The 67630-nt window shown below is 47.3% G+C and overlaps 2 protein-coding genes and 1 pseudogene across 3 annotated transcripts; all 3 read right to left on the reverse strand.

Annotated features, from left to right (window-relative positions):
- Positions 1–207: 207 nt before the first annotated feature.
- Positions 208–17931, reverse strand: DVL3 (dishevelled segment polarity protein 3). 2 transcript variants are annotated; one of them, XM_010366195.2, is made up of 16 exons: positions 17473–17931; positions 10008–10077; positions 9347–9468; positions 9134–9243; positions 8804–8939; positions 8532–8625; positions 8247–8316; positions 7470–7609; positions 7213–7289; positions 7063–7130; positions 6761–6910; positions 6026–6157; positions 5672–5839; positions 3549–3764; positions 3041–3451; positions 208–2207 (listed from the first exon to the last, which is right to left on the reverse strand). In XM_010366195.2, exons 1-16 carry the CDS (start codon positions 17631–17633, stop codon positions 2176–2178), a joined length of 2157 nt encoding a protein of 718 aa, XP_010364497.1. In that variant the 5' UTR covers positions 17634–17931; the 3' UTR covers positions 208–2175. The 2 variants fall into 2 exon arrangements, with proteins under 2 accessions (XP_010364497.1, XP_010364499.1); XM_010366197.2 differs by lacking the exon at positions 208–2207 and having other exon boundaries at positions 2824–3451.
- A 9922-nt stretch (positions 17932–27853) lies between these two features.
- Positions 27854–38597, reverse strand: EIF2B5 (eukaryotic translation initiation factor 2B subunit epsilon). Its single transcript, XM_010366198.2, has 16 exons — positions 37923–38597; positions 36744–36868; positions 35666–35851; positions 35397–35574; positions 35226–35306; positions 33084–33161; positions 32510–32822; positions 31179–31324; positions 30815–30956; positions 30592–30693; positions 30311–30418; positions 30053–30143; positions 29633–29756; positions 28948–29073; positions 28460–28570; positions 27854–28282 (listed from the first exon to the last, which is right to left on the reverse strand). Exons 1-16 carry the CDS (start codon positions 38115–38117, stop codon positions 28223–28225), a joined length of 2166 nt encoding a protein of 721 aa, XP_010364500.1. The 5' UTR covers positions 38118–38597; the 3' UTR covers positions 27854–28222.
- Positions 38598–61146: 22549 nt separating this feature from the next.
- Positions 61147–63661, reverse strand: LOC104664658 (annotated as a pseudogene).
- Between the last annotated feature and the right edge of the window lie 3969 nt (positions 63662–67630).

The following is a 67630-nucleotide window of genomic DNA, read 5'->3' on the forward strand; positions in this document are numbered from 1 at the left end:
TCATAGTCAAGGTCTGAAGTCATTAAGTGACTGAATACAGGCACTTTTAATTTTTGAACCAGCACTCAAGGCTTCACTCCTACCTTTGCAAAAGCTTTATCTTCCAAAAATACCCTAAACTGCTACCAATTTAGAGTAAATAATAATAATGATAAAATAATAATAATAATAGCTACCATTTATTGAGCACCTACTCTACTGTGTGCCAGGCACTGTGCTAGGCACTTTTCGTACAATATCTAATTTAAATCCTCACAACAACCCTGTGAGGTAGGTATTATTATCATCATTTTACATACGAGGGAACTGAGGCTCAGAGAGGTTAAATAACTCTCCTATCACACAACCAAAAATAGTAGAGCTGGAATTCAAACCCAAAACCACCTGACTCCAAATCCCATGCTCTAATGAATTAAAGAGAGAGGGGAGAGGGAGGGCCACATTCAAGACAGATTGTTGGAGTGAAATGAATATGATATGCTGATGAGTAAGACATGGGAAGAAGGAATGTAAGCTCATAAATGTTTCTAGCTGGTGGGCCTATGTAGATTGTGATGAAGGTAATCAGGATAGGAATTCAGGAGGAACATACTTGGTTCGGCAGATGAGTTGAGTCTATATGAACTGTCCATAGAAATGTCCACTAGGTAATACCAATACAGATCTAAAGTCTGGGGGAAGTTGAGGTTGGAGCTATGTATTTGGGAATCACCAGCGTATCAGCAGCAATTGAGGACATCAGGATGAATGACTCCATTTTGGGAGTAAACAGAAAGGAAAGAGAAGTGAATCAAAGACGGAACGATGGAAGCACTGATACTGACAGGCACGAGCAATCGTGGAGAAATTCTCAAGAGAGTTGGACAAGACAGAGTCAGAGAGAAAAGTACATGAAACTGGTGGGTGGCTAGAAGCCACGGACTGGGTTGGGAACAATTCTAGAGCTCCCAGAAAGGTAGGCAAGACTGAGTTACACTTCCAACAAAGCTCTCTGTGCACCAGAATCCCAGGAAGTATTGTTTTTGTTTGTTTGCTTTTGATACAGAATCTCACTCTGTCACCCAGGCTGGAGTGCGATCTCAATTCACTGCAACCTCCACTTGCTTCCTGGATTCAAGCGATTCTTGTGCCTCAGCCTCCTGAGTAGCTGAGATTACAGGCAGGTGCCAAAACACCCATCTAATTTTTGTATTTTTAGTCAAGATGGGGTTTCGCTATGTTGGCCAGGCTGGTCTCGAACTCCTGACCTCAAGTGATCCACCTGCCTCAGCTTCCCAAAGTGCTGGGATTACATACGTGAGCCACCGCAACCGTCCAAGGAAGTACTGTTAATTGAAATAAATGCCAAAATGTCCCTACCTTGGTTTATCCCAAAACCTGGAGCTAAGGACTTCATCTCACTTTTGACACCCCAGCCCCCAAAATATGGAAGCCCAGGACAGCCAGGAGAATTTATAGCAGAGGCTTAAAGAGAAAGTCATGATTTGTTTAAAGTGGAGAATAAGGTGAAAAATAAAACCTGGTACTCTGTCTGGAAGTCCTGGTAGTCTCCTTGCCCAACCTCAACTGGCCTGTGGGCTCCTGTGTCCTTGCTCTGGGGTGTCATGGTGAATGTGAAAACGGGGGAGGTTGTGTGTGTGGGTGGGAATCGTCTGTCAGCGCAGGGCGAGTCCTCTGCTGAGCCCAGCCCGAGACCCAGCTTACAGGCTTTATCCAGGTGAGAAAATGCCGGGGACATGTGTGCGAGGTTTGAGGGCTACCAGGATGGGGAGAAGGGTGTCAGGGGACCAGCCCCACAACCTAGGAGAGGATTGGGAGGGTCCAGCCCTTTGGGCAGGGACCAGCCCTGAGGCTTTAGTGAACTTGCATAGGCACCTGTGCTTGCGTCTCTGTGCGTGTATGCATGCATGAGTGAGAAAGATAAAGAGCTAAAGAGGCACCCCCCCAACTCGCACCCCACCCCCCTGCAGGCTGCCACATGTGGTGCAGTCCGATTCTCTCTGGAAAAGAGGAGAGTCTCTCATGCATGGGTGAAGCTGGGCCCTCCCCAGAAGCCTAGTGACTCAATATGTTAACGTGTGGGTGTGGGGGTTGGACATCCTTAGGAAGCCCTGAGGGGCTGCTGAAGCAGGGTTCCTGGTCTCCTCGGAGGTTGGGCCTCCCCGCGCTGGGGGCTCACAGAAAGTCAAACAGCCCGAAATTCTTGGCTGCTCCAGGCCCAGGGAAAATTGGGGGAGGAAAAAAGAAAGAAAAGAAATGTTTCAGGCCTGGAGGTGAGAAGAGCCTGCTGGTTAGTAGGGTTAGGGGTCTGAAGGAACCAGCACGCAGGGCAGGCATGGGACAGGGGTAGAGCAGAGATGCTCCCTGGAAGGCACTAGCCCCTCAGGCAACTGAGGGGGCCCTCTGGGCCTCTGATCCTGGGCACAGGCAGGGATGGCACGGATGGCTACTGGAGGCGACTACAGCTTTAGATTGCAGGGCTGAGGCAGCAGGCAGGGGAACAGTTAGTAGGGGCAGATGAAGCAAATATATTTTGGTGTCAGTAATGTGGGGTAGTCAAGAGGTTTGCACACGTGCCTGATGGGGTGGGGTTAATAGAGGGATGATGTAGCTGAATGAATGGTGAAAGGGAGCTAAAGGGGAAAGCAGAGAATGAGGGAGTGAGCATGCCACCAAGGACATTGCTGGAGTCAACTCCCAAAAGGAGGTTTGCAGAGGGGAGTAACGGGCAGCACCAAGTCTGGTCCCAGGGACAAAAATGGTCCTGAGAAGTCCTGCGCAGCGGTTAGTGGGCAGAGGAAAGGAACCGGGGCCAGAGGCAGGTTAGGGGGCTGCAGAGCCAATCGGTAGGTGCACCCCACCCTCGCAGCACCCTGCGAGCAGTTAGCGCACCTGGATTTAGTTCCGTTTATTTCCCTTTCAGGTACCAGACAAAGTAAAAAAGACGGACGGATGGAGAGAGGAACGCAGCCGGCTGGGGTGGGAGCGGAATGGAGGTGAGGGAGGGGCCCTGCTCACATCACATCCACAAAGAACTCACTGGGGTTTCCCATGGCCATGCGGAAGGACTGTCTGCTGGCGGTCAGTTCCGGGGGCACTGAGGCCAGGTCGCGGCCCGGAGGGGCTCCTGGGGGCCCCATGGCCGCGGGCGGCGGGGGCATCATCAGCATAGGGGGGCCGTAGAGAGGGGGCACTCCGGGAGGACCGTAGCTCGGGTGTGTGTGGTGGCTGCGAAGGCTGCTGGCCAGTGAATGGTGGCTGCGGTGGCTGTGCTCGCTGGCCGCCGGGCCTGAGCGCTCGCTGGGCGCCCGCTCCCGCGGCCCCCGCAGGCTGCTGCGTGTCGTGTGGTCCGATTCGCTGCCGCTGCCCCCCGACTTGGAGTCCCCGGCCTTCGGGTCTTTCTCCTTCCTCCGATCGCTGCCGCTACGGTTGGAGCCACTGCTCCGACTGCCTGTAGGAGGCAAACAGGGACAGCGCGGGGCAGGCTGAGTGGGCAGGGGAAGCCTGAGGCCCACCTATAGACTTCCTCCACGGTCCCTCTACCTTACCTTCGCTGTGCTGACTGCTGGCGCTGCCCCCGCCGTAGCTGTAGCCCAGCTCCGGGAAGCCCGGGTGCGGGTTGTAGGGGTGCGGGGGTGGCGGGTACTGGTACGGGAAAGCCATGGGCCAAGGGGCGGCCCCCGGGTGCGGCAAAGGGGCCAGTGTGTCCTGGTCAGAGGCGCCACTGGAGCCATCGTGATCGTGGAGAGACAGGTTGGCCATGTCTGTGGAGGGAAGGGCCAGATGGAGCTAGGTCTTTCCGGAGAGAGGTCCCTAGACTAGGTCAGGTGGGCTCTGAATGACAGAGACCGTGGTAGTTTCTGGCTAGAATGAGAGGCGGCACAGACCAGAGAGCTGCCCCTGCTGCAGACCCGCTTTGCCACCACCAGAGCCAGCTCCGGGGAGACCCGCCTCAGGAAGACCCCGAGTCATCATTCTCAGCCAAAGCCGTACCTCCCAATCCCTTGAAGGCCCTTGCCAAGCTTTTGCACTTTCTCTGCTGGCCTCAGTGAGCTAGAAGCGGCAAAACTCTTTGAGAGGGAGTCTCGTTCTATGGCCAAGGCTGGAGTGCAGTGGTGCAGTTTCAGCTCACTGCAACCTCCTCCTCCCCGGTTCAAGCGATTCTCCTGCCTCAGCCTCCTGACAGGGTCGCACCACCACACATGGCTAATTTTTTTTTATTATTATTTTTAGTAGAGACAGGGTTTCACCATGTTGGCCAGGCTGGTCTCCAACTCCTAACCTCAGGTGATCTGCCCACCTCGGCCTCCCAAAGGGTTGGGATTACAGGCGTGAGCCACTGCGCCCGGCCTGCAAAACTCTTATGTGGCCATTTTCTCTTCTGTTCACTCAGCTGGTGCAACGTTGGAGAATTTGGAAGGCTGAAATACCAGACAGCCACCAGGTATGTCGCACCTGAAGTTCATGAAGCACAATAGCGAACACTACTTTCAGCTCAGCCTAAACTAATCAGAACAGAAGCTAAGAGTAGCTTAGTTTCTCCTTACCTTCTCAGATGAGGTCACTCTTTAGGAGCAAGGAGCAGTTTGGGAAATTTAGGTAAAGTTTTACCCACCCCCTCACCTAGAACTAAATACCCACTAAAAGCCTAGAATGAGTGCAGGGTCTGCCAGAGATTCCCTATATAGAAGGTACTTGGCCCTGATTATACTTTCCTGGTGCTGCTGGGGAGGGTGAGTAGGGTGGGAAGGGGCCAGAAGGAAAGAACAACTTAGGTGCCTCCCCCAGTGCTCTCCACCCCATTCCCAGCCAGCCCTGCCTCTTCACAGCTCTGTCTCACTCCAACAACTCATCTCACAGACCCTGGCGCCCCCACAGAAATTATACGTTCCTTAAGGGCAAGGCTGCTCCCACCATTGTTGGAACTACCTTGAAGAGAGTATAAGGGGCCACCAGAACTGAATACCTGCCTGGGACACCCTCTGCTCACACACTATCAGTACCAGGTCCCAGAGCCCCAAGAGAGCTATGACTGCCCTTGAGGCCACCCACCCTATTAAGATGAGACATTCCTCCAGCCCTAAGGAGAGCCAGCCCAACCTTCCAGGAGAGAAGTCAGGACACAGGGCTCTGAGGCTGCCTGTGGAGCCTGCAGCCAAGCCATCAATCTGTCAAGAGGCCAGCAGCCAGCATGGGGAGTGGTGGTGGAGGAAAGACGTGGTCTGTGTCAGCTGTTGCCCAGAGCTGGTGGCGACGTGAGCCTCCAGGCTGTTGTTTTGAGGGAATTACTATGTGCTCCTTGGGGCTACCTGGGCCTCCAGTTCTTCCCTTTAAGCCTGCAACACCCCTAGCAGAGACCTTGACCAGTGAGAAGGAAAAGGCCTGTTCTGGCAGTATCCTCCTGAGCTGGGCCTCTGGGAGGTTGTGAGGATTGAGTAAGATGATGCTTTATGAACAGTCAGCATGGTACCAGGCAGAGCAGACACTTAGAAAATGCCAGGCCCAAGAGGCTAGATTGGACTCTTCTTCTACCACAGAACTCTCAGGCCTTGAGTTGGGCCCCTGGCTCTGCTGTCCCCCAATTTGGGTTCCCCAGAGTCTGCTGCCACCTCCCTGGCTACCTCCCCACTCACAGCCAGGAGACAGGGCAAGAAGGTGAAGGAGCACATACTGCCGCAGAGGTCGCCGAAGATGTAGTAGCACTGCTCGGAGAAGGTGATCTTGTTGACGGTATGGCGGATGAAGCCAGCTTTCAGCAGGTTGCTGGCATACTTGCGGGCCTCCCTCCGGTCCGTGAAGCCTTCCACATTGTGGTACAGCCAGTCCACTACATCTGAGCCTGGGGGCAAGGCTGCCAGTTGATGGGGAGGCCCATCTGACTTGGACTCATCTGGCCTCACAGAAGCTATGAGGCTGGGGTTGGCTCCAGCTCAAAGCAAGGGTCCAAGGGAAGTCCTGGGCCCTCCGGCCTGCCCTGCCCTATCACTCCCCACCCACCCTGCATCCCACCATGGGGCTCTCTCACCGATGAAAGCATTAGGGATGGTAATCTTGAGCCACATGCGGTCACGGACCTCCAACCCTGATTCAGGGGAGGCCATGGCTTTTACGATGGCAGCCATGTCACTGTGGATGGACAAGTGGAAGTCGTCTAGGCCTGGGGGTGGGAGGCAGAATGGTGAGGCAGAAAGGGGCTTTGGAGTTTGGTAAACAAGAGTTTGCATTCTAGCTCTACCACCTAGTAATTATGGGACCAATGCTGGGAAAATTACTGATTTCTTCAACCCTCAGTTTCCCCTTCTGTAAAAAATGGGGATTTTCATATCTACTTTACAAGGCTATTTGAAGAAAGGATTAAATAATATAAATGCAGGTGCTTGGCACAGTGTGCAATGTGCATGTGATGATAATCGAAATGGCTGCCGTTTACTGAATGCTTACTTTACACCACACATCGCAGTGGTGCTTCACTTGGATCCTCTCATTAAACCCACAGGAACCTGGTAGTTTATTTTGTGAGTCCCATTTTATAAGAGGAAACTGAGGCGCCCTGGGTGCTCATATAGGTTCAGAAGCAAACACTGTTTAGTGAGGGTTGGAGTGCCCGCTGTGGGGGAGTTGCAGTGTGGGGTTGCTAGAATGAGCCGAGCCCCATCTCCGGCCCTCTCTGATGCTCAAGCAAGAGTCTCCACATGGACCCTCATCAGTCCCCCCACCTGGCCCTGTCTGCTGGGCCCAGGATACAGGGTTGGACACTCACGCTCTGTGTCAGGGATGGAACTGGTGATGGAGGAGCTGGTGGAGGTGATGGTGCTCAGGGAGGGGCTCATGCCGTATGCAGGGAAGGTGCCGGTCATGGCTGCAGTGTGGGAGACCCAGGCCGCAGGGTCAATGGGCCGGATGGGCTCGCCTGCAGGGAGGATGAGGAGTCATGGGCTACCCACCCTGCCCACTGCTGGGCCCAACAGGATAGATGTGGGGGTTCTGGGTGAGAGAAGAAAGGAGAGACAGTGCTCATGTATATAAGCACCAGCTTTAGGACTGAGTCTCCTATCCACTTACTCCTGGGCAATGTGAAGCAACCACGTGGACTTGGGTCCCAGCACTTGGCTACAGTCAGGGTGATGGGCCTGAAAACAAGGGTGTCCTGTGAAGGCAGGATGTGTACAGGCCAGACCAAGCCCCTTGCCCAGTGCCCCATTCCATCCATACCCCGGTTTGTGCACAATCTCCCGCAGTACCCGGACTGCATCGTCATTACTCATGTTCTCAAAGTTGATCTCGTTTACCTGGGAAAGGACCAGGAGTGGGATAAATAGCTGTGTTGGGGAGAATGAAAGGGGAACTCAAGTTGGTAGGTCAGGGAGTCTTCCCTCAACCAAGAAGGGGCCTCTGAATGAGCAGGGTGCAGATGGTAGGACACCTCCCGGCTCTCTATCCACACCAACGCCTAGGATGGGCACTGATACCTGTAACAGCATATCTCCTGGCTCGATGCGTCCATCAGCAGCCACGGCCCCACCCTTCATGATAGAGCCAATGTAGATGCCACCGTCACCACGCTCGTTGCTTTGGCCCACAATGGAGATGCCCAAGAAGTTATATTTTTCTATAGAGAGCAATTTAAGACCTTAAGGGGGAGCAAGGTTCCTACCCGCATTCCCAGCCCATTAGAAAATAGAAAGGGATAGGAACTGAACTGACATTTACTGATCCTGAATCAGGCACTGCACTCAGCATGCTCAACATGCTTCCGTGGAATCCTTGCTGGCTATAAGGTAGGGACTCAGTCCCATTTTACACAGCAGGCAACTGAGGTTTAGTGAACCTAGAAGATGACTTTCCTAAGCCAGTAACTGGCAGAGCCAGGAATCAAACTCAGATTTAAATCCCAAAGTTGGGCTCCTTTTACTATATCCAGCCGCCTCGTAAAGAGAGTACCTAGGGCAGAAATCAGAGAGCAAGGATGCAATGGCTGAGAGATGTGAAGGAGTGGGCACTCAGAAATTACTTCCTCCAGGAAGCCTTCCCTGATGCCATTTTCTGCTTCCACAACTCTCTGTGCTTAACTCTGTCATAGCTCTGATGGTGAGACACTAAAATGATCAGTTTATGTATCAGCTGATATTTATGAAAGAGAGCTCCCTGAGGGCAGGGAACATATTCTGTGCCTCTCTGAACTCCTCAAGTCTGCCCAGTGTCTGGCACATAGCAGGTGCTTTAGAGTGCTATTTCCTCAGACTCACCCATGTTGAGAGTGACCGTGATGATGTTGAGTGACATGGTGGAGTCCGTGATGCTGCTGAAGGACGAGGACTGAAATAGACAGAGGCCCTGAGCAGCAGGCAGGGGTGGCAGGAATTCATTCCCACCTGGCTCCTCCTCAAGGTGAGTCCTCGGTGTTGCCCCCTGCCCCAAGGTTCTAAACACTGCACTAAGGGGATGGGATCTAAGGAAGAACAAGCCTTGGCCCTGCCTAGGAAGGGCTCACAATCTGCCTCCACCCATCCCTAGCCTCCCAGACCCCATACCCGCTCAATCCGAGAAACCTTCTGCTTCCGCCGCCGCCGTTTGTGTCTTCTCATCAGGCGTGAGGCGCTGCTCTGTTCTGTGGAGCTGCTGAACCTGTGGGGCCCACAGTCGTTCCCCACCAGGCTGGCCCAGCCCTGCCCCCATGAGAGGCACTGCAGGGCCTGGGTCCCCAACACAAAGCCCATAAGCCTCCCAGGGGCCCCGCATCCTCAGGGTTTAGGGCTCCTCCAGGGTCACCTGCCCCACAATCCCCATGAAACTCAAGCCCCACCTGCTGGTGGAGTCATCCTCATCTGAGTCAAAGAAGCTGGTGGTCTCCAGCTCGCTGCTCATAAGGGTGGATGAGCTATCATAACCCCCTGGTTCTCGCCGCCGCTCCCCCTTCGCAGTTCCATTTAGCCGAGTTGCTGCAGGGGATGGAAGTAGTTGGGTTTACACAGTGCCCAGTGCAGGAGTGAAGGAGGGAGAGAGGTAAGCCAGGGGCTGCACCGGGGCCAGGTACATCCTGAGCTCAGGAAGTAGGGCAAGGAGGTGGGTAGCTGGGTGGAAACTGTGGGGAGGGTGTGAAGTGCAGACGGTGTCTGTGTTCAGGACGATATACCATGCTCTGGGCCATCCCTCCGGCGTGGCCGCTCTCGCTGGGCAGACACCAAGGAGTCCGTCTCTGTGTCATTGTCCAGGTTCTCCTGGCTGCCCCCACCAGCATGAGGGCTGCAGGGAAGAGACTTGATGGGGGAGGGGGCAGGCTGGGGGCTCCCTCCCCCAGCCCTGGGCTGAGCTGATGCTGCCCTCCCCACCCTCAGGTCACACTCACTGGAAGGAGGGGGGTCGGGAGTCCCCTATGCCTCCCGTGCGCTCCATAGGTGGTGGCAGCTCCGATGGGTTGTCAGCACAGAAAGGGGCTGGGTCCGGGTGTGAGCCCTCAGCTGACACCAGCTGAAGGGGAGAAACTGAGTGAGTAGTATGTTAGAGGAGCACCAAGGAGAAGGGGATTGTTGGCTTCTGGCAAGGCATGAAGGCCTAAGAGGAAGGAAGCAGGAAATATTGAGGGAGAAAAGACAGGGCTGTGCAAGGGTGGCTGAGATGAACAGTGGCCCCTCTGCCACTTCCTGCTATTGATGGGGTGGCTGGAAGGCATGGGGTGGTGAAGTGGAGTGGGGACAAAGAACAAGGCTCAGTGGTCTAAGGCAGAGATGAGCAGGTGGCAGAAGGCAACCTGAGGCAAGTGTCTGAAAGGCATAGGAAACGTTGCTATCTCCACTGTGTGTTTCTGTCTCTCCCTCTTCCCCTTTCCCACCAATTTCTGACTTTTCATCAAGGTTACAGAATCTGGGGTGAGAAGCAGTTCATTTAGAAAACTAAAGAAAGATTCAGATACTGAAGCTTAAAATCACCAGCTACAATCTCAGTGATGCCTTTCCCTCGTCCAGCCCAGCACAGGGATGCAGGTGGATGGAAGGCTGAGGGCTCCTTACCCAGGACACCACCCGGCCATTGAAGCATGGTAGCTTGGCATTGTCATCCGAGATCTCCTCCTTCACCACTCTGCAGAGAAAAGGGGATGGTCACAGAGAACCTTCTAGGATGGAAATGGAGGATCCTCAAATCCCAACTCTCAGGTGCTCCTCCATCCTAAACTGGGAATCAAACCACCAGCACAAGACTGTTCAAATGAAAGCAAAGGTTGGGAAGACCCAGGGACAGCTCTTTAGCACCACCAGGAAGATACCAGCCCTGCCTAGGCCAGATGCCTTCCTGGGGCATCCTCTCAGTCATCAGGTGATTGCAAATTACAACTGACATATCACTGTCTCTTATGCCATGCCCTAAAATCTCCAGAGTGCTCTACCCATCCCCAACATGACTCTCCTGGGCTAGACTTTCTCTTTTTCTCTGACCCCTAATTGGAAAAAAGCATACAACTATAACTGTCCTTCTTAAGTGGGAATCCTAACATTGTTGTGGGAGGTGTGGACAAAGAATTTAAGAAAATTAGAAAAGAGAAGGGGAGGCCGGGTGCGGCGGCTCAAGCCTGTAATCCCAGCACTTTGGGAGGCCGAGACAGGAGGATCACGAGGTCAGGAGATCAAGACCATCCTGGCTAACACGGTGAAACCCCGTCTCTACTAAAAAATACAAAAAACTAGCCAGGCGAGGTGGCAGGCTACTTGGGAGGCTGAGGCAGGAGAATGGCATAAACCCGGGAGGCAGAGCTTGCAGTGAGCTGAGATCCGGCCACTGCACTCCAGCCCGGGCGACAGAGCGAGACTCCGTCTCAAAAAAGAAAAAAAAGAAAAGAGAAGGGGAGGCCAGGTGCGATAGCTCACGCCGGTAATCCCAGCACTTTGAGAGGCCGAGGCGGGCAGATCACCCTGAAGTGAGGAGTTTGAGACCAGCCTGGCCAACTTGGCAAAACCCCATCTCTACTAAAAATACAAAAATTAGCTGGGCGTGGTGGTGTGCACCTGTAATCCCAGCTACTCAGGAGGCTAAGGCAGGTGAATCGCTTGAACCTGGCAGGTGGAGGTTGCAGTGAGCTGAGATTGCGCCACTGTGCTCCAGCCTGGGCAACAGAGACTCCGTCTCAAGACAAAAAAAAGAAAAAGAAAAGAGAAAGGAAGAAGGCATTTACTGAACATTTTCCACATGCCATTATGATAATTAACAGTAACAATTGCTCTTTCTCACGCTGGTAATCTCAGCACTTTGGGAGGCTGAGGCAGGAGGATCGCTTGAGGCCAGGAGTTTTGAGACCTGCCTGGTCAACATAGCGAGGCACCATCTCTACAAAACAAACCAAACACAAAAATTAGCCAAGCATGGTGGTGTGTGCCTGTGGTCCCAGCTACTTGGAAGGCTGAGGCGGGATGATCGCTTCAGCCTAGGAGTTCGAGGCTGCCGTGAGCTATGATTGCGCCACTGCACTCCAGCCTGGGTGAGGTGACAGAGCAAGACCCTGCCTCAAAAAAAAAAAAAAAAAAAAAAAAAATTTGCTGTCATTTATTGAGCACAAATGAGTACTATGGGCCAAGCACTATGCTAAACACTTTACTTATATAATTTCATTTACTATAACAATGCTATAACGCAGGTACACTGGGGAAACCAGGCTCAATAGGTTCAGTAATTATCCTAAACTCATGCTGGAATTTGAATCCTGGTCAGCCTGACTCTAACGTCTGCATTCTTACCTATTACACCACCTTATCTTCCTATAGTTAGAACCTATAATCTTCACATCAGCCTCAGTGGGCAGACAATATGATCTTCATTTCATGAATAAGGAAACTGAGATACATTCAGTAACTTGTCCAAGGTCACAGGACTAGTAGATGTCAGAGCTGGGATTTCACCCCAGGCTTGTCTAACTCCAAAATCCATACTCTTTCCACTGTATTTCACATTCTTTCCTATATAATAACAGAGGTAATGTGGGTCTGTGTGGCGAGTGGGTGCTGGAGGACAATGATGTGAGGCATGAAGGGTGTGGAATGTGGTCATGGAGCATGTAGTGTGGCCTGGGGAATGTGGTAAGGCAAGAAGTCAGGCAGTAACTACAGTTGGGGCTGGGAAGGGGAGTGGGAAAGTTTAAGGACCCTCAGACTGTCAAATATGCCAGACCCTCAGACTGTCAAATATGCCAGGAGTATAGAGATGGGAAGATGTGACCAGGGGTAAGATGACACATGCCGGGAGCTCTGAGCAGAGGGAAGACAGCAAGGAGGAGGTTGGGAAGTTCAGTCCCCACTAGTTCTTTGTTTTTTGTTTGTTTGTTTGTTTGAGACGGAGTCTCACTCTGTCACCCAGACTGGGGTCCAGTGGTACAATCTCAGCCCACTGCAACCTCCACCTCCCAGGTTCAAGTGATTCTCCTGCCTCAGCCTCCTGAGTAACTGGGATTACAGGCACTCGCCACCATACCCGACTGATTTTTGCATTTTTAGTAGAGACAGGGTTTCATCATGTTGGCCAGGGTGGTCTTGAACTCCTGACCTCAGGTGATCCACTCACCTTGGCCTCCCCAAGTGCTGGGATTACAGGCGTGAGCCACCGCGCCCAGCCCCCGTTGTTCTTAGAGCAGTTTCTGCCCAGAGCCGGGAATGTGCTTGGCTCCTTGTGATGCTCACATTTTTGGACTCACAGCCAAGTTCACAGGCCGAGCCTGCCCTCCCAACTCTCATCCAGCGCTGGCTCCTCCAACATTCCCAACACCACAGTGACCCTCGGAAGGCAGCCCAAATCATCCTACTCAGGCCCACCATGGCAGAAAGTGTAGAAAGCATAGGCTAGAAAGAAGGGACAGAGAGGTAGCTCAGACCCACCAGCCAGGCTGGCCACAGGATACTACAAGTTGGCAGCCCCACAGGGCTCAAAGGAAAAGGGAATATGTGGACCACATGGCACAGCCTGCTTTGGAAAGGGTCTGTTTGTGGGTGGGAAAATTGCTGCTGAGTCCCTACCTCCCCGGTCCCCTGGCAGGCCCCACCACACATCTCCACACTACACATTTCCTCTCTTTCTGGGGGTCATCAACAGGCCACCAAAACAATCAGCTGATCTTCGGCAGCTGCTGACTCAAAACAATCAGCTGATCTTCGGCAGCTTTGGGGAACCTCAGACAGGTCTCACTCTCCCACCATGGAGCTGAATGGCTGAGGGTTACATAGCACTTACTCACACACACACATTTACACCTCAAATGGAGTCAAATAAATATGGGCTCAAATTCCAGTTCTACCACTTATTGGCCCTCTTATCTTACCGAAGTTTCTTAATTTCTCCAAGCCTTTGTCTCATCCTGGCAAATGGGATCCTTAAATGCCTGGCATGATTCAGGCATATAATAAAAGCTAGTTATATTGTCAGTCTTTAGCAGGATCCACACACTATTTCTAATTACATATACATTTTTAAGGGCAGAGCAAATAAATCTGTTTATCATTCATTGTTCATCCAATTAAAATGCTTTGGCTGGCTGGGCACAGTGGCTCAGGCCTGTAATCCCAGCACTTTGGGAGGCCAAAGTGAGCAGATCACGAGTCAGGAGATCGAGACCATCCTGGCTAACATGGTGAAGCCCCATCTCTACTAAAAACACACACAAAAAATTAGCCGGGTGCAGTAGCAGGCGCCTGTAGTCCCAGCTACTCAGGAGGCTGAGGCAGGAGAATGGAGTGAACCTGGGAGGTGGAGCTTGCAGTGAGCCAAGATCGCGCCACTGCACTCCAGCCTGGGCGACAGAGCAAGACTCTCTCTCAAAAAAATAAATAAATAAAATAAAATAAGATAAGATAAAATAAAATAAAATGCTTTGGCTGAGGGCCCAGTGGATTTTAGGTCCTGAGCTTGCTATTGTAGGGATCTCATGAAACATCAGACCCAGAGCCTGCCTTGTTCTCAGAAAGACTTGGTTCAGTAGAAAGTTCACGGAAGTATATTGCAATCCAGGAAGTGGTTGGAACCATAGGAGCAGCACATGTGTTCACTGGATAGACATCTGCTCAGTGCCACACAGGTGTCAGGATATAAAGATAAAATAAGCCAGGCTCGGTGGCTCATGCCTGTAATCCCAACACTTTGGAAGGCCAAGGTGGGCGGATCACTTGAGGTCAAGAGTTTGTGACCAGCCTGGCTAACGTAGCAAAACCCCATCTCTACTTAAACTACAAAAATTAGCCGGGTGTCATAGCACACACTAGTAGTCCCAGCTATTTGTGAGGCTGAAGCAGGAGAACCGTTTGAACCCGGGAGGCAGAGGTTGCAGTGAGCCAAGGTCACACCACTGTACCGCAGCCTGGGTGACAAAGCCAGGCTCCATCTCAACAACAACAACAACAACAAAAAGGATAAAATAAGAGATAAGAGTGCCATGACAGTTCTTATGGAAAAGCTCAACCCAGAGGGCAGGAGAATTTGAATCTGGAGTGCTGTAGGTGGAAGGCCCAGAGGGAGGACCATGTATGACATGCAGCAGGGAGCCACACAGTTAATGACCTGGTTGCCATGCTGCCCCCTCTCACAGCTCAAGGCCAGACTAGCAGTAGGTACTTTACTTCCATGAACCATCCACCATGCCCTCAATACTGAAAATGTTTATCTTTCCTCCATTTCTCAAATAACTTAAGATGACAGGCTGTGCACGGTGGCTCACACCTGTAATCCCAGCACTTTGGGAGGCTGAGGTGGGTAGATTGCTTGAGGTCAGGAGTTCGAGACCAGCCTGGCCAACACGGCAAAACCCCATCTTTACTAAATATACAAAAATTAGCCAGGCATGGTGGCACATGCCTGTAATCCCAGCTACCTGGGAGGCTGAGGCAGAAGAATCATTTGAACCTGGGAGGCAAAGGTTTCAGTGAGCCGAGATTGCACCACTGTACACCAGCCTGGGTGACAAGAGAGAAAATCCTCAGGAAAAAAAGAAAAAGAAAGAAAGAAAGAAAGAAAAGAAAAGAAATTTTAAAAGATGGCTGGGCCTACCCTGAGCTTGACAAATGCTTTTGGAGACCAGATGGGACTTGAGGGGTCCTCAGGTCTCACAACCAGAACCTCCAAGGCTGAGCCAGGAGTGGAGAAACTGGAGAGATAGCAGCCTTCCTCCTCTGACCCATCTTCCCTTTTGTCAGTTAGGGTCACTGGCCTCTGCCAGTGATACTATTATGCTATCTATTTCATAAGGCTGTTTTGAAGATTAAATGAGTGAAGATTTGAAAAGCATTTGGATTAGTCCCTGGCACACTAAGCATAAAAGGCGTGTGTTAAATAAATGAAATATATATATGTGTGTGTGTGTGTATATATATATATATATATATATATATACTCTTAAGCTATTAGTCCTCTGTGACAAGACAGCCCTCTCAGGTCCCCTGCTCATTTATCCTTCTGGGGATACAAACAAAATGTATCTCCTCCACTTCCTTTTTAATACTGTTTTCAACCCTGCTAAAATGGTCCAACTCTGATTTTGGTTCAAGTACCACTGATGTTTGCAAGATGGCTTCAGGTGGCACACAGATTATCGTTGCTTAGTTCAATCATTAAATATTTATGTTAAATGTATTTTAGAAAGAAATATAAACAGAAAAGTCAGATGTATGGTTTCATATTATTGCTTGGTTCAAGCTAAGAAAAAGAATGAGTGGACTGACAATGGATTTAAAGAAAAATATTAAGTAAACAGTGACTGGATGTAATGTGGGCCCTCTTATAACTGCAGTTAGGCCTGGCTCAACAGCAGCCTTGGGATTGGGAGAGCAGCCCAGAGTTGTCCAGGCTTAGGAGGCAGGGGCCAGGCCCAGTGGGTCTAGAGATAAGTGGGGGGGTGGAGAGACAGCCTATCCTAGTCCGTCAAGGCATCTGGATCTGAGGTGGCCCCAGGGCACTGGAGTCTGGTTGATCTTCCCTTTTTCCTTGTGTGGGGGCAGTAGCTTGATCCCTTCTAACCCTATTCTTCTCTTGCCAGGCCAAAGCATCCACCCGCTCACACAGACCCCTTCCAGATCCATCCCTCCTCAGAATCTTCCAATCAGAGGTGTCTGTCTCTGGGCTGAAGGCAGACAATCATTATCACAGCAGGAGCACCCCACCCCAGGGCAGGAACAACAACAGAAACAAGAATAGTTAGAATCTACATAGCACTGCCCACTGTACAAAGCACTCTCACACACATGATTTCACGGGCTCATCCAACCCTGAGTTTCAGGGCAGACGGTGACAGCAAAACATGCCAGGCATTAGACAGAAGGTGCTTGCTTCCTAGTGCTAGGTGGGCCAGGGGCTTGGGAGAGAAGCCAGACAACTGAACACTGGGGAGGAGAAAGACTCCTCTTGGCTGTAAGGCCTCAGCTCCAAAAAGCAGTGCAGGCCTCAGGCAAGGGGTGGAGAGGCAGCCTTCAGGCCTGGAGGGGCCTTCCCCACCGCCTCCAGGCCCAGCGCCCAGTTAGTGAGGCGGCAGGCAAGCGTGGGGCGCCTGCGCCTCCCCCTCCCCCAGTCTCCTGGGAGTTGGAGGGGTTCGAGGGGATCAGCCAGGCCCCCCCCTTCCCAGGCCAGCTGCTTCAGAACCTTCCGGCTCCAACATTCCATCCCCTCTTAAAGGGAAAGTGCTTCCAAACTCTGCCTGTCCGGATCTCTGCAGCTGGGTGGACGGGAAGACCCCCACCAGGGAGGGGAAGACGGAGAACACCAAGAAACTCTTCCTGGCCCTCCCACCCAGGCCCCAGGCCCTTCCCGACGTCTCCCCACTGGCCACCATCTGGAGGAAAAAGACCCAAATTGCAGGAAAGATCAGCACCTGGGTCAGTGAGGACGCCTACTGAGGGGTCAGGCTCTCTGTTCCGGTGACAACACCCCCAACGGCCCACAAAAGAGAGGGGAGGCAGCTAGATAAACATCAGATCTGCAGACCCCGCTCACGGCCAGGCGCCCGAGCACCCCCGACACCCCTCCCCCAGCTCAAAGTCCCAGCAGGGCCCTCAGATGCAGCATACTCCAAATATGGCTGGGAGCTGTGCTGCTGAAAAGATGAAGGGGGCGAAGAACGAGGGTCACACAACGCAAGTCTGTGCGGAAAAAGGTGGCTCTGGCTCCTCGGCAGGAGGAGGATGGGGGACTCGGGCTCTGAAACTAGGTGGAGGGGGTGTGTGTCTGTCTCTGTGGGCCACTGGTCTCTGACGAGGTAAGGCGACTGCACCGGCAGGAACTCTGCTCGTGGGGAGTTGGACGTCCCCTTAAACAAGGGAGGCCAAGGTCCCCCCTTCAGAGGTGAACGGGAGTTGCCAGAGGGGCTGGAACCAAAGGGGCCCAAATGGGCCGAGTCGCCCCTAGAAGCCAGAGAGGGGCTAGGAGCCGGTGTGGCGAGGGAAGTCGAAACGGACCGCGTCGTCCCTTAGAAGCCGGAGCGGCCGGCGCCCCCGGAGGCGGGGCGGGGGCCATCCTCACCCGAAATCGTCGTCCATAGACTTGAAGAAGAACTTATAGCTGGGTCGCTGCAAAACGCCCTTAAAGTCCGCCAACGTGACGCGCTCGGCGGGCAGGGGTAGCTTCACAAGGTACGGCGTCTCCTGCCCGTCCAAGTGGTAGATGATCTTGGTCTCGCCCATGGCTCCGGCCTCAGGCCCGACGGCCCGTGCGCGGCCTGCTCGGGCGGCCGGGCCGAGCCTCCCAGACGGCGGCGGCGCGCGGCGCGGCCCAGCAGCTCAACCCAGCTCGGCGGCTGCCGGCGGCGTCAGCTCCCTTGTTCTCCGGCCGCTCCCGGGTCCCAGCGCCGCCCGCCGCTGCCGCGGCCGCCGCTTCCGCTCCTCACTCTCCTGACTGGACTGGAGACCGCGACTCTTCCGGTGGCCGCAGCCCTCCGGGTCCAGGGCTGCGTCCCCCGCTCCCCTCCTCCGGCCCGGCGCGGCCCCGCCCCGGCGCGCCCCGCCCCCGGCCGCCGCGGAGAGCGGAGAGACGCCGGCCTCGCGGCAGATGGCTGAGCTTCCACCCGGCCCCACTGACGTCCCGCCCACTGGCTGGGCCACGGCGCTCCGGTCCCGGGTCCCTAGAAACGGAAGGGGAGATTCACCGGGATGGCGGCGTTCCGGGACCCCTGAAGGCCCTGACTCCGGACCCAACTGGGATCGGTGACTGCTCTGCAGCCCGGGAGGAGTGGAATGCAGGGATTGCTTTGGTCCCCAGAAATGGCCTGGGGAAAGAGGGTGGGTCTGACGCTGGATCCCTGGAGGAGAGTGACCTTAATATGGCCCGTCAGGGTTTCTTGAGAAGCACAACTGCTGTTAATGAGTCTACTAAACTGATCTCGAGAGCAGGACAGCATCAAGTTCTGATTCCTCCCTATAACCTTAGCGTCCAGTTGCAAGATAGTGGTTTAATAAGTGGATTGAATGAAGACTAAGTGGGCCCCGGGCGCGGTGGCTCATGCTGGTAATCTCAGCACTTTGGGAGGCCAAGGCGGGCAGATCGCCTGAGATCGAGAGTTAGAACCAGCCTGACCTACATGGAGAAACCCCGTCTCTACTAAAAATACAAAAAATTAGCCGGGCGTGGTGGTGCATGTCTGTAATCCCAGCTACTCGGGAGGCTGAGGCAGGAGAATCGCTTGAACTTGGGCGGCGGAGGTTGCGGTGAGCCAAGATCGTGCCATTGCACTCCAGCCTGGGCAACAAGGGTGAAACTCCATCCCCCACCCCCACCCGACACAAAAAAGAATAAGTGGATGCATGCACGCCTAAAACAGTAAGTCTCAAACCAGAACTAGGTATAGCCGGTTCCTCACAGATCTCCTCACCCCGTAACTTTTAATTCATTTAATAAATACTGAGGGCCTACTATGTGTAAGGGATATTGCATGAGATAGAGCGGTAGCAAGACAGACAAGGCTGCTCTCAGGACCTTCTGTCAGCTGGAGGGACGCACATAGGCTTGTAAATACATAGCTTCAGAATGACAACTGCTATGAAGAAGGTAAAACAAAGTGATGTGATAGTGACAGGGGAAGCCGGGCGCAATGGCTCATTCCTGTAATTCCAGCACTTTGGGAGGCTGAGGCAGGTGGATCGCCTGAGGTTAGGAGTTGGAGACCAGCCTGGCCAACATGGTGAAACCCAGTCTCTATTAAAAATACAAAAATTAGGCCGGGCGCAGTGGCTCATGCCTGTAATCCCAGCACTTTGAGAGGCTGAGGTGGGCGGATAACGAGGTCAAGAGATTGAGACCATCCTGGCCAACATGGTGAAACCCCGTCTTTACTAAAAATACAAAAATTAGCTGGGCATGGTGGTACGCGCCAGCTACTTGGGAGGCTAAGGCAGGAGAATTGCTTGAACCTGGGAGGTGGAGGTTGCAGTGAGCCGAGATCCCACCACTGCACTCCAGCCTGGTCAACAGAGCGAGGCTCTGCCTCAAACAAAAACAAAAACAAAACAACCAAAACAAAACAAAAAAGATAGTGACAAGGGAAAGAGGTTTCTGGGTGGTTAGAGAAGTCCTCTTACAGAAGAGAAGACCGGCCGGGCGCGGTGGCTCAAGCCTGTAATCCCAGCACTTTGGGAGGCCGAGGCGGGCGGATCACGAGGTCAGGAGATCGAGACCATCCTGGCTAACACGGTGAAACCCCGTCTCTACTAAAAAGTACAAAAAACTAGCCGGGCGAGGTGGCGGGCGCCTGTAGTCCCAGCTACTCGGGAGGCTGAGGCAGGAGAATGGCGTGAACCCGGGAGGCGGAGCTTGCAGTGAGCTGAGATCCGGCCACTGCACTCCAGCTTGGGCGACAGAGCGAGACTCCGTCTCAAAAAAAAAAAAAGAAGAGAAGACCTAGAAATAGCGAGGATGAAGCGGCTATGAGAAGATCTGGGGTGACAGCATTCTAGGCAGAGAGCACAGCAAATATACAGGCTCAAGGCAGGAATAAACATGTTACATTTGGGGAATGAGAAGGCCATGGTGACTAAAGGAACAGTTCTAGATGAGGCTGGAAACAGACTGGCCAGATCACATAGGGCCTTGTATGCCATGGTCTTAAGTATGGGATCCTTCTACTCCATTATTGTACCAAATAAGCACGAGAATGACAACCTCTTTCAGATACGTCTTCTGCTCAGAAACCTTCCCACATTCCCCAAAGCCCCCAGATATCCCTATTCAAGGCCCCCCATAATCTAACCTCTACCTACTTTTACAGGCTTTTGTCTTATATCCTGGCCACATTTTTGACTTCAGGGAAATGAACCCAGTTGCTAGCCCCTGTACACACCTTATATATATTGTCACTTCATACCCTTTCCTTCACCTTCTTTAAATTTTTTATCAAAGTAATATGTTTGCATAAACAGCTTTTTTTTTTTTCTTCTTCGAGACGGAGTCTCACTTTGTCACCCAGGCTGGTGTGCAGTGGTGTGATCTTGGCTCACTGTGAGCTCCGCCTCCCGGATTCACGCCGTTCTCCTGCCTCAGCCTCCCGAGTAGCTGGGACTACAGGCGCCTGCCACCATGCCTGGCTAATTTTTTATATTTATAGTAGAGACGGGGTTTCACCGTGTTAGCCAGGATGGTCTTGATCTCCTGATCTCGTGATCCACCCGCCTCGGCCTCCCAGAGTGCTAGGATTACAGGCGTCAGCCACCACGCCCAGCCCTTAAAAAGCTTTTTAACAAAACAGCAATCCTCCTCATTGGTATAGTGGTGAGAAAAAAAAACAAAAAAACAAAAAAACAGCAGTTCTTTGTCCTATTTCCCTACCACTCTCAGTACTTTTTTAGCTCATAATACTTGTTCTTGATTTATGCATTTTAGACATTGCTTATTGATTTCCAAATTTGATTGATGATTATCTCTCTTCCACCTTACCCTTCCCTCTTAAAATAGTGAAAGCACACTTTTTGGCTAAGTCAATATAGTACTTAGTATTGACCTTATTTTGACTATGAGCAAATGTTCACTGCTAAGTCATGTGGGGTTTTAAAATTTTGTTTTGTTTTGTTTTTGTTTTATTGATGGAGTCTCACTTGGTCACCAGGCTAGAGTGTAGTGACGCGATCTCAGCTCACTGCAACCTCCACCTCCCGGGCTCAAGCGATTCTTTTGCCTCAGCCTCGGAGTAGCTGGGATTACAGGCACATGCCACCACACCTGCCCAACTAATTTTTGTATGTTTAGTAGAGACAGGGTTTTACCATGTTGGCCAGGATGGTCTCAATCTCTTGACCTCGTGATCCATCCGCCTCTGCCTCTCAAAGTGCTGGGATTACAGGTGTGAGCCACCGCGCCCAGCCTCGTGTGTTTTATAATTGTTTCCTTTACAACTTTTTTGTTTCCTCTGACTTTAATCATTGCCTTAGTTTTTCATTTGTTTTAATATATTATACCTATCATTAATTTTTCCCATGTAATCTAATAGTTTCTCAATACACACTTTGTTCACTCAAAGCTATTAGATAATCCATCAGTTCCATTTTTCCCTGAAGCCTTCATTCTTTTTTTCTGTTTTTAAAGATGGAGTCTCACTGTCGCCCAGGCTGGAGTGCAATGGCAAGATCCTGGCTCATTGCAACCTCTGCCTCCTGGGTTCAAGTGATTCTCCTGCCTCAGCCTTCCAAGTAGCTGGGATTACAGGTGCCTGCCACCATGCCCGGCTAATTTTGTATTTTTAGTAGAGACAGGATTTCACCATGTTAGCCAAGCTGATATGGAACTCCTGACCTCAGGTGATCACCCGCCTTGGCCTCTCAAAGTGCTTGGTGGAACCTTTCATTATTTTGCTCTGGTCAGCACCGCTGGCTATCTCAGCCTGTGCACAACTATCACCCTGGGACTTCTCTGCATCTGTATCCTCAAAATTCCCTTTACCTGTCTCTGTGTTGGACCCGTTTCCTGGATACTTTACTCCTTTGTTTTATTTATGTGTTTATTGAGACAGGGCCTTGCTCTGTTGCTCAGGTTGGAGTATAGTGGGGTAATCATGGCTCACTGCAGCCTCGAACTCCTTGGCTCAAGCGATCCTATCGAAGTGCTGGGATTGTAGGTGTGAACCACTGTACCCAGCCAACAATCAATTCTTGAATTAAGAACAGGCCCATGCCTGTAATCCCAACACTTTGGGAGGCTGAGGTGGGACGATTGCTTGAGCCCAGGTGTTTGAGACCAGTCTGGGCAACATAGCAAGACCTTGTTTCTACTAGGGGGAGGAAAAAAAAAGGCTGGGTGTGTAGCTCATGCCTGTAATCCCAGCACTTTGGGAAGCTGAGCTGGGCGGATCACTTGAGGTCAGGAGTTCTAGACCAGTCTGGCCAACGTGGTGAAACCCCGTCTCTACTAAAAATACAGAAATTAGCCAGGTGTGGGGGCATATATATGCCTGTAATCCCAGCTACTTGGGAGGCTGAGGCAGGAGAATCACTTGAACCCCGGAGGCAGAGGTTGCAGTGAGCCAAGACTTTACCACTGCACTCTAGCCTGGGCAACAGAAGAAAACTCAATCTAAACAAACAAACAAACAAACAAAAAAACACAGAAAAATGGTAATCAAAATGTTCTGTTTTTTGAGACAGAGTCTCACTTTGTCACTCAGGCTAGAGTGCAGTGGTATGGTCTCAGCTCACTGCAATCTCCACTTCCCAGGTTCAAGTGATTCTCGTACCTCAGCCTCCTGAGTAGCTGGGATTATAGGTGCATACTACCACACGCGGCTAATTTTTTTTCTTTTTTTTTTTTTGAGAAGGAGTCTGTCACCCAGGCTGGAGTGCAGTGGAGCTATCTCGGCTCACTGCAACCTCTGCCTCCTGGGCTCAGGTGATTCTCCTGCCTCAGCCTTCTGAGTAGCTGGGATTACAGGCATGCGCTGCCATGCCTAGCTGACATTTTGTATTTTTAGTAGAGACAGGGTTCCACCATGTTGGCCAGGATGGTCTTGAACTCCTGACCTCAAGTGATCTGCTTGCCTCAGCCTCCCAAAGTGCTGGGATTACAGGTGTGAGCCACCGTGCCCAGTCCTAATTTTGTTTATTTTATTTTATTTTTTTGAGATGGAGTCTTGCACTGTCACCCAGGCTGGAGTGCAGTGGTGTGATCTTGGCTCACTGAAAGCTCCGCCTCCCGGATTCACGCCATTCTCCTGCTTCAGCCTCCCGAGTAACTGGGACTACAGGCACACGTCGCCATGCCTGGCTAATTTTTGTATTTTTAGTAGAGATGGGGTTTCACTGTGTTAGCCAGGATGGTCTTGATCTCCTGACTTTGTGATCCTCCCACCTTGGCCTCCCAAGGTGCTGGGATTACAGGCGTGAGCCACCGCACCTGGCCCCTAATTTTGTATTTTTAATAGACACAGGGTTTCACCACATTGGCCAGTCTGGTCTTGAACTCCTGGGCTCAAGTTATCTGCCCGCCTCGGCCTCCCAAAGTGCTGGGATTACAGGTGTGAGTCACATCGCACCCAGCCTTTTTTTTTTTTTTTTGGCAGGGTCTTGCTCTGTCACCCTGGCTGGAGTGCAGTGGTGTGATCATAGCTCACTGCAGCCTTGAACTGGACACAAGTGATCCTCCCACCTCAGCCTCCCAAGTAGCTGGGACTACAGGCGCACACCACCACCCTTGGCTGATAATTTAAAATTTTTTGTCGAGATGGGATCTTGCTATGTTGCCCAGCTGGTCTCAAATTCCTGGCATCAAGCGATCCACCTGCTGTGGCCTCCCAAAAGGCTGGGATTACAGGCATGAGCCACCATGTCCAGCGATTTTTCCTATTCTCTTTCTGCAGCCCAGTAGATGATTTTGGGCCTTATGGATTGATCCTTTACTACTCTTTTTTTTTTAGATAGATAAAATATTCATGATTCAAGATTCAAGAAGTATGTAAGAATGGAAATACAGTGAAACGTTACCCTCCTATTTGATCCTCTAATCCTCCAATTCTCAAGAGAAGGAATTAGTTTGCTTATTTTTAATTTCTAAGAACTCTTTCTTCTCCAATTCTTCCTTTTTAAAGTACTTTATGGACACAATATCTTTTCTTTGAGTTTTGAGAATAGTTATTGTAGCTTTTTCCCTATGAAGTTTTCAGAGAGCTCCCTACTTTGTCATTGTTTCCTTGGTTTCAATTTTCTATTTATTTGTTTTGGTCTTTCATATTGGAAGGTTACTCAGATGTTTAATGGTCTTTTGCTGTCTATTCACATTTAACAGTCAGATACCAAAAAGTGGATTGGAAGCTCAGTCTATTTACAAGGGTTATTATTAACGAACAGGCTTCATTGTAGGGTGATCATGTGGGGGGGGGAGTTGACTTTATTTGTTGTTGAAGAAACCAAAAATGTCAGTATGCATAGGCATTTTTTTTTCCTGCAGTTGTTTCTTTTTATACCAGAGGTTCTGTCAGTGTGCTGATGTTGAGTCTCACTGCTCATGTATTTTCACTTAGTTCTCCATTTTCAATCTAATACCTCACCTCTATCCCCACTATGCCTGCTGCTGAATACAGAGGCTCTGATAGTTTAAGTTCCCCTGGACATTCTGAAATTTCATGGGCTTTTTCATTCATTATGCTGGGCACTCATGGACAATTGGTCTGGAAACTTGTGACCTTTGGGCTTAGGAAACCTAAGTCTATCTGCTAACTTCTTTCCTACCATTTCTCCAGAGATGGAATCTCCCATTTTATGCAGGGGAGAAGTAGGCGTAATCACTCGGCTGGATCAGATGCAGTTGGGACTTGGCGGGGCTTTTTCTTATACAGATCATCGAGTAATCTCCTTCCACCCCACCCCTAGTTCTCAGCGTTGTCCATACCCTCCTGTGAGGTGCTGAACCTTTTCTGGGTTCAGAAGGGCACATTGGCTTACTTCTTGCCACTAACTCCCTCAGCAGGTAGAACCCAACTCATTCTACTCTGTTAAGTCATTGTTGACTCTTCTGTTTTTCATCTTCCAAAATGTTGGCATCTCTCATTCATTGTCACCTCCTATTTTCCTTATCACTGGGTCACATGGCTTTATTATATGTATTTTTTGAGACAGAGTTTCACTCGTCACCCAGGTTGGGGTGCAATGGCACGATGTCGGCTCACTGCAACCTCTGCCTCCTGGGTTCAAGCAATTCTCCTGCCTCAGTCTCCTGAGTAGCTGGGATTACAGGCACCCGCCATCATGCCTGGTTAATTTTTTTTTTTTTTTTTGAGATGAAGTCTCGCTCTTGTCCCCCAGGCTGGGGTGCAATGGCCCGATCTCGGCTCACTGCAACCTCCACCTCCCAGGTTCAAGTGATTCTCCCGCCTCAGCCTCCTGAATAGCTGGGATTATAGGCGCCCGCCACCTGGCTAATTTTTTTTTGTTTGTTTGTTTGTTTGTTTTGAGATGAAGTCTCACTCTTGTCCCCCAGGCTGGAGTGCAGGGGTGTGATCTTGGCTCACTGCAACCTCCACCTCCCAGGTTCAAGTGATTGTCCTGCCTCAGCCTCCCGAGTAGCTAGGATTATAGGCACCTGCCACCATGCCCAGCTAATTTTTGTATTTTTAGTAGAGGTGGAGTTTCATCATGTTGGCCAGACTGGTCTTGAACTCCTGACCTCAGGGGATCCGCCCACCTTGGCCTCCCAAAGTGCTGGGATTACAGGCGTGAGTCACTGCGCCTTTTTTTTTTTTTTTTTTTTTGTATTTTTAATAGGGGTTTACTATGTTGGCCAGGGTGGTCTTGAACTCCTGCCCTCAGGTGATTCACCCGCCTCGGCCTCCCAAAATGCTGGGATTACAGGTGTGAACCACTGAGACCGGCCAGGTCACACGCCTTTTTAAAATAATTCCTTTACTGGTTTTCAGTAGAGTTTTTGGAGGGGACATAAAAGCTAATATGTTTAATTTTCTATATTTAACTGGAAAGTTTTTGTTTTGCTTTTAATGCATCCTTCCAGCCTCTTCTATTTTTTAGGCCACTCCAGCATCAAATATCTGTAAGGCCTTCCCTAATCACCCTAACTGGAAGTAATCTCTTTCCGAAAAAGCTCCTTAGACTACTTCTGATTTCTGCTATACATTCAGTACAGATCAGGGATGCCTTGTAAGTTACTTGTGTCTCACTGTACTAGGTCCATGCCATAATGCCAGAATCTTCATACGAGATACTAGATCCTGTACCTGATGAGACAGAAACTGAGATTTACTAGAAAAGTAAATTAAGCTAAACTCTGGCCAGCCTGTCTTTTCCTTTTCCAGTGATGCCTTCATACTTCCAAGACTTCAGTCACCATGTCCTCAGTTTATACCTTTTTTTTGAGACGGAGTTTCACTTATCGTCCAGGCTGGAGTGCAATGGTGCGATCTTGGCTCACCGCAATTGCCGCCTCCTGGGTTCAAGCGATTCTCCTGCCTCAGCCTCCCAAGTAGCTGGGATTACAGGTGCCCGCCACCATACCCAGCTAATTTTTGTATTTTTAGTACAGAGAGTTTCACCATGTTGGCCAGGCTTGTCCCAAATTCCTGACCTCAGCTGATTTGCTCGCCTCGGCCTCCCAAAGTGCTGGGATTACAGGTGTTAAGCCACCGTGCCTGGGCCAGTTTATGTCTTTCTACCCAACTAAAATGAATAAAGGCAACCATTTGATCTGTAATGTCTGGGGCAGTAGGGATGGGGGGCAGAGCATCACTTGTTACAACAGTCACATTAGCCACAGTTTAAGTACCACTAAAGGAAATTATTATTATATTTTTTTGAGGTGGAGTCTTGCTCCGTCGCCAAGGCTGGAGTGCAGTGGTGCAATCTCGGCTCATTGCAACCTCCGCCTCCCGGGTTCAAGCAATTCTCCCTGCCTCAGCCTCCCGAGTGGCTGGGATTACAGGCGACTGCCACAATGCCCAGTTAATTTTTGTATTTTTGTAGAGATGGGGTTTCACCATGTTGGTCTCGAACTCTCGACCTCAGGTGATCCACCTTCCTTGGCCTCCCAAGGTGCTGGGATTACAGGCGTGAGCCACTGCACCCTGCCAAAATTATTGACTCACTCTATATGAAGAGAAGGAACTTGAAAAGACAGAAAGGCATGTCTCTTTTGGTTGAAGTTAAAGCAATACAGCAAAGTGACAAGCTCCAGGTCAAGAGTCCAATAGCAAACCTGGCTCTACTAGTTACTAGTTAGGGAAGCTCTGTGAGCTTCAGGCACCTTATATGAAAATGGGGATAAGACTTCACAGGGCTCATGTGAGGGTTAATGAAACAATATGTGAAAACTATTTACCTGTCACATAGTAAACACTCTCACGGGAAAGCACCCTTCACAGGGCCTTCCTGTGTTCTTGGGACTTCCATTACTGGCTCTGGGTTATATTTGTCTGTGGGGCCAATTTCCCCTTCACTGAAACACAATATGCTGAAGTACAGAGTTCTGGATTCTGAGGGTCAAGTCCTTAGCTTTATCCCTCAAGAGTCATGTGACCTTGAGCTGATTTCCTTATTTTTAAGATGAAGACTGGCCCAGCTTCCTGACAGAACGAGTACCAGATCAACTGGAAAAGGTATGTGAGAGGAACTGACATGTCTAATGGGCTTTACTTATGGTTGGCAACATAACCCTCTGGCAGAGAAGTGTTCAAAATGGGACTCTATGGAAATGGGCTTAGGCACACCACCCCAGGATCACAAGTTGGTCCCCAGAGGATGGAAAAGAACCTCGGCCCTCTGCTACCCATGAACCACGGGAAAGGTTAATTAGCAAAGTACCACAGTACCACCTAGTGGCTGGAAACTTCTGTCCTCCCTTTCCCCCAGGTGTTAAGGAAAGGCTACCATGTGACTCTGGTCACATACTTCACTGGCTGATTAGTCAGGGATGGAGACAAACCAAATACACCCCTCTCTCTTTTAATATTAACATATACAAGCAGCAGAGAGAGCCAGCTGCTCTCTGCTGTTCCCTGAGGGAAAGCCAGAGCACAAAGCTGTTCCTCTGGCCTTCCTCCAACTGCAGGGCCTGCTTAGCTCCTCCCTAGGCAGAAGCTTTGTTCCAGCCCCACTTTCCACATCCCAATTCCACAGTCAGGATGCGAGGCACATGGTTGCTAGCAGGGGAGAGAATACTGTAGTTCCAGCCTCTGCTCCTTTCAGTCTCAGCCTGGATGGTGGTCATTCATCCCTCTGCAGCTAGTTCCTTACTTGTCCCAGCACAGGAGCCAGGAGGGCACTCAATCACACCCACAGGGGCAGGCAGTATGACTTCAGTCATCTTCAGATGACTCCTCTTCTGCCTCTTTTAGCCACTGGATGAACCTCTGCAGCTATAAGGAAGCAAAGGAGAGATCAGCTGGGGGAGGTGCACATAACTCTCCTGCTCCCCTCGGCAGATAAACAGCTTTTAACAACCAGAGCCCTAGAAACCAACCACCCGAGAGTCTAGGGGCCAGGATCTGGGAATGAGATAACCATCTTGGTGAGAGGAGGGCAGCCTGACGCACCTGTTGATTCTTGCGCAACTGCCGGCCCTTGTCAGTTGTATCTCTTTGGCTGAACCAGCTCAGAATTGTTTCCTCAGCCAGGATCTCCAGCTGGTAGAAAGCCATCAGTACCTGCAAAAGGCCAATAAAGGGAACTTCAGGGGCCTTGGAGAGTCCAGCAGGATACTCTAGCAAGCCCTCAGATCCCTCTATGCACTGAGTAGCCTCCTCCAAAATGGACAAGAGTGAGCTGTTTGCTCTGCTCCTGGGGCAGGTCTAACTTCTGGAACTATTGCTGGGGAGAGCTTTGCACATTTCCAGACCACCTCCCAGATGGCTACCTTACTAGCCCGGCTTCAAGCTGTACTATTCTAGCAATAAGCATGATATTGGGGGAGTGGATGGTCCATACTGGATGCACATTAGCTTCTATTTTATGTCTCCCACGGGGGTCACAAACCCTCATTTGAAAGCAAGTGCAGAAGAATGAGGCTTGAGGTCATATTCACCTTGGCCATGGAAATACCAAGCGCTTCATGCTCTAGGAAGAAGTCCTCAATGGCTGCTAACGCTTCCAAGTGGTCGGCTGCACGCTTTATGTAGTTCCTAAAAACAGGGCTCCAGGCCTTGAGCAGCTATGGAAGAAAGAAGGGAGCTGCAATATATTCCTGAGCATTCACCTGTGCCTGGACATCCAAGCAAATCCATATTGATGACATGGGTGGACAAGAGGGAGATGATACAGGTTCTGTGGAATTATGTCAGAGGGACTTGGGAGTTGTTGACAGGGTTTGGGAAAAACAGATTCCTTAGGGAAGGTGAAAGGGGATCAGATGCTATAGGCTGCCTCAAAATACCTATTCCCACCCCAGACGCTGATCTTGTGTTGGGTCAAATCGCTGCCATAGAGTCTGAATGTCCAGGTCCATTCCGAGTATGCCTTTGGGGGCCTAGGATGGTATGAATCCTGGAGTCTCAAAGGCCAGTCAGCATTGAACTCAACCTGACCCCTCTGAACCAGCCAAGGCTGCTCTAGAGCCCAACCAGCTTCCAGAGGCAAGGAGAAAGGAACCAGAAGTCATACACCCAATATAACAGGATAGTCTACTCCTGATTTCCTTTAAAGTCAAGTACAGCAAGGATGTGTATCTGCCTCTACCCAATCCCTTGTACTCAGCTCCGATCTTTGCTCACAGGAAGCAGCAGGGCACAGTAGCGGCTTGAGTCAAGCGGGGAATCCATCTGTTGCAGGGGGAACTCCAGGACCACGTGGCTCAGTACCTGCATCACCTCCTTTAGACTTATGTTATAGGCATACCTGTGGGGAGACTGGGGTGACACCAGGGCCTTCACTGGCCTTTCAGCAGGCTTAGAACTATGACACTGACAGACATTGAAGAGGAATTTGGATGGAATATGGCAGGGGAGGGTTTAGGAAGGAGAAAGTCTATGCTGAGGCTAGAACTTAATAGTGCTCTCCTTGCTCCAAATACTATTGGTCTTTCCATTTGGGATTTCAAAGGAATACGTTCCTATTTGGAGAAGAAACGCTTATGAGAAAGCCTCTACCTTCCTGGGATCACCCCGAGGAGAACAGGGAGGGGCTACTCTTACTTGAGAGAATTGATTTCCAGGACGAGATTGTCACAAGAAATGTTCTCCTCTTTGCCCCGCTGTAGTGTTCCTAGAACTTCATTCTGGAACACTGGAATCAAAGCAAGAATAAGTTCATGGGCCAACATCATTCCAAAATGCTCTAAGTCATCCAGTCTTGACTTGATACCAAACCCTTTCTGAGGAACATAAGCCTCTGGCTAGTTGATCCAGGCAGAGAATAAACCAGTCCAGCGCACTTCTCCCCTGGCCACTCACCTTTGATGTCATCCATCTGAGGGGAGCCTCCCCGGCTGTCCGGCTCCTCAGAATCCATACTTTGCTCACTTTCACTTTCACTCTCTTCTTCCATGTTGATCTTGAGTCCTGAGAAGCCATAATGGGTGAGGAAAAAGAAAAAAAAGAGCCATTGACAGAGAGCAATATACCTGCCCTGTCTGCATAAATAAAGGAGTGAATAAGTAATGCGACTCTGAAGTATTCATTATCCTTCAAAATATTCCGATTCAGTAGGAGGGCAGGCATCAGGCCTAGCTCACCCCATAGATTCTGCTGCAGTTCTTCCTCTTCCTCCGTGTTCATGCCTGCAGCTTTCCAGAGGTAGCCCTTGCCAGCAACTCCTACTTCTGCTGGATTGTAACCTGGAAAAGGCAATGATCTATAGAGGGCCCAGCAGAAACACCAATCCCTCCAGGAGGGAACACTGGTTCTTCTATGAGGCAGCGAGACACACAGATGCCCCACACCTGTCGAATCTCACACCTTTCATCTTCACTTTCTCCTTTTCTTGGTCAGCCTCAGAATCATCACTGAACTCCCCATCATCTTCATCTTCCTCTGCATCTGGAGGGTGCAAAGAGATCACCGAGCCCTCAGGCAGCATGATATTTGGGCCCACGACCACCTAGGGGAAAAAAAACAACAGAACCATTAGTGTGTGGAGGAAAAGTGCATCCTGATAATGAGAGCAACTTTTTTCTTTTTTTTAAAACTAAGCCTAGATGGTAAATGAAACCACCGGATTTGTTCTCTCAACTCAGGATTATGGGTGGAAATAATGTCCCTTCTGGCTCAATGTGACTGCCATGCAATTTGGGGCCTGTGCACAGTACACATCAGGTCTTACCTGGGAAGTGAGGACACAGCGTGGTTTCAGTGTCACTTGTTCCTTGACCTCAGCATTGTCACAAAGCAGAGACTGATGGATCTGTGCTCCAGCAGCCACTCGAACACCCTGCCACAGGTAGGTCTGGTCCAGCACCACGTTATCACCTGGCTCAGGATGGGAAGGCCTCTGGGTCACTAAGGGTACCAGCTGCAGAGCACAGCCCTTCATAGAGGACGGGGTGACTGACACCAGCACAGCTCCCACCTAGCTCTCATTCCCCATCCCACAAGTCACCAGAAACACCCACTCACCTCCTAAGCCCAAGCTTGAGAAGAGAAGATACTTCACCAAGTTTACAACAGTTATAGACTATATACAGCGCTTAAGAACCCGAGAACCTTCAGGATTTCTGGGGACCCTCTGAACTAAAAAACCTTATTAGAATCATATCTATGTCTACAAGCAGAACCAAATAATTCCACCTCTTCTGGTACATTTTAGAATCCAAGTCTTTTTTTTCTTTTGAGACACGGTCTCACTCTGTCACCCAGGTTGGAGTGCAGTAGTATGATCATGACTCACTGCACCCTCGACCTCTGGGCTCAGGTAATCCTCCTGCCTCAGCCTCCCGGATAGCTGAGACTACAGGCACGTGCCATCACACCTGGCTAATTTTTGTATCATTTGCAGAGAAGGGGTTGCCCAGGCTGGTCTTGAACTCCTGGGCTCAAGCGATCCTCCCACCATGGCTTCCCAATGTGCTGGGATTATAAGCATGAGCCACCACACTCAGCCCCTAGAATCTGAGCCTTACTGTTGTTCTTGGAAAGGGGAAGTACTATTAGAAGCATCACATTACTGCAACCAAAATGAGTTACCAAGAGGCCAACCAGGCAGTTATGGTAGACTAAAAAGAACACTGGACTAACAATCAGAAAACCCAGATTCAGGTCCCACCATTACTGCCAATGACCTTGGGCAAGAAAATTTTGTTGAGCCTGTTTATTTGTAAATTATGAGGATTAAATGAAACAATGTATATAAAAGCCCTTTGTAAACTGTAATGTGCTAAATAGATGTTGTTACTGCATGTTAATTATCTGCTTGCTCCTGAATGTGACTATAGGGTACCCTGGAATGTGAAGAGTCATCCAATGAGAGGCTCACAGGCCACAAATTAAGGTATCGCTGTTTTCAAATCCCTGTTTCCTCCTTTCCTGAGGTAGCCACTCTAGTTCCTTATTCCCAGGGACTGTCCCTTGTGTAGCCATCCCTTGTGTTTCTAGAGACATGCACCTCCCAGGTTCCTGTTCCTAGGATGGTTGGCTTGATTCCCCACCTGTGCTCACCAATGTGGCAGCCAGGGCCAATGACACTGTTGGTGATAAAGCAATTGCTGCCAATGACAGTGCCAGAGCCCAGGAGCACATTTTCCTCTAGGATGCTGCCATGGCCCAGGCTGACCTCAGGCCCTCGGTAGATATTGTGCCGGGAATGAGTGCAGCTCTGGGTGGTGCTGTCAGTGAAGTTTGCCTCTGGGGTGAGAGGGTAGACCCATCGGCGGATGACGTCAGCACAGACAGCTGAGTACATGTGTAGGTTGGAGACACGGGCACCATATTCCTTAGCTGTTACGTGCATGTGGATCTGGTTCCCTAGAATCTGAACGAGAAGGAAAGGGAGGTCACCTAAGCAAGAAAGACAGGAAGAATGCCCCAAAGTACAAATTTTCTAATCCTTGTAAGCTCCCCTCTGCCTCTCACTGCCACAAAGCCTCTTCTTTGTGTACTGTTCCTCCTGCCCCCAGCTTTTCCTCCCTCCTAAGCCTCAATAAAACACAAAAAGGGATCAAAAGTTACCAGCATGAAATACAATCATAGCCTTCTCCTCTCTCCTAAAGAGGCATTGGAAGACTTTTCTCACCTCCTCATTCACTAAAAGACCTCGCACAAAGTCATCTCGAGTTTGGTAGTCAAAGTTGTCTGTAAAGAGTTGCGCCACCTGTGGAAGGGAAGTGGAGTGGGCTAGAATTAAGTACTATTCTTTTTTTTTTTTTTTTTTTTTTTTTTTTTGAGACGAGTCTAGCTCTGTTGCCCAGGCTGGAGTGTAGCTGCATGATCTCGGCTCACTGCAACCTCCACTTCCTGGGTTCAAGTGATTCTTGTGCCTCAACCTCCCAAGTAGCTGGGATTACAAGTGCCCGTCACTACGCCCAGCTAATTTTTGTATTTTTTTTTTTTTTTAGTAGAGATGGGGTTTCACTGTGTTGGTCAGGCTGGTCTCAAACTCCTGACCTCATGATCCACTCACCTCAGCCACTGCGCTCGGCCAGGATTAAGTACTATTCTCTAGGAGCACAGATAAACCCCCAGAGAACTAGCAAACCCTATGACAGCTGGACATGGACCAGAATTCCAAAGAGACTCCCAGTGGGATACTGGAGACAAGATATTTGCTTTACAACAGATTCTAAAAAAGAAAAAAAGCCTGGGTGCAGTGCCTCACGCCTGTAATCCCAGCACTTTGGGAGGCCGAGGCAGGCAGATCACCTGAGGCTGGGAGTTCGAGACCGGCCTGACCAACATGGGAAAACCTCATCTCTACTAAAAATACAAAAATTAGGCCGGGTCGGTGGCTCAAGCCTGTAATCCCAGCACTTTGGGAGGCCAAGATGGGCGGATCACGAGGTCAGGAGACTGAGACATCCTGGCTAACACGGTGAAACCCCGTCTCTATTAAAAAATACAAAAAACTAGCTGGGTGAGGTGGCAGGTGCCTGTAGTCCCAGCTACTCGGGAGGCTGAGGCAGGAGAATGGCATAAACCCGGGAGGCGGAGCTTGCAATGAGCTGAGATCCGGCCACTGCACTCCAGCCTGGGCGATAGAGTGAGACTCTGTCTCAAAAAAAAAAAACAAAACAAAAATTAGCTGGGCGTGGTGGTAATCCTACCTACTTGGGAGGCTGAGGCAGGAGAATTGCTTGAATCTAGGAGGCGGAGGCTGCGGTGGTGAGCTGAGATCGCACCATTGCATCCAGCCTGGGCAACAAGAGCAAAACTCTGTCTCAAAAAAAAAAAAAAAAAAAAAAAAAGTCTGGGTGCGGTGGCTCATGCCTGTAATTGCAGCACTTTGGGAGGCCAAGGCGGGAGGATCACCTGAGGTCAGGAGTTAGAGACCAGCCTGGCTAATATGGTGAAACCCCATCTCTACTAAGAAATACAAAAAATAGCCGGGTATGGTGGAGCATACCTGTAGTCCCAGCTACTTGAGAGGGTGAGGCAGGAGAATCACTAGAACCTGGGAGGCGGAGGCTGCAGTGAGCTGAGATTGTGCCAGTGCACTCCAGCCTGGACGACAGAGTGAGACTCTGTCTCAAAACAACAACAACAAAAACCGTGGTGGTTCATGCCTGTAATTCCAGCATTTTGGAAGGCCGAGGAGGTCAGATTGCTTGAGCTCAGGAGTTTGTGACCAGGCTGGACAGGGCAAAACCCTGTCTCTACAAAAAAATACAAAAATCAGTGGTAGTGCACGCCTGTGGTTCCAGCTACTCGGGAGGCTGAGGCAGGAGGTTCACCTGAACCCGGCAGGTTGAGGCTGCAGTGAGCTGTCGTAGTGCCACTATGCTCCAGCCTGGGCCACAGAGCGAGACCCTGTCTCAAAACTTATATAAATAAAAATGAAAATAAGGCCAGGTGTGGTGGCTCATGCCTGTAATCCCAGCACTTTGGGAGGCCAAGACCAGCCTGGACAAAATGGTGAAACCCCATCTCTATTAAAAATACAAAATTAGCCAAGCATGGTGGTGTGTGCCTGTAATCCCAGCTACTCAAGAGGCTGAGGCAAGAGAATCACTTCAACCTAGGAGGCAGAGTTTGCAGTGAGCTGGGATCACACCACTGCACTCTAGCCTGGGCAACAGAATGAGACTCTGTCTCAAAAAATAAAATAAAAATAATGAAAATAAAGAGGGAGAGGAAATATACCCTGGCCTTCTAAGGGTACAATAACAGACACACAGAGTTCTACTCTTTGGGTGTGCAGCCCCAGCCCTTAAGAGCTCACCTGAGGAGAACAGATGCTGATATGACAATCCAGTAAATCATATCGAACCTCCACTCCATCACTACTGCCCTGAAATAGGCTCTGTGGGGAGAAGTTATAAGGACTTTAATTCGTTTCTCCCACTGAAGCCTGTCACTTCCCCACCTCAAAGGACCCCAGATATCCACACACCAGAGGAAATGAAAAACGCTGGAGACCCTGGGTCTTCTGAAAATGGAGAACCCTGTTTGTGGCACTATCCACAGCCACTACCACATTTTCTTCGTGGCAACGAGTTGGGTGGCTGGGGGATGACTCCTTGAAGATCATTGTCATCACAGAAACATTTTTTTCTAGCTTCCGTCTCAACCTATAAAGGACAGGAGGGAGAGAACTGCAAAAAGCAGTCTCAGGGCTCTGCTGGTCTTTAACCCTTGTTCCTGTCATTTTCCCAACCTGACCTGTGTTCCTCAAGGGCTCTGGTGATATTGATGTTTGAGATGACATCCCCATACACCAGAAGGAAGTCAGAGCGCACCAAGGCCTTGGCATCAACATCACGGAGGACATCTCCCAGTGATCGATAGAGCTCTGATGTAATTATTCGAACCACATTCAGAGATGTAGGGCGGCACCACTTGGACTTCCTAAAGGAAGGGAAGGTGAGGGGAATGAATATATCAAGCATAAATATCATTTGAGCCTTCCCCATTTTTCACCCCCATCCAGCATTCACAGTCCTTCTCGATGGCTTTTTTGGGTTCTTGCCAGCGTCTTTAACTTCAAAGAGAATCATGAACTACAATGAATGCTTTCAGCATCCTGTGTCACCAGTCTTGTTTTATGGGTTAGGAAACATGGTTATTTCCCCTCCATACCTTGACCCCTTGTCCCTAAACATCAATTTGAACTCAAAATCCTGCTGAAGCCTAGGGTACACAAAGTACCCTGGGAACACACTTCATGTCAGCTTTCCCCTTCTGCAATCCATGTAACATTTAGGAACTGTCTGATGGAGACCATGCTAATGTCCTAGTCTTTATTTCCTAGACTTCCATAAGTGATGCGATTCTTGATGTTTTCAAGATTTCAACAAACATGTAAGTGCTCACTACATGCTTGGGACTGAGTTAGGCAGTGGGAATACAAAGATGACAAGGAACTCATTTATATCCTTGAAGGTGAGAACAAACAAGATTTAGAAACTCTGTGGGAAAACAAAGATGTTATCGTTGTAACTTCCATACTGAAGCCATTAAATAAAAGCAAAGTCCACTGGGACAAAACTTTATAATGAGATTAAGAAAAAACCCAAGTTTATTCTTTAATCTTTGTCACAGAAAACCCAAGGCAGACAGATACAAAGTTTCAGCTGCTCACCTCCTGATAAGTGTAGAAAATACCCTTAGAACTTACAATGACATCTAAGTAGACACATTTTTCCCTTCTCACATTTCCCCTTAGTTACATTCATCCTGAAGAAACTGGAAAAAGATGGCGAAACATGGAAAGAAAAGAAGAAAAGTTGCAGGGCCTTACAGTAAATGTTCTTTGATCTGAGCAGCTTTCCAGCAACAAAAGACAAATGTTTCCTGTACACCTGTGGCAGTCAGGAATTCCAGAGTATAGTCAATTAATGCCACATTGGCCAGGGGCAAGAGGACCTGAAGGATAGAAGATGAAAAAAATTTGAGGTCTCGAATCCCTTTGGATACCCCACTGCAACAATTTTCACTCCTCTATTAATATTTCCAAATGGTGTAATTTTGCTGTATCTTTCCAATTCAAAGGTAAACAGGTTCCTGCCTTTGATGTTCATGTCATGTTCTAAGCCTGAGTCTGAAATGTCGCAATTTGGGGATGGTAAGTACAGACTCTATGTGCCTTGTATCAGACACAGAGCTGTGACAGAATGACAGTTCACCGCTGGCAAAGGATAATACTGGAAATCAATCATATTTCCATAAATTTAAGCATTGCTAAGGCCTTCTTCCCCATAAGATTTCCTTCCTTGATCCCTTTCTAAGTGTCAGAGGTTAACCATCTCCCATTACTTTTCAAAAATGAACAGCCATTAGGCTTTTTCGAGGGAATTAGAGAGGATTTTCTTAAATCCAATGCAGTTCCCTCTCTCTGAACTGAGGGCTGCTGAACGACCCAGCTGAGTTCAATACCCCATTGTCTAGACAACTCGGGGGCTGATGGCAATCAACCACTAAACCCATTTTGTCCTTTCGACAGATAGCACCGGCTATCATTAGAACCTGGAGGGGGAAAAAAAAAGTACACTGACTGAGATCTAGCCAGTTCTTTTTAAGGCGTATTACCGCCCTTTCAGAGGCAAAAGGTCGTTTCTTTTCACCTAAGCATCCGTCATCTGCAAGGTTAAAAGCAGCGCAGCCTCTTCTAGGGGCACTGAATCCCCGCGTGAAGGCTTCTCTCAAGCGCTGTTTCTACATTTAGCTCTCTTCATTCCTTTCAAACCTGAGGTGTACAGCATTACGAATGCCCAAATCTGCCGGCCACTAACTTGGTCAGCAGTCATCAGGGTTTAAAACAGTCCCTCTGCCTCCTTCCTAACCACGTAAACTTGGTTTTAGGATAACAGTACGGACACAAGTCCTTCAAAGGCATGCCGTAGTAGGTAGCCGAAAGGAGAACTTGCTCCAGCCCTGCCACACTTCCTGCCCTCTGGCTGCTCGCGTGCGCGGCGCTCACCCGAGGCTGGTCCTTGGAGATGGGGAAGAAGCGGCGATCGAAGCTATCGGCCACCAGAACTGCTTGTAGGGGCGGCGGCGGTTCCTCCTCCGCCCCTCTGGCTCCCCCGCCACCGCTGCCTCCTGGCCCCGCGCCGCTGCGCTTGTTGGCCCGACTAACCACCACACCAGGCGGCGCCACTACAGGGGCCGCCATCTTCTTCTCTCACGGCCACCACTTCCGCAAGGAAGCTGACACCGCACGCAATAAGGGACAAAAAGGATCCAGCACTTGAACTGCGATGAACTAATTAACGAAGGGGAGGAGACGAGAAGGGAGCAGTGCGCATGCGTCTTCCGCGGACGCCCACAGAGTTCTGAGGTTGATCCCGGAGGCGCGAGGAGTGGGGACCGGTCGCGGTTATCCCGGCCCCTGGAGGCGCAGGGTAGGGGTGGGGTCCCATAGACGTCAGACTCGGTCTGCAAGTATCTTCGGCCTTCATTTGTCTGTGAACAGGCCGAGATTCTTGCAGCGTGATAGGATTTGTGGTCGCCACGAAGGGGCCAGCTCCATCCGGAGCCTGTAATCGTCCAGCAGTTTCCCCGCCCCGCGCATGTGAAATATGTAGCCCTCCGTATTCATTCTGGAAACTTCTGGGAACCCAGCGCCTTGGGGAGATGGAACCGAGCCAGATGTACCCCCGCTGAGGTAACTCAGAACCTGCATAAATAGAGAAGGTGGCGTATAGTAGGGAGACTAGTAATTCCATTGAGCGCTGATTTTGAGCTAGGCACGATACAAGCATTATCTCATTTAATTCGTCACATATCTCTGCAAAACATCTTATTCATTCGTTCAGCAAACATTTCTTGAACTCTCAGAAGGATGAAGGAAGTTTACTCATCTAGTAAGTGGAAGAACTGGTATTGGAACCCGATCTGTCAGACTGCAGAGTTCCACAATCTTGCTGCCAAGTTATGTGGGGATAACAATGACTGTTTTATGTCATCTATTCATTCTTCCAGCCTATCAGCCTCCTCTGTCTTAAGCAGAGTGGAGAGGGGGGTGAATCCAGGCACACCAGTAAGTTGTACTGGCATTAAGCAGTAAGCTTTCTGGGCAGAGGAAAGTGCGGGCGTAAAGGTCCAAGGCTTGAAAAAGCGCAGCAGCACCTTTTTCTCTTTGGGGAAAGAAGCGGTGGCTGCGGGGAATAAACCAACCCTGCAGAGGGGCGGGGCCGTGGGAAAGCGGTGGAAGGAGGCAGGAAGCCTGGGCGTCATTTGGGAGGCAAGGAGCTTTTCTGCAAGGCATCGCACCCTTTCTGCACGGGACCTGTCCAGGTTCCACGCCACAGGCTTCTGCAGTTCCTGCAAACTTCCCATCCCGCCCCGCGTTGCACGTCGGGATTTGGAGTTTGCGATGCTGAGAGTTGTTTCCACGTGGCGATTCCGACTTGACCCGTCGTGTTCCGGCGCTCACCTCGTGGAACCGAGGAGTCTGTCATTTCTTCCCTCGTTAGGGTGCTGAACGAAAACCGTTTGATTTATCCTGGAAAAGGAAAGTCTAAAGGCAATTAAGTAAAAGTTTTCAATTAAATGAATGCACGTTGTAGAAAAGGAATGTTCAACTGCCCTACAAATCCAGAGGTAGAAATGGGGGTCGGGGGGAGGAATTAAATAGGTCACACACACACACACACACACACTCTTGGGCGAGGGGTTATGGAAAGTAGGTCCGATTGCAGAATTTATTTTAAATGATTCCTGCAACCTTGGGAAGTTGGGAAGTGGTGAATCCGCTGCCGAAAAGCATTTGTGCTTATAGTAAATCCAGGTCTTAAAATTCTGTAGACTGGTAGCTATATGGATATAATTTTAATAGATGAGTTTCAGGAAGACTCTCTCAAACTTTTTTTTTTTTTTTAGAAAAAAACTTACTTGAAATATATTGGAAACCACATATACATAATCTGTCTCACACACACTATATAAAGAAGTAAAATTTCCTTTCCCCACTTCTTGCATCTTATCCAATCTGTAGAGTCATAACCATTCTTAATAATTTGATGGATATTTGTTTCATTTCCTCCCTAAATTTGTATATCTAGAACTAGAGGTAGAGTGTATGCCTACGCACACACACCCATACATAGGTATTCAAACATAATATATGGATATCCACATGTATTCAAACACAGAATTATGTTTAGATAATTATGGTTATATGCTGGTATGCTAGAGCCAGACTGCCTGGCTTCCTTTCCAGACCCTAGATGGGTAACTTTGGGCAACTCAGCCTCTCTATGCCTGGACTTCTTCATCTTTGAAACGGGATAATAATAATACTTATCCCATATGGTTCTTGTGAGAATTAAATGAAATAATATATGAAAAGCCCTTAGAACAGGCATTGACACATTGTGAAGGTAACGTAGCTATTTTGATGGTTATGCATTTTGTCTGCAACTTGATTTTTATTTAACCTATGAGGGAATGTAGACAAACGTAGCCATTTTCAATGATTCCATAATATTCCACAGCATGAATATACCATTGTTTATCCAACCATTTCTCTCTTGAGAAACATTGCAGATTTTTTTTGCAGTTTCTACGATTACACATAATGCCACAATAAACATATTTCTACATATAGTCTTTATAAATTTGCATTTATTTCTTAGACTTTATTATTGAATTAGAGTAACTGGTTCAAATTGGATGTAATTCCCATGGCAGAGGGTACATTGTTGAACTCACTGGCAAGCCTGATGAGGCACTGGTGGAACTCATAGAGATATTGCTTAATTGCTCTCCTTGGACAATGTGTCATTTTGCACTTAAACCAGCAATGTATGAGAGTGACTGTTTCCCCATAGCCTCACCAACAGAGTATTCTGTCAATGGTTTCGACTTTCTGCCAATCTATAAAGGAAAATAAGTGTAGTTTTAATTTGCATTTATCTATTTCAGTGAGGTTGAACATTTTTTTCGTATATTTGGTCAACTGCCAGTTCTGGTTCTTTTTTTTTTTTTTTTTTTTTTTTTGAGACGGAGTCTCGCTCTGTGGCCCGGGCTGGAGTGCAGTGGCCGGATCTCAGCTCACTGCAAGCTCCGCCTCCAGGGTTCACGCCATTCTCCTGCCTCAGCCTCCCGAGTAGCTGGGACTACAGGCGCCCGCCACCTCGCCCGGCTAGTTTTTTTGTATTTTTTAGTAGAGACGGGGTTTCACCATGTTAGCCAGGATGGTCTCGATCTCCTGACCTCGTGATCCGCCCGCCTCGGCCTCCCAAAGTGCTGGGATTACAGGCTTGAGCCACCGCGCCCGGCCACGATTTTTGTATTTTTAATAAAGATGGAGTTTCGCCATGTTGGCCAGGCTGGTCTCAAACTCCTGACTTCAGGTGATCCACCTGCCTAGGCCTCTCAAAGTGCTGGGATTACAGACGTGCGCTACCACACCCAGCCTCTTTTTCTTTTCTTTTCTTTCTTTCTTTTTGCTTAGAAACAGGGTTGTGCTCTGTTGCCCAGGCTGGAATACAGTGGCACAATCATAGTTCACTGCAGCCTCAAACTTCTGGGCTCAAGCAGTCCTTCTTCCTCAGCCTCCAGAGTAGCTGGGAAAACAGGCACCTGCCACCACACCTAAGTTTTGTAGTTTTTGTAGAGATGGGGTCTTTCTGTGTTGCCCAGGCTAGTTCTGGTTCTTTCTCTGAATTTAGATTTCAAAATGAGTCTTGAATATGAAATCAGTTTAGAATATAAGCTCTGTAGGCTTTCTGTTTATTTTATTCACTACTATAGCCCAGATGTCTAGAAGAGTAACTGGTACAAGGCAGGTGTTCACTAAATATTTGTTGAATGAATGACTGGTTGTTGCTAGTCAGTAACTGAGTATGTGATCAACTGTAGACAAAGTAATTCCTGACTCTCCCAAGGCTGAGGCTCTTTTTAAAAGATTATGATAAAAATACAACAGAACATAAAAGTTATCATCTTAACAATTTTTTAACCTTGGCATGGAAAATTGATTGAAGTTAGCCATTTTTAAGTATACAACTCTATAGTGTTACTCACGTTCACGTTGCTGTGCTACCATCACCACCATCCATCCGCAGACCTCTTTTCATTTTGTAAAACTGATATTCTTTTTTTTTTTTTTTTTTTTTTGAGACGGAGTCTCACTCTGTCGCCCAGGCTGGAGTGCAGTGGCCGGATCTCAGCTCACTGCAAGCTCTGCCTCCCGGGTTCACGCCATTCTCCTGCCTCAGCCTCCCGAGTAGCTGGGACTACAGGTGCCCGCCACCTCGCCCGGCTAGTTTTTTTTTGTATTTTTTAGTAGAGATGGGGTTTCACCATGTTAGCCAGGATGGTCTCGATCTCCTGACCTCGTGATCCGCCCGTCTCGGCCTCCCAAAGTGCTGGGATTACAGGCTTGAGCCACCGCGCCCGGCCGTAAAACTGATATTCTGTACCCATTAAACATAATCCTCATTTCCTACTCAGCCCAGCTCCTGGCAGCCACCATGCCACTTTCTGTCTCTATGAATTTGACTGCTCTAGGTCCCTCATATAAGAGGACTCACATAGTATTTATTTTTTTTTGTACCCATTAAACACAATCCTCATTTCCTACTCAGCCCAGCTCCTGGCAGCCACCATGCCACTTTCTGTCTCTATGAATTTGACTGCTCTAGGTCCCTCATATAAGAGGACTCACATAGTATTTATTTTTTTTTTTTGTATCTGCCTTATTTCACTTAGCATAATGTCTTCAAGATTCATCTATATTGTTGCATGTTTCAGAACTTCCTTCCTTTTAAGGGCTAAATGATAATCCACTGTAGATACCACATTTTATCCTTTTATCTGTCAATGGACACTTTGGTTGCTTCCACCTTTTGCTATTGCGGATAATGCCAATATGAACATGATTGTACAAATATCTGTTCCAGTCCCTGCTTTCACTGAAATAAATGGAACTACTGTATCATGTGGTAATTCTACATTTAATTTTTTGAGGAATTGCCATACTTTTTTTCGTTTTTCTTTTTGTTTGTTTGTTTTTGAGATGGAGTCTCACTCTGTCACCCATGCCGGAGTGCAGTGGCACGATCTCAGCTCACTACAACCTTCACCTCCCGGGTTCAAGCAATTTTCCTGCCTCAGCTTCCCTAGAAGCTGGGATTACATGTGCACAACACCACGCCCAGTTAATTTTTGTATTTTTAGTACAGATGGCGGTTTCACCATTTTGGCCACGGTGGTCTCAAACTCCTGACCTCAGGTGATCCACCTGCCTTGGTTTCCCAAAGTGCTGGGATTACAAGCGTGAGCCACTGTGCCTGGCTCCCATTTTTTGAGACAGGGTCTTGCTCTCTTGCCTAGGTTGGAGTGCAGTGGCGCAGTTATGGCTCACTGTAGCCTCAAACTCCTGGACTCAAGCGATCCTCCTGCCTCAGCCTCCCATAGTGCTAGGATTACAGGCATGAGTCACCACACTCAGCTGCCATATATGTATTTTTTACAGCAGATGCGCCATTTTACATTCCCACCTACAGTGAACAAGGGTTTCAATTTCTTCACATCCTTAGTAACACTCCTATTTTTCTTTTTCTTCTTCTTTTTTTTTTTTTTTTTTGAGACAGAGTCTTGTTCTGTTGGGCAGGCTGGAGTGCAATGGTGTGATCTCGGCTCACTGCAACCTCTGCCTCCCAAGTGTTTGGACGAACGGAGGCAAGATGGCGCATTTCTGGGTTCTTCATCACCGGCTTTTCCCGTGCGTGTGAAAATGCAGCTGACGCCTGGGAAGGTGCAGATGAATCAGGCATGCGCCAGGTGATGTCAATCCGAAGAGACCAAGATTTACCTGGTGGCACCTGCGGAGCGCCCCCTCCCTCCCCCGACACGCCTGTGCCCCGCCTATTGCCCTTCCACTCCTAGAAAAGCCACTCCCGGCAGACACGCGGGGCGGGCTTCCTCAGCTCCTACCTTTGTCGGGACTGCATTAGGAACTCTGCCGGAGAGCTCTACCAGGTGACTCTCTCGGCCTCCTTTGCTGGAGGCCAACAGACTTCACCCCCATACCTTTTTCCCTGGAGCTAGATGACCAAAGAATAAATTTGCACTTTTGCTTTTAGCCTTGCCTACTCGCTGGTTCTTTTGTGCTCTCTCTGGTGGTCTTAGAAAAACAAATCAGTTGGTGCCAAAACCCGGGAGGAGACCCCTCCTCAGGCCTCTAAGGGTTGAGGAACCTCCTCCTGCTCCCACGCCGCAGACGGACCAGGACCTGAGACCCGCTTCCCTCACTCTCACGGCCTCTCTGGGGTAAGTGCCCTTGTCTCCTCTTTACCTCCCTTGGCCAAAAATCCTGCGCAGGTGCGAGGCCTACTTTTGAGGCACCAAGTGGCTCGGGAGACCCGTTCGGGACGGAGACGTCCGTCGCCTGAAGGTAATCTCCACTTTGGCTCCAAGAGCTCCAGTCTGTCTCTGGTGATTTCAAAGGACGCTTTGAAGCCAGGCAGAGATCTCCAGTGTGTAAGTAAAGAGGAGACAAATGGGAAACCCCCAGTTCAAATTTCTAAAGAGCACCCCTTTAGGGTGCCTCCTAGCCAATTTAAAAACCTTACAGCGGTTAATTTTCCTTTCCACTGTGGCATGGCCTCAATATAAACTAGATAATCAGTCTCAGTGGCCACCAAAGGGCACCCTAGACTGCAATGTTCTGATCGACCTCAGCAATTTCTGCCAGCAGCTAGGCAAGTGGTCTGAAATTAATTACATACAAGGCTTTTGGGCCTTAGGCTCTCGTCCCGACTTGTGTAGCCGGTGTTCTTTGGCCCAGGTTATGCTGGCCAGGGACGCCAGCTCACAGGAACCTGAAAAAGAGGAGTCTTCATTCCTTTCTGTTTAGCTGGAGGACCTAGGGTTTCCTTCTGTTTCCGTACCCTCACCCCCGTCCTATATTCTTCCTTTTCCCCCCGTCCAGACTCCTCCTTCCTCCTTTTTATCTATTAGTAATCCACTCAGTCCCGTGCCTCTTTCAGGGCCTCCAATTGGCTGTCTTGAGTCCCCTGTCTCTGCTCATACCCGCTCTAAGTGCCTTGCTGATGCCCTCACTCTTGCCCCACACCCTCCTATAGTGTTAGCACCTTTGCGAGAGGTAGCTGGGGCAGAGGGGGTAATCAGAGTACATGTCCCTTTTTCATTGGCCGATCTTTCTAAAATTGAGAAGCGTTTAGGTGATTTCTTAGCTAATCCTACCATATACATAAAGGAATTTAGATACCTTTGTCAGGCCTATGACTTAACTTGGCATGACCTCCAGGTGATCCTAATTTCTACCCTAAACCCTGAGGAGCAGGAGCGCATCCTAGCGGCCGTCAGGCAGCACGCCAACCAACTACATTTAATTGACACCGCCATTCCACTAGGGGAGTAAGCAGTCCCCTCGGCAGACCCAGACTGGGACTACCAAGTAGGCCAGCCTGAGCGCCGTAGGCGAGACGTAATGGTCCAGTGTTTGTTGGCCGGTATGCAAGCAGCCTCAAACAAAACTGTAAATTTTAATAAATTAAAAGAAATTATTCAAAATCCGGAAGAAAATCCAGCCGCATTCTTAAATAGGCTGACTGAGGTTCTAACCCAATATACCTGGTTGGATCCGGCCTCCCCCACAGGGGCCACCATTTTGGCGTCTTATTTCATTTCTCAATTAGCTCCTGACATTTGTAAAAAAAAAAAAAAAAAAAAACTTCAAAAGGCAGAGGATGGTCCTCAGACATTAATACAAGACCTAGTTAAATTAGCCTTTAAGGTTTGTAACTCCAGAGAGGAGATGGCTGAGGCACAGCGGCAGGCTTGCCTTGAACAGAGAATACAGCTCCTAGCAGCAGCTTTACAGCCCAGTCATAACCCCAGACCAGAGAGCACACACCCCGCAGACTCCAAGGCTACAAAAGGAGCCTGCTATAAGTGCGGCAAGGCAGGACGCTATGCCAACAGGTGTCCACAAGGTCCCCGAGCCCCAACGCAGCCTTGCTATAAGTGCAAGGTGTCAGGACATTGGGCCAGTGAATGTCCTAACCCTCATCCACCAGCAACCCCCTGCCCTGCTTGCCAACAGGAAGGACACTGGAAGTTTGATTGCCCCACCCTGGGAACAGGTGCTGTGTCTCAACGTGACTCCCTTTCCCAGGATCCTGGGAGCTCCTTCCAGGTCCTACAACTGGACGACGACAACTGAAGGTGCCGAGACTCGGGGACCCCCATCACCCTCGCCGAGCCGCGGGTAACTCTCCTGATAGCGGGTAAGACAATTAATTTTTTTAATCGACAGCGGGGCTATTTATTCTGTTTTGCCGTCCTTCTCTGGACCTAGCCTTCCATTCAATATCTCTGTAGTAGGAATGGACGGAAAGCCATCCACTCTACGAAAAACTCCACTCCTTAATTGCTGCCTGGCCAACAACTACTTTGCGCACTTGTTCCTCATTATATCCTCATGTCCTACCCCCTTACTAGGCCGAGACATCTTAAGCACCTTACAGGCCTCCATATTCATTCCCACTAACTCATTTACTCCCCTTCAATCCCCTCACTACCTGTTGCTCATGCTTTGTGCAGGCGCATACGTTCCTCCTATGTCGCCCCCACTCCCCATCTTCCCTATTTCTGTACACCCTCAAGTGTAGGATACTTCCACCCCGGTCATAGCGGCCCACGACCTACCAGTTCTTGTCAAGCTCAAAGATCTCACTCGTTTCCCAAACCGCCCCCAATTCTCTCTCTCTCCGATACATCTGCAAGGTTTAAAGCCAATTATCACGTGACTACTTAGCCAACATATTCTTATCCGCACATATTTCCCCTGTAACACTCCAATACTTCCAGTTAAGAAGGCAGATGGAACGTATAGGTTAGTGCAGGATCTTCGGCTAGTCAATGAGGCTATCCGTCCTACGCACCCTGTAGTTCCCAACCCTTACACCCTTCTGTCCCATATCCCCACCAATTCTACTTATCTTACTGTGCTAGATCTTAAGGATGCTTTCTTTACCATACCCCTACACACAGACTGCCAGTTCCTTTTTGCTTTCACATGGGAAGACCTAGATACACACACCTCTACTCAATTGACATGGACAGTCCTCTCACAAGGGTTCCGGGATAGCCCCCATTTCTTTGGTCAGGCCTTAGCAAAAGACCTTGCCTCCTGTCCTTTCATTAATAGCAAAGTTCTGCAGTATGTAGATGATCTCCTAATTTGTAGCCCTATCAAACAAGACTCTCTTCTAGACACTGCAATTCTCCTTAACCATTTAGGCTCACTAGGTTATAGAGTATCTAAACATAAGGCCCAAATTTCTTGCCAAACCGTCATATACTTAGGAATTGACATCACCCCAACAACCCGGTCACTACCGACCGACCGTATGGCCCTAATACGAAACCTTCTTCCCCCTCAAAATGCAAAGGAAATTCAATCCTTCTTAGGTTTAATAGGTTTCTTCAGACATTGGATTCCTAATTTTGGAATCTTAGCCAAACCTTTATACGCCGCAGTTAAAGAAACCCCATATGGGCCTTTGTCCAACGCCAAGTTAATCTCGACTCATTTTACCCGCTTAAAAGCTTGCCTTCTCTCACAACCCATTCTCTCACTGCCTGATTTCCAGCGTCCCTTCCAACTCTTTACAGATGAAAGGCAGAAAGTGGCAGTTGGTCTTTTAGCCCAGCCTGTTGGCAGCACCCATCGCTCTGTGGCCTATCTATTCAAACAACTAGACCCAACTGTACAAGGCTGGCAACCCTGTCTGCGTGCGTTAGCAGCGGCAGCCTGCCTGACCCAGGAAGCAAAAAAGCTCATTAGAGGCAGTAATTTAACAGTCCTCTCCACACACCGTCTTCAGGATCTCATCTCTCATAAAAGTATTAGCCACTTAACTCCATCTCAGCTCCAACTTTTTCATCTTTTATTCATAGAAGACCCCACTGTTACTTTAGAAGTTTGCTCCTCTCTAAATCCAGCCACTTTACTGCCAGACCCTCTTAAACCACCCCATACTAAACATTCTTGTCCTGAGGTCCTGGAGGCTTAACCCCCCAGCCACCTACACTTGCATGACCGGCCCCTTCAGAATGCACAACTAACCCTGTTTGTAGATGGCAGCTTCTTTATCAACCCTCAAGGAAACAGACAGGCAGAATATACAGTAGTTACCTCCTCCACAGTTTTAGAGGCAAAACCCCTACCACAAGGGACCACATCACAGCAGGCAGAACTCACTGCACTAACCAAGGCACTCCTTCTATCAAAAGGAAAAACAGTAAACATATACACAGATTCTAAATATGCTTTCCTAATTGCACACACCCATTTAGTCATCTGGAAAGAGAGAGGGTTTTTAACCACCTGCGGTACCCCTATTATTAACAAAAACCAAATACTCAAATTACTAGATGCACTGTTGGCACCTTCCAAGGTAGCCATTATACATTGTAAAGGTCACCAAACTTCATCTAACCCGGTAGCAGCTGGCAACAATTTTGTTGACGCCACTGCTAAGTCAGCCGCCGGATTTTCCACCCCTAAGTCTCCTTCTGTCTGTTTTCTCTCCCCCCAGTATGCCCCTAATTACACTCAGGAAGAAAAGGCTAAACTATTATAAAATCCAACAGCCAAACTAACTACAGATGACTGGATATATATTAATAACAAATTAGTTATTCCTGAAACACAATTCCATACCATTCTAACAGACATACATAATTCTTTACATATAGGACCCAAAGCCTTATACAATTTTCTAAATCCCCTCCTCCACTGTCCAACACTATAAAAACACTTACTTACAATCAATCAGCAGTGCTCTACCTGCCTAAAGGCAAATCCTCAAGGCGCATTGGTAATCCCCATCCCAGCCACCAACTCAGAGGACACCAATCAGGCGAAGATTGGCAAATTGATCTCATACATATGCCAAGACATAAAAAATTCAAATACCTCTTAACCCTTGTGGACACCTTTTCAGGGTGGATAGAGGCCTATCCTACCACCGGAGAAACCGCTAACATTGTTGCCTCTATACTCACTGAACATATTATCCCTAGGTTTGGCCTCTTGGTCACTCTTCAATCCGACAACGGTCTAGCATTCATCTCCAAGGTAGTTCAATAGGTGGCAGCCCTCCTACACATCACCTGGAAATTCCACATCCCTTATAGGCCTCAGTCTTCTGATTCAAGAAATCACTCGCATCACCTTCAACCAAATGCTTCATCCGTACGTCCAAATACCAACCATAGGCCCCGACCTTAACGACGCCCCTTAACAGCAGGAAGTAGCCAGACAGACCACGGTGCGCCTTATCACTATTACCAATAAAAGGTTGGACTGTTTGGACGAACGGAAGCAAGATGGCGCATTTCCGGGTTCTTCATCACCGGCTTTTCTCACGCGCGCGAAAATGCAGCTGACGCCCGGGAAGGTGCAGATGAATCAGGCATGCGCCAGGTGACGTCAATCCGAAGAGACCAAGATTTACCTGGTGGCACCTGCGGAGCGCCCCCCCTCCCCCGACACACCTGTGCCCCGCCTATTGCCCTTCCACTCCTAGAAAAGCCACTCCCGGCAGACACGCGGGGCGGGCTTCCTCAGCTCCTACCTTTGTCGGGACTGCATTAGGAACTCTGCCCGAGAGCTTTACCAGGTGACTCTCTCGGCCTCCTTTGCTGGAGGCCAACAGACTTCACCTCCATACCTTTTTCCCTGGAGCTAGATGACCAAAGAATAAATTTGCAGTTTTGCTTTTAGCCTTGCCTACTCGCTGGTTCTTTTGTGCTTTCTCTGGTGGTCTTAGAAAAACAAATCACCAGGTTCAAGCGATTCTCCTCCCTTAGCCTACCGAGTAGCTGAGATTACAGGCACATGCCACCATGCCTGGCCAATTTTTCTATTTTTAGTAGAGGCAGCGTTTCACCATGTTGGCCAGGCTGGTCTCAAACTCCTAACCTCAAGTGGTCTGCCTGCTTCGGCCTCCCAACGTGGTGGGATTATAGGCGTGAGCCACTGCACCCGGCCTGTTTTCTTCTAACTTTAAGTGGCACTTTTCCCCTTCCAAAATTCTACTTATAAATATATTAAAATAATGGTAGGATATGTTCCTTTCAGGGTACCCTTGATATGTATACAAGAGCTGGCCTTTTCTAGGCACTGCTAAAGAGCCAGGGCTCTGGTGACAGGAAGCATTAAACTGGTGGAGCACCTTGAGGGTAAGTTTTGGGGTCTTTTGTGCTTTTCAACTGAGCTCATTTGTTGCTTAGTGGACCGAGCTTGTTCACTGCTATGAATGTCGTTTATTTTTCTAGTTACTTTGGGTCTGCAGTAGTAGTTAAGAGTTCTAAATATCATACGGGATAGCTGAGGTCTGTGTCCAAGGTTAGAAAGTGACAGAAGAAATACAATTCTGGACTGGACCCGTGGCTCATGCCTGTAATCCCAGCACTTTGAGAGGCCAAGGCGAGTGGGTTACCTGAGGTCAGGAGTTCGAGACCAGCCTGGCCAACATGGCAAAACCCCGTCTCTGCTTAAAAAAAAAAAATACAAAAAAAAAAAAAAAAATTAGCCGAGCATGGTGGTGTGCACCTGTAATTCCAGCTACTTGGGAGGCTGAGGCAGGAGAATCGCTTGAACCTGGGAGGTGGAGGTTGTGATGAGCTGATACCATGCCACTGTATTCCAGCCTGGGTGACAGAGCGAGACTGTTTCAAAAAAAAAAAAAAAAAAAAAAGGGTGTGAGTTCTTCCCTGTTTTTGTTAGCATGTCCAGAGATATACGTAGTGTCCAGGGTATAACAATTTTTTTTGTTTTCTAGGCTGAGGTTTGAGGGAAACAAATGTCCTTTAAGTTTTATCCATAGTTGAGTTGAAACAGGTTGGGATTTTTCAAAACTTTACTCAAAATCCTAAGGGAAGAGAAGGGAGAAAAAATGAAAATAGTTATTAACAATGAATACACTACTTTGGCTGGGCCCTGCCTGATGAGAGTGGCTTGTGGAGTTTGGCAACACCGCCCCCTAGAGGTCATTGCTCTGCTACGCTCCAACCTTCCAACAAATTAAGACTATTCAGATCACTGTTGATACAGAGCGTTCCAGGATTGAGAAGTGGGAGCCAGCCACGTCCATGATGTTCATGGAGGCTAGAAAAACCCTGTGGAAACAAATTTTACCTGGTTACACTGAGATCCAGACATGCACAGACCAGCCCTCTTGAAGAGAGCTTGAGCTTCCTGAATGGGGCTGGAATGGAGAGAGACAATGAAGTTCCTGAGACAGTATTGCCAGGAGAAAAAGGTGTGGCTGAATGGATCAGCCCAAACATCGGGGGCTTGAATCCAGAGGGAGGATGGGGTCTCGCTATGTTGCTCAGGCTGGTCTCAAACTCCTTAAGCAATCCTTCTGCCTCAACCTCCAAAAGTGCTGGGATTGCCAGTGTGAGCATCTGCACCTAGCCAACAATCATTTATTGTATATCGCACAGTAGCTAGAAGGGAAGGGTTGTAATGTTCCCAGTACAAAGAAAGATAGGGCCGGCCGCAGTGGCTCATGCCTGGAATCCCAGCACTTTGGGAGGCCGAGGCAGGTGGATCATCTGAAGTCAGGAGTTCGAGACCACCCTGGCCAACATGGTGAAACCCCGGCTCTACTAAAAATACCAATTGAAAGTCCTGCCTCCCGGGCTGAAGGAAGCTGCTTAGTTCCTGGCCCTCTCGAATGAATGGTCACCATAGATAAGGGTCACCAAGTGTCAAGAGTTCCTCTGTAGAAACTCTTTTCTAAACAGTTGATCAAGAGAAATAGCCAGTTTCCCCAATGCCTGGGCAGGAAGGAGTCCCTTAGTCTGGTAGGTCACAGGGTGGCAACACTGCGGCACTTATTGGTGGCAAAACACCAAAGACAACAACAACAACAGAAAATTAGAAACAGCCAGAGAGAAAATATATACAGTATTACCTAAAAGGGAACAAAAATAAGATTGACTTCACTACAGCAAAACTGGAAGCCAGGAGAAAATGGTGTAACACCTTCAAAGTGTTGAGATCAAGTAATGTCAACCTAGAATTGTCTTCCCAGAAGAATTATCTTTTTTTAAAAAAAATTTATTTTTAGACTGGGCACGACGGCTCACGCCTATAATCCCAGCACTTTGGGAGGCCGAGGCAGGTGGATCACCTGAGGTCAAGAGTTCGAGACCAGCCTGGCCAACATGGCGAAACCCGGTCTCTACTAAAAATACAAAAATTAGACAGGTACGGTGGCATGCACCTGTAATCCCTGCTACTTGGGAGGCTGAGGCAGGGGAATCACTTGAACCCGGGAGGTGGAGGTTGCAGTGACCCAAGATGGTGCTGCTGCACTCCAGCCTGGGTGAAAAAGCAAGTCTCCATCTCAAAAAACAAAACAAAACATTTATTTAAAAAAAATTTATTTCTTTTTTAACAGAGGCAGGGTCTCCCTATGTTGCTCAGGCTGGTGTTGAGCTCCTGGGTCAAGCGATCCTCCCACCTCGGCTTCCCGAAGTGCTGGGATTACAGGCATGAGCCATCATGCCCAGCTGAAAAATTACATTTCAAGAACAAGAGTAAAATAAATATATTTGCAGATAAACAAAAATAGGCAACTGATCATCAAAAGACCTTTACTGAAGGTGGGGGAGGGGGAGGAGGAGAAGCTGATTAAGTGGTACAAAAATACAGTTAGATAGAAAGAATATGTTCTCATATTTGATAGTACAGTAGGGAAATTATAGTTAATAATTTTACAAATTATTTATTTATTTATGTATTTTTTAGACACAGAGTCTGGCTCTATTACCCAGGCTGGAGTGCAGTGGCATGATCATGGCTCACTGCAGACTTGAATTTCTGGGCTCAAGCAGTCTTTCTGCCTCAGCCTCCTGAGTAGCTAGAATTACAAACATGTGCCACCATACCCAGCTAATGTTTTAAATTTTTTGTAGAGATGGGGTCTCATATGTTGCTCGGGTTGGTCTCAAACTCCTGGCCTTAAGCAATCCTCCTGCCTCAGCTTCCAAAAGTGCTGGGATTGCCGATGTGAGCATCTGCACCTTGCCAACATTTATTGTATATTTCACAGTAGCTAGAAGAGAAGGGTTGTAATGTTCCCAACACAAAGACAGGGCTGGCTGCAGTGGCTCACGCCTGTAATCCCAGCATTTTGGGAGGTCGAGGCAGGTGGATCACCTAAAAATACAAAAAATTAGCCGGGTGCGGTGGCACATGCCTGTAATCCCAGCTACTCGGGACGCTGAGGCAGGAGAATTGCTTGAACCTGGGAGGCGGAGGTTGCAGAGAGCCAAGGTTGCACCATTGCACTCCAGCCTGGAAGCCTGGACAACAGAGCGAGACTCCGTCTCAAAAATATAAATAAATAAATAATAAATGAATAAAAATTATATAAAATTAAAAATTCTGTAATACAGTCACATTTGCCACATTTCAAGTGCCTAATAACCATGTGTGGCTAGTGGCTACTATTTTGGACAATGCAGACATAGAATATTTCCACTATTGTGGAAAGTTGTATTAACAGCACTCTGTTCAAAGATGTACCTCAAGCCTAAGGAGAACAATTCCAGAACAAAGGTCTGAGATGCAAGGTGAAAGTTCTAGTAAATAAAATGCTAAGCATGTGAGTAAATATAAACAAACATTGACGATATAAAATAGTATTAATGTCTAAGTTGGGTGGCTAAAAAAAGAAAATGCTAAACTACTTATACATGTTAAGTCAGATGGAAGTGATTATAGTTAAAAACATTCTAAGATCTTTTTTATTATTCACATAAAGTCTAGGCCAAGAAATAAAATTCAGCAATATATTGTTTACAAGCAATACACTTAAAACATAAAGACTCAGGCTGGGCTCGGTGGCTCACCACCTGTAATCCCAGCACTTTGGGAAGCCGAGGCGGGTGGATTGCTAGAGGTCAGGAGTTTGAGACCAGCCTGGCCAACATGATGAATCCTCTACTAAAAATACAAAAATTAGCTGGGCTTGGTGTCACGTCCCTGTAATACCAGCTACTTGGGAGGCTGAGGCAGGAGAATCACTTAAACCCGGGAGGTGAATGTTGCAGTGAGCCAAGATTGTGCCACTGTACTCCCAGCTTGGGCGACAGAGTAAGAATCCATCTCAAAAAAAAAGAAAGAAAAAAGAAAGAAAAAATAAACAATAGACAAATCCACTATTATAGTAAAACATTTTAAATATATCTCAGTAGTTGGTGGATAAAACAGATAAATGAATAAGGAAACAGAAGACTAGAATATCATAATTAAACATCTACATAAAATAATTTATGTAGAACTCTGCATTCATTAATTGGATAATATGCAGTCTTTTCAAATGTTTGGGGAATGTTTGTGAACATTATACATAAAGCAAATTTCAACAGATTTCAAGGAATTGGTATCATATATGGGCCTTTTCCACCTAAAGTATGGTGCATACAGCAGTAGCAGCAGCATCACATGAAAGCCTGTTAGAAATGCAGATGCTCACGTCTCACCCCAGACCTACTACATTTTGGCAAGATCCCCAGGGGATTCACATGTACATTAAAGTATGACATGCTTTGACACAAAGCATATTTTCTGACCACAATATAATTAAGTTAAAAATCAGTAACACAAAGACAATTAAGAAAACTCCATATTTAAAAATTAGGCCAGGTGTGGTGACTCACACCTGTAATCCTAGCACTTTGGGAGGCTGAGGCAGGTGAATTGCCTGAGCTCAGGAGTTCGAGACCAGCCTAGGTAACATGGTGAAATCCTGTCTCTACTGAAATACAAAAAATTAGCCGGGCATGGCAGCAGATGCCTGTAATCCCAGCTACTCAGGAGGCTGAGCCATGAGAATCCCTTGAACTCGGGAGGCAGAGGTTGCAGTGAGCCAAGATCGCACCACTGCACTCGAACCTCGACGACAGAGGGAGACTCTGTCTCCAAAAAAACTAAAAAATAAAATGAATAAATAAAATAAAAATTACAATGACACCTCTAAAAGTAGCTAACTGGCCAGTTACGGTGGCTCATGTCTGTAATCTTTTTTTTTTTTTTTTTCGTGTCTGTAATCTTGGCACTTTGGAAGACTGAGGCAGGAGGATCACTTTAGACCAGAAGTTCAGGACCTGCCTGGGCAACATAGTGAGACCCTGTCTTTGCCAAAAAAAAATTATTTAAAAAAATAGCTACGTTTGTATATGTTTATGATACTGTTTGTTTCATCTACAGATCACGTGATATATTTGTGTATTTGCCAGCCCCATAGGATTGGTCCCCTAGGTCCATAACCCAGAAATTGGGAACTACCACCTTAAACTTTGTGTCAACAATACCATTTTACTGCAGGTGGTGTCTTGAGAATCAGTAATGTACCTTTTTTTACCTTTTCGAATACATGATGTTATCTCTAGTTGACCTGAGGCATGAATGTGCCAAAGAAGAGATTAGGATTTGTAACAGAAAGGAGGCAAAGAGAAAGAAACAAACAATTAAAAAAACCTTCTATTAATGTAAAGAAAAAGTCTAAACATGTACAAAAGTACACATGGATACACATGTATCCATGACCATGTGGAACAATGATCAATTCAATCTTGCTTCATCAGTACCTGCCCCTACACTTTCCTCTCTCCCTTTGGATTATTTTGAGGCAAATCCTAGACATCTTATCATTTCATCTGTAAATATTCTAGCATTTATCTCTAGAAGAAAATGATCACAAAAATAATCGTGTCATTATTCTACTGAAAATTAACATAGTTTTAAATATCATTAACTACTCTGCTCAAATTTCCCCAATTTTCCCATCAGTATCTTTTTCTTATAAATGTTTATTGTTTCATTCAGGCTCAAAATAATGTTTATATATTGTAATTGATTGAAATATCTCTTAAATTTCTCACTTTAAAAATTTTCATAGGAGGGGCATGGTGGCTCATGCCTGTCATTCCAGCACTTTGGGAGGTCTAAGCTGGTGGGTTACTTGAATTCAGGAGCTTGAGACCAGCCTGGGTAATGTGGCAAAACCCTGTCTCTACAAAAAATACAAAAATTAGCCCGGCATGGTGGTGGGTACCTGTAGTCCCAGCTACTCTGGCGGCTGAGGTGGAAGGATCGCTTGAGTCTGGAAGGCAGAGGTTTCAGTGAGCTGAGACTGGACCATTACACTCCAGCCTGGGTGACACAGTGAGACCCTGTCTCAAAAAAAAAAAATTTTTTTTTTACTTTGAAATAATTTTAGATTTACAGAAGAGTTGCAAAATAGTGTAGAGAGTTTCCTAATATTTTCTGCCTAAAGTTAACAACTTATGTAACCATAGTATAATTATGAAAGTCAGGAAGCTAATGTTAGTACAAAATTATTAGTAGTATTATTATTATTTTTATTATTATTTGAGATGGAGTTTCGCTCTTGTTGCCCAGTCTGGAGTAAAATGGCACGATCTTGGCTCACCGCAACCTCCACCTCCTGGGTTCAAGTGACTCTCCTACCTCAGCCTCCCGAATAGCTGGGATTATAGGCATGCAGCACCACACCTGGCTAATTTTGTATTTTTAGTAGACACGGGGTTTCTCCATGTTGGCCAGGCTGGTCTCGAACTTCTGACCTCAGGTGATCTGCCCGCCTCGGCCTCCCAAAGTGCTGGGATTACAGGCGTGAGCCACCACACCTGGCCCAGGCACTATCTTGACTCACTTCAACCTCCGCCTCCTGGGTTCACGCCATTCTTCTGCCTCAGCCCTCAGAGTAGCTGGGATTACAGGCGCAGGCCACCATGCCCAGCTAATTTTTTGTAGTTTTAGTAGAGATGGGGTTTCACCATGAGAGGCTGGTCTCAAACTCCTACCTCAAGAGATCCGCCCGCCTCAACCTCCCAAATTGTTGGGATTACAGGCATAAGCCACTGCATTTGGTCATACAATTTTTTGTGTATGTTTGCCTTTCATTTAGAATAATGGTTTTAAGGTTTGGCCATTCGTGATGTTATCAGTACTTCATTCCTTTGCATGTCCAAATAACACTCCATTGTATGGAGATACCATATTTTGTTTATCCATTCATCAATTGATGAACATTCGGGTTGTTTCTATTTTTTGAGTGTTATAAATAATTCTGCTATGAGCATTTGTGCAAAAGTCTTTTTTTTTTTTTTTGAGACGGAGTCTGGTTCTGTAGCCCAGGCTGGAGTCCAGTGGTGTGATCTTGGCTCACTGCAACCTCCTCCTCCTAGGTCCTGGTTCAAGCAATTCTCCTGCTTCAGCCTCCCGAGTAGCTGGAATTTCAGGTGTGCACCACCGTGCCCAGCTAATTTTTGTATTTTTATCAGGTAAAACAGGTAAGACAGGGTTTCACCTTGGCCAGGCTCGTCTTGAGCTCCTGACCTTGTGGTCCGCCTGCCTCAGCCGCCTAAAGTTCTGCGATTACAGGCGTGAGACACTGTGCCTGGCCAAAAAATTATTTGTATAAACATTTGTTTTCATATATTCTGGGCATACACTTTGGGGTGGATTTTTTGGTCATATGGTAATGGTATGTCTAACATTTTGAAAAACTACCAAACTATTTTCTAAAGTGTCTACACCATTTTGATTTCCAACTTGTTATTATCCACACTTGTTTTAAACATATCCATCCTCAACTGAATGCACTGCCTCACGTCTGTAATCCCAGCACTTCGGGAGGCTGAGGCAGGCAGATCACCTGAGGTTGGGAGTTCGAGACCAGCCTGACCAACATGGAGAAACCCCCTCTCTACTAAAAAATACAAAATTAGCTGGCATGATGGTGCATCCCTGTAATACCAGCTACTCGGGAGGTTGAGGCAGGAGAATCGCTTGAACCCGGGGGCAGGGGTTGCAGTGAGCCAAGATCACACCATTGCACTCCAGCCTGGGCAACAAGAGCGAAACTCTGAAAACAAAAGCAAAAACCAAAACCAAACCAAAACAAAAAAATCCATCCTCAGGAGGGTAAAGTGTATTGCATTTCCCTAATGACTAATGATGTCAGCCACCTTTTTATGTCCTTTTTTTATTTGTTCATTTGGACAGAGTCTCACTCTGTTGCCCAGGCTGGAATGCATTGGTGAAATCTCGGCTCACTGCAACCTCCGCCTCCTGGATTCAAGCAATTCTCCTGTCTCAGCCTCCCGAGTAACTGGGACTACAGGCTCACGCTGCCACACCCGGCTGATTTTTGTATTTTTAGTAGAGACCAGGTTTCACCATATTGGTCAGGGTGGTCTTGAACTCTTGACCTCAGGTGATCCACCCACCTTGGCCTCCCATAGTGCTGGGATTACAGACATGGACCACCCAACCCAGCCTGCTTTTTTTTTTCTTAAATAGAGATGGGTTTTTTTGGCCAGGCAGGTCTCGAATTCCCTACCTCAAGTTATTAGCCCATCTCAGCCTCTCAAAGAACTGGATTACAGGCATGAGCCACTGTGCCCGGCCTTCATGTGCTTACTGGCCATTTGTATATCTTCTTTGGACAAATGGCTATTCAAATTATTTGCTCTTTTTAGTTGATTATTTGTTTATTGTTCAGTTGTAAGAGCTCTTTATGTATTCAGGATATAAATCTTGTATCAGATATATGATCCTCAAATATTTTCTCCCAGTCTGTGGGTTCTTTTTTCACTCTTTTGATGGTTTATTTAAAGCATGATAGTTCTAAATTTTGATAAAGTCCAATTTCTCTCTTTCTTTCTTTCTTTTCTTTTTTTCTTTCTTTTTTTTTTTTGAGATGTAGTGTTTGGCTCTTGTTGCCCAGGCTGGAGTGCAATGGTGCAATCTCGGCTCACCACAACCTCTACCTCCCAGGTTCAAGTGATTCTCCTGCCTCAGCCTCCCGAGTAGCTGGGATTATAGTTATGCACCACCATGCCTGGCTAATTTTGTATTTTTAGTAGACACAGGGTTTCTGCGTGTTGGTCAGGCTGGCCTCAAACTCCCGACCTCAGGTGATCTGCCCACCTAGGCCTTTCAAAGTGCTTGGATTACAGGCATAAGCCACTACGCCCGGCCTTATCTATCTTTCTTTTTTTAATCATTTGTCCTTATAACAGTCATATATAAGAAATCATAGCCCACCCCAAGATTGTGAGGATTAACTGCTATGTTTTCTTCTGAGAGTTTTAGTTCCTGTGTTTAGGACCATGATCCACTTTGAGTTAATTTTGTGTATGGTGTGAGGGATAGGGGTCCAAAGATATTCTTTTGCATGTGAATATCCAGTTGTCTAAGCATCATTTGCTGAAAAAAACTATTCTTTTTATCATTGAATTATTTTGTCCCCTTTAAAGAAAATAAATTGACCATAAATGTTAGAGTTTATTTATGAACTCTCCATTTGAATTTCATTGACTTGTATGTGTATCCTTATGCCAGTATCACACTATCTTGATTACAATATCTTTGTAGTAAGTTTTTGTTGTTGTTGTTTGTTTGTGTGTGTGTTTTTGTTTTTGAGATGGAGTCTTGCTGTCTCTCAGGCTGGAGTGCAGTGGCGCGATCTCGGCTCACTGCAACCTCCACCTCCCGGGTTCAAGCGATTCTCCTTCCTCAGCCTCCCGAGTAGTTGGGATTACAGGCACATGTCACCATGCTCAACTAATTTTTGTATTTTTAGTAGAGATGGGGTTTTGCTACTTTGGCTGGGCTGGTCTTGGACTCCTGACCTCAGGTGATCCTCTTGCCTCGGCCTCCCAAAGTGCTGGGATTACAGGCATGAGCCACTGTGCCTGACATGCAGTAAGTTTTGAAATGAGGAAGTGTGAGTCTGCCAACTATGTTCTGCTCCAGGATTGTTTTGATTATTCTGGGCCTTTTGCATTTCTGTCTTTTTTTTTCTTTTAAACTCATCTGTATTAGTTACAACCTTTTAAAGCAGAATGTGACTTGGGTACTACAGTTCCATTCACAAGCCTTGCTCTGGGTTATTTCTGAACAGCTTTACTATATGCCTAGGTAGGCTTATAATTTTGCTCCTGCAAACAATATTTTGCTTTGGAAAAACAAGCTCTGTAGAGAGTTCCTTCCATCAAGTTGTTTCAGTTTAACATGTTTCCAGAGGACAAGTATATGCAGAATTGGCAACTAGAGAATGAAAAGTTTAAAAAGTAGATCTTAGAAGATGTAACAAATACTTTTCCTCTAAACACCAAGGTATTTCTCAGAACACTTCAATGACAGAAGATTTGGTCTACTAAGGAATCTGGCTTGATAGCTAAACACTTTAGATCACGAAGTTAATGTTAGCTTACATACATCTTTTTATTTTTTTATTTTATTTTATTTTTTTGAGATGGAGTCTCACTCTGTCCCTCAGGCTAGAGTATAGTGGCGCGACCTTGGCTCACTGCAACCTCCACCTCCCAGGTTCAAATGATTCTCCTGCTTCAGCCTCCCAAGTAACTGGGATTACAGGCACCTGCCATCACACCCAGCTAATTTTTGTATTTTTAGTAGAGATGAAGTTTTGCCATGTTGGCCAGGCTGGTCTCAAACTCCTGACCTCAGGTGATTCACCCTCCTTGGCCTCCCAAAGTACTGGGATTACAGGCATGAGCCACCGCACCCAGCCTACATACGTCTTACAACACACATTACCCCAATCTGTTAAAATAAGCCAATGTGAAACTAGAAAAGCATTGCTAGCTCTGTTTTAGTGCCCAAAGTATCACAAAATCACTTAGAAGTAGAAAGAAATCTTACCTTTCCCCTGAAGTAGTTATTGTCATGCCATACAGATTTTTTTGTTTTTTTAAGACAGAGTCTCGCACTTTCTCCCGGACTGGAATGCAATGGAGTGATCTCAGCTCACAGCAACCTCCACCTCCTGGGTTCACATGATTCTCCTGCCTCAGCCTCCTGAGTAGTTGGGATTACAGGTGCACACCACCACACCCGGCTAATATTTTGTATTTTTAGTAAAGATTGGGTTTTGCCATGTTGGCCAGGCTGATCTCGAACTCCTGACCTCAGGTGATTTGCCCACCTCAGCCTCCCGAAGTGCTGGTATTACAGGTGTGAGCCACCGTACCCGGCCGCCATACAGACTTTTTAAATGTTAACAAAAATAACTAAAATAATCCTTGAAAATATATTATCAGAGAGAATGAAGATAGAGTATGGAACGTGTACAAGTCATTCCTCAGCCAGAGCTGCCTACTTCTTCCGTGCATGATGTGTCATCACCTCTTCTGAGGGGCGGCATTTCTTCAGTTATAGCAACATCGATATCATCAGCAGTAGGATCATCTTCATTAATACCCGGACCAAGTTTGATCATCCTATAGATCTTGTATGTGTCTGAGGATCTTCCAGACTGAAGCCAGGAGATGGGAGTGCAGTTTCGTAAAGCAAGATGACCAGATCCTTCACCGACTTGTCATTCTTATCAGCCTTTGCCTTTTGCCTTAAGGTCTCAATCGTGAATGGTCAGGGTTTATCTCCAGATGTTTCTTTGCTGCCATGTAGCCCACTGTTGAGTTGTCTCCTAGGGCTTGAGCTTTCATAATTCTTTCCATGTTCGCTGTCCAGCCAAATGTGCTTGTGACAATACAGCATGGGGATGTCACCAGTTTGACACAACCACCTTTTTGACTTTTTCTCCAACATGTCTTTCATGATTTTGCAGAGGTTCTCAAACTGTTTGTGTCTCTTCCTGTTTCTTTTTTTCTTCTTCATCTTCTGGAAGTTCCAAACCCTCTTTGGCAACTGATACCACAGTCTTACTCTCAAATTCCTTCAGCTGCTGGACACAGTACTCATCAATGGACTCGATCATATAGATCACTTCTAAGCCACTTCTGAAGACATTCCACAAAGGCTGAGTTAGCTACCTGGTCCTTGGTCTCACCTGTGATGTAGTAGATATGTTTCTGGTTTGCCTTCATTCTGGAAAACACAATGAGATAAACCATCTCATCATCAGAGGCACATGTGCGGTATCTCCACAGCGCTGAAAGCTTCTTCTGATTTTAAGAGTCTATGTAGTCCAAGCTTTATGTTTTTAGAGAACTTCTCGTAGAACTTTTTGTAGTTATTTTTATCCTCTGCCAGTTCAGCAAAGAGTTCTAAGTATGTTTTGATCAAATTCTTCCTAATAACTTTCAAAATGTTGCCTTGTTGCCACATCTCAGAAAAAATATTTAGAGCGAGATCCTCTGAGTTCATCACCCCTCTAATGAAGTTCAGATATTCAGGGATTAGGTCCTCACAATTACCCTTGATGAAAACTCTGTATACATACAAAAAAAAGAATGTTGTTCTTTTTCTTTCTGTTTTCAAATAGGTCAAAAGGACACGTCTTGAAACAAAAAGAAGAGCTCTTCCAAATTCCAGCTGTCCTTCAACTGAAAAGTGCTTCATCGCCAGATGATCCTCCCAGTCATTGGTCAAGCTCTGATGGAACTCTCCATACTCCTCATTAGTCATAGCATCAGGATTTCTGGTCCAGGTAGACTTTGTTTTGTTGAGTTCTTGATCAATGTACTTTTCTTGATTAATGTACTTTTCCTTACTTTTCTTCTTCTTCTTGCCAGCATCCTTCTTTTCTTCTTCTTCATCAGAACCAACATCTTCAATTTCAGGTTTGTCATTGGACTCTTTTTCTTTTTCTTCCTCTTATCTTCCTTTTCTTCAGCCTCATTATCGCTGAGTTCTTTATCACGTTTCTTCTCCACAAAAAGAGTAATAGGATAGCCAATAAACTGAGAATGTTTCTTCACAATCTCTTTCATTCTTCTTTCCTCCAAATACTCAGTTAGGTCTTCTTTCAGGTGCAGGGTGCCCTTTGCTCCATGCCCCGTAGGTTCACTGTGTCAGTCCTGACTGTGAGTGATCCCCCTGAGGAGGACTCCCAAGCATACTGCTCATGTTTATGTTTGGTGATCACAGTTACTTTCTCAGCAACCAAATAAGCAAAATAAAAACCAGCACCGAACTGGCCAATCATAGAGATTCTATACCAGTCTGGAAAACTTCCATGAATGCTTTGGTCCCAGATTGGCGACAGTACCAAGGTTATTGATCAAGTCAGCCTTGGCCATTCCAATTTCAGTATCCATAATAGTAAGGGTTTGATCTTGTTTGTTTGGTATAAGATTAATGTGGAGCTCTTTCCCAGAGTCTAATTTACTGGGATCCATCAAGCTTTCATATCAGATTTTGTCCAAAACGTCTGATGAATTTGAAATGAGCTCTCTTGAGCCAGGCACTGTGGCTCACTCCTGTAATCCCAGCACTTTGGGAGACCAAGGTGGGTGGATCGCTTGAGATCAGGAGTTCAGTAGCAGCCTGGGTAATATGGTGAACCCCCCTGGGCAATATGGTGAGACCCCGTCTCTACCAAAATACAGAAAGTTATACAGGCATGATGGACATGCCTATGGTCCCAGCTAGTCAGGGGCTGAGGCATGAGAATCACTTGAGCCTGGGAGGTGAAGGCTGCAGTGAGCCAAGATCACCCCACTGCATTTCAGACTGGGTGACGGAGTGAGATGCTGTGTCCAAAATAAAAATAAAAAGCTAAAAAAAAAAAAAAAAAAAAAAAAAAAAGCTGAAATGAGCTCTCTCAGAAAGATTTCTTTGTTCAAGTAGAAAGTATTGATGATCAGTGACATCAACTGGACAGCTTCTGCTTGAAAGGCAAATATCTCAACCTCTTCTTCCTCCATCAGTTGGTTTTGGGTCTGGGTTTCCTCAGGCAGCTTGGCTAAGGGACCACACGGGCTCTGCAGTATAGCAGCACCAGGATGCTAAAGCATGCAGGCCTCTTGAATTTCTATATGAATTTTAGAATCAGCTTGTCAATTTCTGTAAAAAAAAAAAAAAAAAAAAAAGGCAGCCAAGATTTTGATACAGATTGTATTGAATCTGTAGATCAATTTGGGGAGTACTGTCATCTTCACAGGATTTAAGCTTTCCAAATCTTAAACATGGTATATCTTATTTTTCCTTTTATTTAGATCTTCTTTAATTTTTTTCAACAATTTTTTAAGTTTTCAGTATACAAGTGTTGCACATCTTTTGTGAAGTTTATCCCTAAATGCCTTATTTTTTAAAAAGTGATTCTTAATTTTATTTTCAGATTGTTTATTGCTAGTATATATAAATACAATACTTTTGGTATGTTGATCTTGTGTCCTGTAACCTTGTTGAACTCATTTATTAGTTCTAGTAGGTTTTTAGTGAATTCCTTGGGATTTTCTATTTCTAAGATCATATCATCTGCAAACAGAGATTGCTTTACTTCTTCTTTTCAATCTGGATGCCTTTTTATTTATTTTTCCTTTTTTTTTTTTTTTTTAGACTGAGTCTCGCTCTGTCGCCCAGGCTGGAGTGCAGTGGTGAGATCTCGGCTCACCACAATCTCCACCTCCTGTGTTAAAGCGATTCTCCTGCTTCAGCCTCCCAAATAGCTGGGATTATAGGGGCCCACCACCATGCTTGGCTAGTTTTTGTATTTTTAGTAGAGATGGGGTTTCACCATGTTGGCCAGGCTGGTCTCCAATTCCTGACTTCAAGTGATCCACCCACCTTGGCCTCCAAAAGTGCTGGAAGGCATGAGCCACCACACCTGGCCTGCCCTGAATAATGTTAAATACAATGTTGTATAAAGGTGGAGAGAATAAATATTCTTGTCTTGTTCCCACTTTTAGGGGAAAAAGATTCAATTTTTTGCCATTTGATATGATGTTAGCTGTAGATTTTTCATATATGCCCTTTAACAGATTGAGGAAGTTATTTTATTTTTAGTTGGGTGTTATTTTTTAATCATAAAAGATTTTGGATTTTGTCAAATGCTTTTTCTGCACCTATTAAAATGATCGTGTGGGTTTTGTTCTCTTAATATAGTGTATTACATTAATTGATTTTCTGATATTATACCAACCTTGTATTCTTGGGATGAGTTTCACTTATTCATTGCATATAATCCTTTTTGTATGTTACTGGATTCAGTTTGCTAGTATGTATATATATACATATATTTTAGACAGTCTCGCTCTGTTGCCCAGGCTGGAGTGCAGTGGTGCAATCTCGGCTTACTGCAATGTCTGCCTCCTGGGTTCAAGTGTTTCTCTGGCCTCAGCCTCCCAAGTAGCTGGGATTGCAGGTGCACGCCACCATGCCTGGTTAATTTTTTTTTTTTTTTTTTTTGTATTTTTAATAGAGATGGGGTTTTGCCATGTTGGCCAGGCTCGTCTTGAACTCCTGACCTCAGGTGATCCACGGGCCTTGGTCTCCCAGAGTGTTGGGATTATAGGCGTGAGCCACTGTGCCTGACCAGTTTGCTAGTATTTTGTTGAGGATTTTTACATCTATATTCATATGAGATATTGGTCTGTAGTTGTTTTTTTGTTTGTTTGTTTTAAAATATAACATCTTTGTCTGGTTTTAGTATCTGGATAATAATACTGGCCTCATAGAATGAGTTGCAAAATGTTCCCTCTTCTTTTAATTTCTGAAAGAGACTGTGTAGAACTGGTATTAATTCTTCTTTAAGTATTTGGTAAAATTTACCAGTGAAGCTGTCAATGCTTGTGGGAAGCTATTTCAAATTATTAGAATCTACTTAAGTTTACTTAACATTTTATCATGATTAGTGTAAAGTTATGCACCTTAATTTTTTAATTGAGAGATTCCTTCTCTCACTCTGTCTATAAACTTGTAATTTATGAAAAATGAAAAACCCATGTTTTGAAAAAGGTAACATTTAAAGGCTCATATTAAAACTGTGATTATACTGCACTCTAGCCTGAGAGACAGAGCAAGACTGTGTTTCTATAAATGAAATGAAATAAAATAAAATAAACCATGTCAATGACCAATATGAATATTGAGGACAAGGACTCCTTCTGAAGTAGGATTAAGAAAGGAGAGAAGATAATTTCTAGGACATGTGATTAGAACACTTAAAAGAGTTCATGAGGCTGGGTGCAGTGGCTCATGCCTGTAATCCCAGCACTTTGGGAAGCCGAGGCAAGTGGGTCATCTGAGGTCAGCAGTTCAAGACCAGCCTGGCCAAAAAGGTGAAACTCCATCTCTACTAAAAATACAAAATTAGCCGGTATGGTGGCGTGCACCTGTAATCCCAGTTACACTGGGATTATTATTACTTTGGGAGGTTGAGGCAGGAGAATCATTTGAACCTGGGAGGTGTAGGTTGCAGTGAGCCAAGATTGTGCCACTGCACTCCAGCCTGGGCAATAGAACAAGACTCCATTTCAAAAAATAAAAATAAAAAAAGACTATGAAATTAAAAAATTTTTTAATGAAAACATTAAGTAGATGAACTGAGAATAGAAATTAAGCAGATGAACTGAAAACTGAATTGGTGTCTGAAAGATTGGTCACAACACAAAGCCAAGCCACAAAAAAATGGAAGCTGGAAGAGAGAAAGACAGTTTAGAAAACAGATCCATGGGACCTAACTTGTGAACAGCAGAAATGCCTGAACAGAAAAAGAACAGATGGAAGAGAGTAAGTAGAGTGTTACTTATATCCTAGAAAAAGTTCCCCAAGCCGAAGAAAGATTTAAATATTCACATCGGAAAAGGTCACTGAGACACAGAGAGGATTAGTGAAAACGTACATTTAGACATAGCCTAGTGAAATTCAAGGATCTGTAATCGCCACTGGGTTCACCTTGCCTGCTGCCTAGACAGAGCCAATTTATCAAGACAGGGAAACTGCAATAGAAAAAGAGTAATTCATGGCCGGGCGCGGTTGCTCAAGCCTGTAATCCCAGCACTTTGGGAGGCCGAGACAGGCGGATCATGAGGTCAGGAGATCGAGACCATCCTGGCTAACACGGTGACACCCCCTCTCTACTAAAAAATACAAAAAACTAGCCGGGCGACGTGGCGGGCGCCTGTAGTCCCAGCTACTCGGGAGGCTGAGGCAGGAGAATGGCGTAAACCCAGGAGACGGGGCTTGTGCAACAGTGAGCTGAGATCCGGCCATTGCACTCCAGCCTGGGCGGCAGAGCGAGACTCCGTCTCAAAAAAAAAAAAAAAAAAAAAGAAAAAGAAAAAGAGTAATTCATGCAGAGCCAGCTGTGTGGGACATTGGAATTTTATCAGCCTCCCTGAGCATTCGGGGATCAGAGTTTTTAAAGACTGGCCGGGCGCGGTGGCTCAAGCCTGTAATCCCAGCACTTTGGGAGGCCGAGACGGGCGGATCACGAGGTCAGGAGATCGAGACCCTCCTGGCTAACATGGTGAAACCCTGTCTCTACTAAAAATACAAAAAACTAGCCGGGCGACGTGGCGGGCACCTGTAGTCCCAGCTACTCGGGAGGCTGAGGCAGGAGAATGGCGTGAACCTGGGAGGCGGAGCTTGCAGTGAGCTGAGATCCGGCCACTGCACTCCAGCCTGGGTGGCAGAGCGAGACTCCGTCTCAAAAAAAAAAAAAAAAAAAAAAAAAAAAAAAAATAAAGACAACTTGGTGGGTTGGGGGAAGCCAGTGAGCCAGGAGTGCTGATTGGTCAGATCAGAGATGAAATCATGGAATGTTGAAGCTGTCCTCTTGTGCTGAGTCAGTTCCTGGGTCAGGGCCACAAGATCAGATGAGCCAGTTTATCAATCTTGCTGGACAGCTGATCCATTAAGTGCAGAGTTTGCAAAATACC

The sequence above is a fragment of the Rhinopithecus roxellana genome, chromosome 1 (genome assembly GCF_007565055.1).
Source record: "Rhinopithecus roxellana isolate Shanxi Qingling chromosome 1, ASM756505v1, whole genome shotgun sequence".
In the NCBI taxonomy this organism is placed as follows: Eukaryota; Metazoa; Chordata; class Mammalia; order Primates; family Cercopithecidae; genus Rhinopithecus; species Rhinopithecus roxellana.

What these genes read in the sequence shown, in the direction of transcription:
- DVL3 (XM_010366195.2), bottom strand. Translation starts at nt 17,633, where the DNA reads ATGGGCGAGACCAAGATCATCTACCACTTGGACGGGCAGGAGACGCCG. An exon ending in ATGGCCGGGTGGTGTCCTGG is followed by an intron (nt 9,469 to 10,007) that starts GTAAGGAGCCCT and finishes TCTCCCCTTCAG; the next exon opens with CTGGTGTCAGCTGAGGGCTC. An exon ending in TTGCTTCACATTGCCCAGGA is followed by an intron (nt 6,911 to 7,062) that starts GTAAGTGGATAG and finishes TCCTCCCTGCAG; the next exon opens with GCGAGCCCATCCGGCCCATT.
- EIF2B5 (XM_010366198.2), bottom strand. Translation starts at nt 38,117, where the DNA reads ATGGCGGCCCCTGTAGTGGCGCCGCCTGGTGTGGTGGTTAGTCGGGCC. An exon ending in GTCTTTTAGTGAATGAGGAG is followed by an intron (nt 32,823 to 33,083) that starts GTGAGAAAAGTC and finishes CTTCTCGTTCAG; the next exon opens with ATTCTAGGGAACCAGATCCA. An exon ending in GGAGAAAGTGAAGATGAAAG is followed by an intron (nt 30,694 to 30,814) that starts GTGTGAGATTCG and finishes TGCCTTTTCCAG; the next exon opens with GTTACAATCCAGCAGAAGTA.